At 46.3% G+C, this 71,488-nt stretch overlaps 1 protein-coding gene, 1 long non-coding RNA gene and 1 pseudogene across 3 annotated transcripts in view; 2 read left to right on the forward strand and 1 right to left on the reverse strand.

The window, feature by feature from the left end:
• The first annotated feature begins 2,253 nt into the window (after window positions 1-2,253).
• On the forward strand, window positions 2,254-24,708 carry ADAMTS8 (ADAM metallopeptidase with thrombospondin type 1 motif 8). Its single transcript, XM_084781118.1, has 9 exons — window positions 2,254-4,738; window positions 12,017-12,256; window positions 13,009-13,144; window positions 13,742-13,909; window positions 14,796-15,100; window positions 17,021-17,204; window positions 19,295-19,467; window positions 19,573-19,748; window positions 21,677-24,708. The coding sequence occupies exons 1-9, from the start codon at window positions 3,968-3,970 to the stop codon at window positions 22,245-22,247; spliced, it is 2,724 nt and encodes a 907-aa protein (XP_084637244.1). The 5' UTR covers window positions 2,254-3,967; the 3' UTR covers window positions 22,248-24,708.
• A 28,523-nt stretch (window positions 24,709-53,231) lies between these two features.
• Window positions 53,232-71,488, reverse strand: part of LOC311597078 — a 23,125-nt gene continuing 4,868 nt past the window's right edge. The window contains exon 2 of the long non-coding RNA XR_014779083.1: window positions 53,232-53,529. This is a non-coding gene — a long non-coding RNA (uncharacterized lncRNA). The remainder of the gene's footprint in view (window positions 53,530-71,488) is intronic.
• On the forward strand, window positions 68,612-71,431 carry LOC311597506 (cofilin-1-like; annotated as a pseudogene). The gene is made up of 2 exons: window positions 68,612-68,618; window positions 70,594-71,431. The product of its transcript is annotated as a cofilin-1-like (transcript).

The following is a 71,488-nucleotide window of genomic DNA, read 5'->3' on the forward strand; positions in this document are numbered from 1 at the left end:
GGCTTGCTGGCTTCCAGCCTAGCCAATGAAAGGCAAGTCCCAGGCTCAGGGAGAGACCCTGCCTCAAAAGAACAGGTGGAGACTGGTAAGATGGGCTACGCAGTGCCTTCTTCTGGCCTCCAAAGGTGTGCAGAGTATTCACAAATACACATACACAAACACACACAAAAGTGAATGAGTATTTTAAGAAAACAAAGGGTCTGGAGAGAGAGATCAACTATTAAAAGCACTGGCTACTCTTCCAGACAGCCTCACTTTGATTCCCAGCACCCACAAGGCAGCTTACAACTGTCTGTAACCTCAAATCCAAGGGATCCAATGGTCTCGTCTAGACCTCCATGGGCACACATGTGGTCCATATACATACATGTGGGCAAAACACTCATACCTATAAAATAAAATAAAGAAATCTAAACACATTTTAAGAGAACTAAAAACAACTTAAAATTTACATAAGCTTACAGCATAAGTCAGTACAAAAGCAACTAATTGTTTAAATGTTAATTAAATAATAAATGGCTGCTAAATATAGATTTAAAGACAAAACAAAGACATCGTGACTTTTCAAATAATTTCCCATTCATATTCATAGCAAAAAAAATTTATTTTGAGCTTCTTACTTCCTAAGAATCACATATATGGCATCTACATCCCACACTCCAAAGTTTTTGTTTTGTTTTATTTTGTCTTGTTTCTCTAGACAGGTTTCTCTGTTTTAGCCCTGGCTATCCTGAAACTCACTCTGTAGACCATGCTAGCCATGAACTCACAGAAATCTGCCTGCTTCTGCTTCCCCAGTGCTAGGATTAAAGGCATGGGCCACCGCCACCTAGCTTTTGGGTTTGTTTGTTTGTTTGTTTGTTTTAAGATTTATTTATTATGTATAGCGTTCTGCCTGCATGTGTACCTGTACACCAGATGAGGGCACCAGATTTCATTATAGACAGTTGTGACCCACAATATGGTTGCTGGGATTGAACTCAGGACCTTTGAAAGAGCAGCCAGTGCTCTTAACCTCTGAGCCTTCTCTCCAGCCCCCCCCCCCACTCCAAACTTGAGAAATTCAGACTAATACTGTTTTACGTTAGCCAGCAACCTCCTTTTTTTAAAAAACCTCATTCAGTCTGACCCCTTTACAGCTCAAATGCAGACAAAGTGCCCATGAATATCTCTTGCCAGTAAACTTTGGTATGAACACTGAAGCTTGAATTTAATGGCATTTTCAGGGTCGTGAAATATTAATGGTCTTTTTTTTATATTTAGCATCTAAAATATATAAAACATTTTATTTAGCATGTGGGATGTACAAAAGTCTTGGTCTGTGCATCACAGTTTGCCAAGCCTTTTGGCAGTTACATTCTTTGATGATAAAAAAAAATGGTAACGTAGGAACTCCATAATTGGCCCATTTGGGATTTTCGCTGGTGGGCTGTGATAGTTTTGTTTTGCTGTACTGGTTTCACCCACCATGCTTCTCAGGGTCTTCCCTGCAAACCACCCACCATGCCTGCAAGGCTTGGCTTAATCATAGCTAAGGTAGGGGTGACACCTTGTGGTCGCATTGCAAATGGCAGGCATTTCCTGGAAGTTACCATGGAGGCGCAACCTCCGGGAAGGGTGAATCCAGCACGCCTCTTCACCTGCCAACCTGGCTGCCTCCTGGGATGGTCTGCCAGGCAGCAATTGGTGTGTGACAGTAGTTGTGGTTGTTGGTGAAAAGGGACATCATAAAGTTCACAAGTCAGTGTCTGACTGTCTCCAAAAAGGGCATCCAAAGGCGGTTCTGTCTGTCTTACAACAGTAGCAGCCACAATTTCCAGAACCTTCCCAAATGATTAAACACAAGCAACATTCAGTCCCCCAGCCTGGTTATCTAAGGATAGAAGAGAAGCTGGACGCTCTTCTCAGATAGCCATAAAGGGGGAAGAAGGCACAATGATGGACCTAACTACTACTGAAAACCAGAAGCTGAAAGGCAGGCATGACGCCACAGCATCCCTGACCTCAGCACTCAGGAGGCTAAGGTGAGAGACTAAGAAGTCTGTGGCCAGCCAGGCAGTGAGACACTGTCTCAAGAAAGAAACGAACCTCAATGACAACGACAACAACAACAACAAACAAAACAAAAAAAGTTCCACACTGGAAAACAGTGAGCAAAGGACTTAATGGCAAAGACCAGTAATTGAAAAGTGATCCCAGCCCTGAGACGAATGGGATTACTCATTTTTCTGTACAGGTCACACTGTCCCAGGGGTGTTAAACTGCAGTGGGGTGGGATGGGTATTTTGTTCGTTTTTGGTAATGCAGTGATGTTTTCCGTTCTCCTTCCCTTAGCAGCGTTTCTCCCAAACTTCCAGCTCTCTGGCAGGGAAGGAGGGAGATTCTGCATCTGGAAGGTTCTCCTCAGGCACCCCCTTTGTATTGCTATAAAAGCAGAGAGGACTTGCAGTGTCTGTGGCTTCTCCTTATGTTTTGCAGCGACATAAGTCACTTTCATAGCCTCCTCTCTGTAGGTAACAAGCCCTGAGAGTCTCGCACGTACGTCAACCCTTCACAGCTACAGAAACGGATACGGTGGGCTAGAAGAAGTAAGAATGGTCCAAGTGTAGGCACCCTCAGCATGAGCAAAAAGGCTGTGCAGTTGGGGGTAGGTGAGCTGGTAAACGCTGTGTCCTCTACGCTGGCCACTCAGAAAGGGCGCGGAGCAGGTGGCTAAGACTTGTCCTGGTTACAGATCGTGATTCTGAATCCAATCTAGACCCGAATTGAACCCTTATGGCTGGAGTGGATCCAAATGTTGAATTTTGTGGTCTTAAGACTTTCATCACTCTTCCTGGGTCCCACCCTTCTCTGCAGGAAGATGTGGCATGTGGCAGAGTGAATTAACTTCCCGCAGTTTTATGTATTTGGAGCTGTAGGCAATACAGTAAAAGGGACCTGACCACCTTTCCTCATGTCACCGAGGCAATTGACAGAACTGTATGACAAAAGACAGGCTGGAGAAGTACCTCCTCCCAGGGGAAAGGGGAACTTAGTGGTATTGAATACATTTTACCTCCTGGATGGTAACCTCTCACTGTCTGCCCCGACTACCCTCAGAAGCAAGCAATTAAGTGTCCTTGCTAGCCTTGACCAGGTGGCACTTTTTAAGTTCTGCGATGGTTCTTAACGGACAGCATGATTTCACTATGACTTTCCTACCCCTCACTTGTGTTCTCCATTAAAGGCTCTGGAACCTTCTCCCAAAGTCTCTTTTAACACTGTCCGGTCTGTACAGGAATCTGAATAGTGTCGCTGACAACAGTGCAGACAGAGTGTGTCTGTCACAAGCACCTGGCCCTAGCACAAGAAGAAGCTAGTGTCTCTCCCCTCTAGGACTTGCCTTCAGGGGCTGTCCAGCATTACAGGAATTGACGTGGGTCTTTGCGTAGAAAATGGGGGGGGGGGGAGAGTTGTAGTTGACACTTAACTACTTAACTGTAGGGATGGGCTCACTGATTCCTGATTGGTTTTACATTTCATCCTTCTTTTTTCCCCTCCTATCCCTCTTTTCTGTTTCTGTCTCTGACCCCAGGGGAGGGGAAACGGGAATAGTGAGAGATCAAAAATAAACCTCTTATGTCAAAGCCGGGAAAGAATATAAATACGAAAGGCTCCGCAGCCCACTCGGGTGCTTCCCGAGAAAGGAGGCGACTGCACCGGACAGCGCGGAGGACACACGCTCGCCGCCCTGGGTGCCAGCTGCTCAAACTCTGCTAGGTTAGCTGACGGGCGCTGGAGGAGCGGGCTGCGCGAACCAGAGGGGCCGCCAGGGGACCGCGGCGCCTGCTGCCTCTGGCCGAGTGGGCCTCCCCATCTGATTGATCATTTTTCCTGGAGAGAGCGGCCCGGCCGCCTTGGGCCACCAGCACCTGCCCGCGCGCTGCTGCCTTCTTCGCTCTCCCGCGCTACGCAGCCTTCTGCCCCCATGCTCCGAGACCCCACCGCCGCCCGGTGGCCGCCCCTCCTGCTATTGCTGCTGCTCTTGCAGCTGCGGCCGCCGCCACTCGTCTGCGGCGCTCCGGCGGGGCCGGGAACCCGGGCACAGGCCTCGGAGCTGGTGGTGCCCACTCGGTTGCCGGGCAGCGCGAGCGAGCTCGCCTTCCACCTGTCTGCCTTCGGCCAGGGCTTCGTGCTGCGCCTGGCGCCCGACGCCAGCTTCCTGGCTCCCGAGTTCAAGATCCAGCACCTTGGGGGCTCGGGCGCGGCGGCCGGGGACGAGCCAGGACTGCGCGGCTGCTTCTTCTCGGGCACTGTGAATGGGGAGCTGGAGTCGCTGGTGGCGGTGAGCCTGTGTCGCGGGCTGAGCGGCTCATTTTTGCTGGCAGGCGAGGAGTTCACCATTCAGCCGCAGGGCGCTGGGGACTCCCTGGACCAGCCGCACCGCCTGCAGCGCTGGGGGCCGGGGCAGCGCCGCGAGGACCCCGGGCTCGCCGCCGCCGAGGTCTTCCCCCTCCCTCAAGGAGTGGAGTGGGAGATGGAGATGGGTGAGGGGCAGAGGCAGGAGAAAAGTGACAACGAAGAGGACAGGGAGCAGGACAAAGAAGGGTTGCGCAAAGAAACAGAAGACTCGCGCGAACTGCCACCACCCATCGGATTCAAAACTAGGAGCAAGAGGTTTGTGTCCGAGGCTCGCTTCGTGGAAACACTGCTGGTGGCTGATGCGTCCATGGCTGCCTTCTATGGGACCGACTTGCAGGTAGGACTTGAGAGCCTCCCACAGACGCTGTCTAACAGTCCATTGCTTCTTCCCCCATGACTTTCAATCTTTCCCTTTCCACTGGGGAGGGGGAATCCCTCGCGCTCCCAAGCCCAGCCCCAAACGGGACTTTCTCCTTTGTGAGAAAGAGCAGTAACTCCATTAACTTCTGCCATCCCGGCTTCCCAACCTTTCGTCCCTTCCAATTTACAGTAGAGGCGCTGGCTCTGTCTCTTCGGAGCCTGCATCCTGAGTCTCCCGCAATCCCCAGGCACCTGCTTCTCCCCGAAGGAGAGGAAAACTGCCCTTTTCTGAAAGAGCCCTGTCCCTCCTAGTCCCACTTCCCGCAGCTCTCTACTGTCCCAGACTCTCTGAGACTCCCTAAGGCAGGGAGCTGGGCTGGCACAAGGTGGCTCTGTGACTGTGTTTGGGTACAGAACTGAGGCTCCTGTAAGTAAAAGACTTTAGAGGGAACTGAACCTGGAAGGAAGCTGTCCAACCTCTGTTCGCCCAGCTGGTTCTGATCAAGGGGCACAGGCTACCTTGCCAACCTGGCGCTCAGCCCCGGCAGAACTTGGCAATGCCAGCATCCAAGCGCAAGAAGGAAGGAGGACAGAATTTTTGCCTAGGGGCTCAGCCCAGAAAACTGAAGTTTCGGTGAGAAAAGGGAGGGAGGGAGCAGGACTAAAGGATGGACTTTTTCAGTTAACTGTGTTCAAAGCAACCAGGGCTGAGCTTTGGTCCACCCAGTTCCTATATCTCCTACACCTCAGCCCAGAATCAGCTTTCAACTGACCTAGGCAGAAAACCTGAGTCCAGGACCTTATTGCTGGTAGCTGAGCAGCATTCCTTACTGCATGCAGTTGGTGCTGACTCAGCAAGAAGTGTTCCCAATACGTCCCTCTGAAGACAGGGCAAAGATATATTACAAGAAGGACAAGGGGCAAGGGTCCCATTTGGGGGGGGGGGGAATATATGGCACTATAAATGTTAGCTCAGATAAAGGAAACTGACTTGGCCAGAGATCACAGTTTCCCCAGTCAGAGATCCCAGCACCACAGCAGCCCAGTTAACACTTTGGCAGTGATGTGCCTTTGATTAGGATCCCCATCCTAGCTAGAATCAGTCTGTGCCTGGCCGTTTTGGGTGCCAGGAGCATGGACATTACCTTTGCAGAATGGCCAGGCAAAGGGACAGCACCTGCTGCTTCTCATGTGGTCTTTCTCACCTTCCTGTGATGAAGATGTGTTTGATGAGAAAGTTCCGGTGGAAACTAGGTGGAGAGGACAGAAAGGGTTGTGGGGGAGAAGTCCACACATGTGACTGCTGTTCTATCCACTGCACAGACCAGCTAAACCTGGGACGGTGTCCCTGCATGCTCTAGTGGCATTTGCTCTGCTCAGAATACTACAGAGGGCTCTGAGCCATCGGCCCCTTGAGCTCTGATCTGTGCTGACACTGACGTCATATTTGATTCTCTGCCTACCCTAAGAGGAGGCACCAGTCACTTCTTCTGACTCCTTTTCCCTGGTTAAGTATTAAAGATGTAGAGAAGGGCGAGGAGGGGGCTTCCCAATTCACCAAGACCACTACATCTGTCTCTAGGCTTCTCCAGGAACAAACGCAGAGCTAAAAATTATATCCACCCCCACATGAGAACAGTCCCTAACACCTGCTGGATGGCCAAAGCGTAGAAAGACCAACAAGAACATGGAGAAGCTGCAGGACAAGTCAGTTTTTCAGAATGCAGAGCCAAAATGTCCTTCTTAGCACCCCTCTCAGCTGCTCATTTAAACACTGAGTTGTTAAACATTTCCTTCAAGGAGGCACTTGAAGTCTCCAAAGTTCACAGCTGTCCAGGCTCCAGAATTCCCGAGCTACCGGAAGCAGGACATCTGGTTCTTTCCTCCCCCCACCCCCCCACCCCCAGGTTATGCTGACTTCTGCCTGGAGGACCAGGTGTGTCGTTCACACCAGCTGGCTTTCTCTAAGAAAACGAAGTCCTAATACTTTGAGACTTGGCTGACTCAAAGCCCCCTCCTCCATACAGAAGCCAGTCCTAAACCTGCAAAGAAACTGAACAGTCCATCCATACAGATAGAAGTCACTTTGGGGTGTCTTTGGGTAATGGGGGTGGTGATGATAAGAACCCCTGATCCTTTAAGGAAGAACAAGGGCACTTGGACAAGGTAATTAACTCTGGTCTGAGCATCACTGAGACTGCTTGATGAGGAGGCCAATGTCTGTCTGGTCCAGCTGCTTTCTGAGTACGCTCCATTTACAGGATGGTCTTCTATGCATGACCTTAACAGAAATGCTTCTGAGAGATGCAGAGAAAGAGTATCCAGTGGCAAGCTGTATCTGCCACACACCTGAGGTTTGCTGAGCCTAAGGCTAGCATTGCTTGTTGCTGTATCATGCTGCATCTTCTCATGAGGAACACGTGTGGTTCTAATCGCCCTCTCACATCTGTCCGCACTGGGGCATGGCTCCTTAAATCCAGCAGTCTCAAGATGCCCCCTCAAGGTCCCAAGCCCCATTCTGAAAAGAAACCAACTTTGCCTTCAAAGCTTCAAGAAAGAATTGGCTATGATCCAGCCTGGTATCATTGCTAAGTGACAATGACATTTACCAGAACACTGCAAATGAGTTCACTTAATCCCTTCACAAGAGGGACCCCTGCCTCCCACCTCCTTATCTGGCTTCAGAGGTAAGGGCTCCATCAAAAGGCAGCCTCACAGATGCTTAGACCAGAATGCGTTACCTGGCCCAAGCGCCTTCTTCTTCCTTAACAGATCAGGGGTTCTTAGCATCAACATCAGCCCCCCCCCATTACCCAAAGACACCCCAAAGTGACTTCTCTATGTGTGAATGAATTGTTCAGAGCCTTCTGGCTGGTTACATGTTAAGGCTTGTCTTCTGTATGGAGGAGGTGACTTTGAATCAACCAGGTCTCAAAGTACCAGGACTTGGTGGCTTTCATGGAGAAAGTTAACTTGTATGAGCAAAACACCTAGACCTCAAGCAGAAGTCATAACTCCCTTCTTCAGTGGCTAAGGAATTCTGGAGCCTTGAACAGCTGCGACTTCTGTCAGAGCTGGGACCAAGGGAGCTTCCTGAAAAGAGGGACCACCTTAGGAGAGCCCATTAACTTTGGCTACACCTCAGATGTTAGTAAGTGTTCTCTGGGCAGACTTGGAGCAGAACAGAGTCCGAGCATTATGCGGACCTTCTGAACCGTCTTCTCAGCCGGGAACGTGTAGGAGTGGTCTTCTTTTCCAAAGCAAACTGGAGCATTCCCAGATGCAAGGGTCCTGGCAGCTGATTCGGGGCAGAGGCTGTCACGGTCATCTCGTTTACCTCTACCTTCTGCCGTCACTGTTCCCCCACAAGCTCTGGTACTGTAGTTATCCTGTACCGTTTTGCCCAGAGGAATCTCTGCCTGGTAGCATCAATGTAAAGAGTGTCGTCTTTTGGTGTCAGTAGTGTGCCGGTTTGGATGGTAAGCAGGTACAGGCTCCAGCAGCAGCTCTACAGCCATGTCAGGTTTCGTGGGGGGCGGGGACTTACTTATGTTCAGCCCACCTTCCAAACAATGAGACCTTCCCATCTCTTGCATCCGCTACAGTCAGAATGACTAAAGATACTGACTATTTCCCAAAGACAATGTCCAAATATCCAAATGTTGGGTGTGTGCAGATCATGGCAGGGCAGCCTGGCTTGTTTGTTTACTTGCAAACTTTGGGTTTGGCTTTCCTTGTAGCAGCCAAGATTGATGATAGTGTAGTGGCCGGGAACATAGGCTTAGGAGGAAAATAGAAGTAGCTGAGAGTTCCTAGGCAAGTATCTATCTCACTGGACCTTGATTTCCTCACCAGGGAAATAGGAGAAGTATTCCCCAAGTCTTGAGATTGTCTTGAGAATGTAGCAAAGCATGAGACACATCTGAGTCAGAGCCTGGTAGACAGTTGGTGTTCAGCAAAGCTATTCCTAGCGTTGTCCTTAGTGGTTGCAAGCACTTGTCAAGAGTGGGTATAATGGTACAGCTACACATCACTGAAATACTAGCTATTGCTTTTCAACTTTGCTGTCCCATATGGCAGAGAGACCATCTTTGCTGATTGCCCCAACTCTGAGAGTTTATGGTTGGCTTCTGGCAGTTCTGAATAAGGGTAGGTTTTGCAGCAACACCTTTTGCCGTTTGGGGAGCAAGATGTGGTAAAGGATGACTATGTGAGTCTTGCTCTTTCCTGCCCCTCTGCTTTCCCATTTCCTCCTTACAGCACTGTCCTGTCCTAGGTCCTAGAGTCCACTGGGAAGGAAGAATAAGGACAGCACATGTGGACAGCCCCAGGCATGCCACACAGGATTTAGTACTCACTGTGTGAGAGCGGATAAACAAAGTACTCCAGGTGACATTGTCACCAGGATGTGGAGCTGGTGGTAGTGCACCCTGCGAAAGCTCAGCCTCCACAAGGATCCCAAAGGCAGGCTTTGATTGCCAACAGGAGCATCCAGGATCTTGGGGGGAGGAATTCTTTAATTCAAATAATTCTGGGTATACTGACAGAGAAGACCCCCAGGGGAAACAAAACACCACCTTTACCTAAGGACATTTAAGTTGTTTGACTCACCTTGACTGTGGTGACCATGGGCTTCCATCACTCTGGCATAGTTCTGGGGGTTGCCTGCCAAACAACAGGGGCCTCAGTCAGTAGGGGAAGAATCTCACTCCCACCCTGGAGCTCACAGTTTGTACTTGTATGGTAAGCCAAAAGGTATAAATAGACACCAGGTGGCAGAGCAAGCAAGCCATTTGACCTTTCCCCATGACACTTGGACTTAGAGATACTAGATCTGTAAGTCAGGTCCATCCTTCAGGAGGCAGAGAACGGAGGTGGAATATGAAGCACACAGTCTCCAGGTGGCACATCTAGCTCAAGCTTAGCAGTCCTTGTCCCTGGAGAACTATGAGGTGAGCTACGATGCCAACTTCCTGCCACTGTGTCTAGAAGATCTAGCTGGACGTGGAGGTGGGAGCAAAGGACTAGATCACAGAATCTCGAGGGCCCTCCACTATTATGCAGATTGCCTTCTGAGCTCGTCAGTGACAGGGAAGGACTTAAGATGTCTTCATGGCCAGCTGTTGCCTGGAGACAAAGACTTCCTGGCTGTCTCAGCCTGACTGCTGTTCAGTATCTGGAGAAAAGGTCTCACAAATTCCCTGTACTGTACTCCTTCCACGTAGCTCTTTGTCTCTTCCCTGAGGAACTACGGCATCATCTGTCACTCTACCTAAGTCTGGTCTGGTCTGGTCAGCTTGCATATGCAGACCATGCTCGGACTCCCCAAATCTTCCGATTCTTCACGTTAAACCTCCTTGGTTGAACACCTAGAAGCCAGCTTCTTGTTTCTCACACTGTTTTGAAATAGACCTCACCCTCCCTAGTTTTCAGATCACGGAACTGGAACTCAACAGGAAGAAATCCTGGAAGGCTAGTTACAAACTTCTCCAGACGAGATTCCCAGGGGTTGAGCCAGGCCTAGCCTAGCCTCGATTGACAGACCAGAAGACTGTCTGTCCTCCCTCAAGAAGCAGTGAAGATCTGGCCAGGAACTTGTCTCAAAAGCTTCCATTCCTCAGGCTCACCCCCAGTTGCATAACGATGTGATTGCACTTTTTTTCTCCTCAACAATCCAACTCAAGGAACAGATGCCAAGTTGCAGCTTTGCTGATAAGATGTTTACATCAGCCTAAACAAGCTTGAGTGCATGGCATGCTAAGCAACCTGCCAGCCTGTTGGGGTGTGGGGGGTATGAGGGATGTGGGGGATGGGGAGGTAATGAAACATCTGGTCTATTGCCCACGGGATGAACAGATAGGTCCCATTCACAAATGGAAGGCATCTGGAACTCCCACGCCTGGCCTTCCTCAATGGAATGTCCCCTTTATAGCCTCTCCTCCTCCTCCTCCTCTGCTCCCACCTTAAACCACAGGAGAACAGAAAGAAGGAAGCTGAGGGAGGAGAAGCTTCCAGGAAGCAAAAAAAGACAAAGCATGCAAACAAGTGCTCCAGCGGGGGCCACACCATGACCTCAAAGCATGCCAGCTTGTCACCCTTTGTCTCTGCCCCTGAAAAATAATCCATGAGGTCCCTGAGGCAGGACAACAAGCTCCCATCTGTACTCCCCTCGCGAAGCCTTGGAATCCAGCAAGAAAGCAGTTGGCAGCTCAAGGATAGGCCAGAAGCCAATTAATGATGTAGGACCATAGGCCCTTCAGCTGGCCTGGGTGGAACTGGAAGCAGGTGGGATCCTCTGTGTGTGGGTCTCATTAGGCCCTCTGGCTTCTCCCAAGCCCCAAGCAGAGATGAATAAATACGGAGGGGGGGGGGTGAGCTGTTCAGGCAGAGACCAGAAGGCTAAGCTCTGGGAACTCTAGGGAGGAATGTGAGCCTCAGACACACACCTGGGCTGGCATCTAGTCTTTAATAGTCGTGTGATGAACTTGAATGACTCTCTCATTTATAACCAGAATGCCAATGCCTGATCTATCCTTGCTGTGAGAAGCGAATGAGGTGAGATGTCAACTGTGACCAGTGGCTACCACCGAGTAGCCATTGCTGAGGGTGATTATTAGAGCAGAATTTTCAGAGTCAGTGGTTCCCATGCTAACAGGTAGGAGTTATTCCAACGAGCACCGGGGAAATGCTCAGACAGATTTTAAGAGGGAAATTCCACTGACCGTGAGCCCTCAGCTATTGCTTCTGGGGTGATGCCAGGGAAGATGGGGATGCCAGGCAAGGAACCAGTTGGTGTTCCGGGCTCTCGGAATAAACCACCCAAGCCAGAACTTTCTCTTTGCAGTTCCAATGCAGCCTCCATGCTCCATAATCAGCTGCTGGTGCATTTGAAATGTTGCTGGTGCAATAGAAGAGCTGCCTGTGTTGAATTTTAATTCATTACTAGGAAATAGGTCACCCGTGAGCTGGTCTGGATATTGAATACATAAGTTTTGTGGTCAAACAGGTCTGGGTTCAGATGATGGCTCATTCACTTTGTGATCTTGGGCTAGCCACTGAGGCTTGGTCGTCTTCTCTGGGGAAATACCACTGAGTCCTCGGATGTTTTGCTGCTCCTCATGGGAGGTTGCATATCTAAGGCTCAGCCTAGAGCCTTGCATGTGTGAGATAAGTGTCTCTTAACAAGAGGTGGTAGGAGTGGGCAGCTAAGGCCATGAAAGTGATTGCGTTCTCCCACTGTCCCCCTTCCTGGTAGAACCACATCCTCACAGTGATGTCAATGGCAGCCCGAATTTACAAGCACCCAAGCATCAGGAACTCCATCAACCTCGTGGTGGTTAAAGTGCTCATAGTGGAAGAGGAAGGATGGGGCCCCGAGGTGTCGGACAATGGCGGACTCACGCTGCGCAACTTCTGCAGCTGGCAGCGGCACTTCAACAAGCCTAGCGACCGCCACCCGGAGCACTACGACACCGCCATTTTGTTCACCAGACAGGTGTGTGGGCTGGCTCTGAAAGCCCAGGAAGATGGGAGATGGGATGGGCAGATCAAAGGGAAGGCTCTGAGGCCAGGCCAGACATGGGAACTGTCTCCCTGCTGGACCCAGCTGGAGTTTGGCAGCCTCTCACTGGAATGAGGAGAAGGAGGTCAGGAGGACAAGTGTGAGGCCGTTGCAAGGGGAGAAGAATCTAATAAGGGCTCTTTTCCAAAAGTTTGTGACCAGCTGTCTGCTGAGGTCATGTTAAGAGGAAACAGGCTCAAGTAGTCCTGGCAGAGGTCTGGACATGAAAATGGGAAAGGGGTTCTGTCTTCAGTCTGGTTAGGCATAGGGATGGTAACAGGGAGGCTGACTCCAGCCCTCCACATAAGAGGGCAGCTATGGTGATTTCCATAGCTTTCCTGATGGCCAATGAGCATGGTCATGTATGCCAGGCATGGTCATGTATGTTTCTTGGACCCCTCTCCAGGTTAGAAAACCAAGGATAGGTGACCTATAACAACCAAGATGGGACACTCAAGGAGCCAAGACAACTAGGTGGAATGTCTAAGTGTTGAATTCTATGGATTCTCCAACTCTTAAGTGTTGAACTCTATGGAAACTCCAACTCTTTTCTAAACACTTTAGCAGGCTCAGTAGGGCTTTCCCCATCGGGTGTTGTCTCTCAGAAGGCTGAGGGGGACCCTGAGCGCTTACCTCTGGTCTCCATGCCTAGCTCTATAACCTAACCTTCTCTCTTCGCCACACAGAACTTCTGCGGGAAAGGAGAGCAGTGTGACACGCTGGGGATGGCAGACGTTGGCACCATCTGTGACCCCAACAAGAGCTGCTCAGTGATCAAGGACGAGGGGCTTCAGGCAGCCTATACCCTGGCCCATGAACTAGGTAAGTCTCGTCATGCCAGAGCTTGCTTTGGACATCATCGGAAGCTGCCTCTTTCAAGTCCACAGCTGCCTGGATTCTGAGGAGGAGGCAGCCTCACACGTAGCCACTGACAAAGTAGTTCTATGTAGGTCGATGTTATACTTGATATTACTGGCTCCACTCCTATTCTAAGCATAAAACCATTGGTGTCTTGGGCCATCAGCAGCATTACCCAGAGACTGCCAAAATATGGAAGACGTGTTCAGTCACCATGATGATGTAAGTAAGCTAAGTGGTCAGGCTTCGTGGGAAGATGGATTATGAAGAGAGAACCATGCTAGACAGCCAACTGTGGAAGTGAACGTGAGATCCGCTTACGTCAGAAAATAAGGGGGTCATCTGAAAACACTTCCTGGAAGTAGGATGCTGAGAGTAAAACCCAAAATGAAAGTGTTCAGGGAGTCGGGGTGGCCATACCAATGAGGAGAGGGTAACAGGAAAGGACAGTTGAGACTATCAACACTGCCGGCCACATAGGGAACAATGCATGAGCAGGACCTGAAGGTGTGGGCAGCTGGGATGGACCACAGCTCTCTGCTCCCCTCATCCCCCAACCAGGGCACGTTCTCAGCATGCCCCATGATGATTCTAAGCCCTGTGTGAGGCTGTTTGGGCCCATGGGCAAGTACCACATGATGGCGCCATTCTTCATCTACGTGAACAAGACGCTGCCCTGGTCTCCCTGCAGTGCTGTTTACCTCACAGAGCTCCTGGATGACGGTCACGGTATGCCCTACTCAGCTCCCCTCGGCTTCTCCCACCCATCTGCTATAGAGCCTCTTTCATCGCTGTTGGCACCTGCTGTGCCTTGGGGACTCCCAGCAGCTGTGCTTTCTCACACAGCCCATAGGGGTGGGGAGAGACTTCAGAGACATGTCACTCTAGAAAGGCATGCTAAGCATCCTCCCAGAATGCTCTTCCTTGCCCCCATCTTCCCAAAGCCGAGCCTTGGGCTAACTTAGATTTATTCATTCTGAAGCAGAAAGAATTAGTCTGAGAAGGTTGTCTAGAAGTGGTGAGTTTAAACAGAACGTAAAGGAATGGAAGACTGTTTGTAGTTTGAAAGAGCAGAGAAAAGAATGTTCCAGGCTGGAGTGGTACAGCAGCTCAGAGATACAAAAAAGACTGTGGCAGGTCACATGAGAGCAAGGATCTAGGGCAAAGGTGCCAGGTCAAAGTTTAGATTGTCAAACAAAGCAGTGTAGCAAGTATTCTAGATTTTTCTCAAGGAGGCAATGATATAGAGCCGATGCAAAAATAGTAGGCTGTACAAATGTCAATACTCAGGCTTTATTTGCATGTCGGGGATGTGGTTTAATAGAGCAAGTGGCTGGCAGTCACTAGACGCACACGGATTATCACAGGGAAGGTACCTGACAAGAGAAAAGTCATCCTGCAGAAACCTTTGCTACAGTTGCCCAGAATTAAACAGTGCACATGGTTGGGCGCTGGTGATGTTCTTAGATCAAAGATGAAGAAACCAGGATGCCTAGGCAGTCAAGGGCATCATTCAGAATTGGAGCTTAGTGTAGGAGCTCAGTGCAGGAGACCATGCAGAGCTGAGCGCAGGGCCTTGCCCTCGATCTGACTCACCTGTTTCCTCTATTCTCAGGAGATTGTCTCCTGGATGCCCCCACCTCGGTCCTGCCCCTTCCCACAGGCCTCCCAGGCCACAGCACCCTCTATGAGCTGGACCAGCAGTGCAAGCAGATCTTTGGGCCTGATTTCTGCCACTGCCCCAACACCTCTGTGGAGGACGTCTGCGTCCAGCTCTGGTGCCGTCATCAGGATAGTGATGAGCCCATTTGCCACACAAAGAATGGCAGCCTGCTCTGGGCTGATGGTACACCCTGTGGCCCCAATCACCTATGCCTGGACGGCAGCTGTGTGCTCAAGGAGGAAGTGGAGAATCCCAAGGTGAGGAAAATAGAGAGGTGATAAGAGGGAGGAGAGGAAAGCTGGAGAGGGAGGCGAAGGTTGTCTGTGTGAGTAAGAGTCAGGAGCTAAGACAGTTCGGGCCAAGCTGCAACTGTTAATTATCAGAAAAATCAGCCTTCTTTCAACCAAACAAGTTGTAATTACCCCCATGTGTGGGGAACTTTGAGCTTTGCCGGTGTCTATGGAGCTGTTGCCATTACTCCCCAAAGTTTAGCGTGCCCCTTTTGGTGCTCTTTTGTAGCTAATTTGAAGGCTTATGCAGATTACTGAAGGTATGAAGGCCAGAAGGTGGGCACTAAAATTGGGAGCCTAGAGGAATCCACTATAAATAGAGAGTGACGTGGACTAGGAACATTTCATCAGGGACTGAGTATGCACAGCCTGCCATGTTTGAGCTGAGTTCCTTAGTAGGAACCAGAGAATACGTGTAATGGTAAGAATGCCATCCTCCAAGAGAAGGGGAGAAGGGATCCGAGTGGCCTGTGTCCAGGAAGAGAAAACTTGGCCCAGTACAGAGGAAACTTGCGTGTAAAACCAAGGCAATGCCAGTGAGGGTTTTCAGTGGTTCGCTGCTTCTCCCTGCTCTTAATACATCCAAGCGGCGAGGCTGATCACATTTCTTCTCCTGCGAGTCATGGAGCCTTCGTGATGAAATACCATCCGATGAGTTTCATAGCCTGGTCCCTGCCCAGTGCTGAATCGCCACGGTGGCCCAAGCGCATTCCAAGGGCTGTCCTCGGTGGCATGCTCTTGTGCTGAGCTTGGGAGCCCCCCTGGGCTGTGGAAGCCACACGTTCCCACCCGAAGCCTGGGCTGGCGCAGGATGTGTGGATTCCAGCTCAGCCACCTCCTGTTCTCCCATTCATCCTCTTCTTGTGGTGTTGAAAGAAGAGGAGAAGGGTCCAACCGCTCGTCTCAGAGGCAGGACCAAGCAAACTTTGAGAGTGACATAAAACAGTCACAGGAGCGTCTATCCACAAAGTGAAAAGGCAGGATTGGAAACTCACTTTTGTATGCAGTCTCATGCCTCTATCAAATGAAAGCACCACCACTGTAGGATTTTCTGTTTGGACCAAAAGAACGAGAGGATGCTATGAAAATCATGGAATGGTTTCTTTCTGGGCAGTGATGCATTTTGAAAGCTTGTTTGCTTTCTTTATCTTTCTTCCTGTATTTACTTTTACAGTCTTCTGTTTTCATTTTTATATGAGCAAAGTGTTGCTTTGGTAAGAGAAGAAGATTAATTTAGAGCCCTTGATAGAGCTATCAAAGGAAAGGCTTTGTTCTCAGAAGTAAGTTGTAAACTTGGAAGCCCTTCTGTTTGTTGCCATCCCTATCCTAGGACTGGAGCCAGTGGCTGTTAGAATGATGGCAATACCTCTCTGCGGTCATTTCTTTAGACCACGGGTTCTCAGCCTTGGCACTAGTGACATTTGGAGCTAGGAAAGGCATTGGGGAAACTGTGCACTGTTGGTTATTCAGAAGAATCATTGTCTTGATCTATTGAGTGCTAGTGACATACATTCTCCCCAGATGAGGCAATGACTCTAGACTCCTGCCACTGAGGACAGCGTGAGCACCAGTGGAGACCTAAGGCCCCAGACCCAAACTTATCCATAAAGGTCTCTCCCTCACACTCGTTCAGCAGCTATTGGGCTGAGCACCTGGCTAGGGTAAGGGCAGTCACAGCAAACAAACCCAGCACAGCCTCTGTGCTTACTAAGCTACATCCAAGGAAGCCACACCCACCATTAGACAAGCAATTGAAATCAGTTACAGAACTCAGTACCCTCAGATGAGAATACCTAGACAAGGAGTCAGGCCCACAGCCACCAGGTAGCATAGACAATTGAAATCTGCTCCCCTTTGGTCCTGACTCAGTAGCATCGTGTGTTGCAGGCTGTGGTAGATGGAGACTGGGGTCCATGGGGACCCTGGGGAGAATGTTCTCGCACCTGTGGAGGAGGAATACAGTTTTCCAACCGTGAGTGTGATAATCCAGTGCCTCAGAATGGAGGAAGATTTTGCCTGGGAGAGAGAGTCAAGTACCAGTCATGTAACACAGAGGACTGTCCACCAAATGGTAATCACCTGCCGGGATAGCTGATGGGAAGTCTCTTTCGGTTCAGACTTGAGCTCTGATCTAGATTTATGTGGGCTCTGCAAGACACCAAGCTTGAGAACCATCCTCAGGCACCTGGGACGGCTCTCACTTTAGGGGAGAGGCTGATGATGATGTCCTGGTCTTCCAGAGAGAGACAGAGCATGTCATTCCTAACCAAATCTGTCTGGGAGGGACCTTTGAGGAGGGGTTGTGTGGAGGGTAATGATCCTCTTGGAGGCATCTGAACCCTTCTCTATGTGCAGATGGCAGCCTTTTCCAAAGCAAGAGGCAGAGCCAAACCTCCAAGTTCTCCCCAGCCAGCATTCAGCCCAGGCAGGAGGCGGGGGCCGGGGGGCCCGGTTCTGAGTGTGATTGATTCCTGGGCACATTCCTCCTGAAAAGAGCTGCCCATCTTCCCTCCAGACCTGACAGAGCCTTCCCCAGAAGGAGCATCCCCTCTGCCTCCCCCTGCTCATTTCTGTCCCCGAGGTCATGCTGGAAAACACACACACAAACTCAAAGGTGGAAAGGGAGCAGAAGCCAACTTAGGAAAGGGGATCGGATTTTTTTTTCTACCATCTCCTCCAGTGCCAGTTTGGGCAGCTCCAGGAAGTGTTGGCAGAGTAGGAAGACAAGAGGAGCTTTAGGAGAAATTCCCCCAACTGCCAAGACGCCCTGGCATTGGGCTGGTGTCTAATAGGGGAATCTGTAGGCTCGGCAGTTTTGCTAAACAGGGAGGATCAGCAATGGTATGAGCTCTAGCAGTTTCTCCATGGTACTAATGACAGTCTTCAAGGTAGGCATGGGGGATAAGTGACACTACAATGTCACATGCACAGAGATCAGCCTTTCCTCTCAAGTGTCAGTCAAGGCCTCTGTGTCCACAACTGTAGTAGACACAGAAGATAACAAATGCACAAGGCACAGTCTCTGTCCTCTGCAGTGCAGCTAGTGACAAATTGTCCCTTATGCTCAGAGAGTTTAGGCCAAGGAAGGCTGGTGAGACAGGAGGTTATGTTCCAGGATGGGGCAGGTATGAGAAACACTATCATTCGCTTGGGTAGAGCCAAGCAGAAGTTGCACCATGTCAAAGCCAGACCACAGAGGTCCTTAAAGCCTGGAAACATGAAGCATATGTAGATTGTCCATGACAACTTTCCTATTAGGTCACCCTGACACTTTTTCAGTCGCAGCCAAGACCCCTTCCCCAGGATGGGCTCACAAACTCAGCACCGCTCAACTGTGTTTAGAATCTCCATTGGGCCATTCAGATGCAAGGGTGGAGATGCATGGTAGGAAGAGCAGGCTTCATTCAGGATGGTTCGAGGAAAACACTAACATCTGAAGGGTAGACTGGTCTAAAAGCTGTGCACATATACCTTCATGTGTGAGCACTGGGGAGGCTCACTGGAGACTGAGCACTGGGTCTCCAAAGAATGACATGAGGCCTGGGGCTGGGGAATATGAGATTTATATGCCGACATTTGGAATCACAAATTTTCCTGAATCCAGCAGAAGATGTCGTTTGTGGTAGATTAGAAATAGCACAGAGAGATGCTGGAAATGCTCAGGGTGCTGGAGTGCCAGCCTCACTCAGAAGCATAATAATGAATGCCAAATCAAACCAATTATGGGAAGAATAAGATAATGCTGATTTGGGGGTAATTATAGTACCTGCAGTTGGAGCGCTCCCATAGATATTCAGAATTATAGAAAGTGAGATGTAGAGGCAAGATCAGGGCTAGAAATGTCAGCGAGTCTTTGTCGCATGTCTGTTGTTACTAGGGAAGTCAACATAAAGCATAGTTAACAGGCTCCTGAAAATAAAGCTCTGTGTCAATCATACATCCTCAGCTGGAAAAGGTACTTGTGCCAGAAATCCCAGTGTGAGGCTAAAGGGTCACACCCCCCACACACACACAGGTGTGTCTAGAAATAATGGGCTGTGCCTGTGTCCTTGGGTTGGGTCCAAAGCCTCCAGAAAGAAAGGAACCCTGGATTCATATCTTTCTCTACCAGCATCCTTCAGCAGGTATGTTAGCTCCATTGCTCTTCCTTACTCTTCTCAGGAAAAAGCTTCAGGGAGCAGCAGTGTGAGAAATACAATGCCTACAACCACACTGACCTGGATGGGAATTCCCTTCAGTGGGTCCCCAAATATTCAGGAGTATCTCCCCGAGACCGATGCAAGCTGTTTTGCAGAGCCCGGGGGAGGAGTGAGTTCAAAGTGTTTGAAGCCAAGGTAAGAGACCCCTGGATTTGGACAGGGATGGGGGGACAGGTACCTCTTGCCAGCCCCACCTGCAGACGGCCTCTGGGTGCTCCATGCCCTCTCTTACTTTCCCAGGTGATCGATGGCACTCTGTGTGGGCCGGATACTCTGTCCATCTGTGTCCGGGGGCAATGCGTCAAGGCTGGCTGTGACCATGTGGTGAACTCACCTAAGAAGCTGGACAAGTGCGGGGTGTGTGGAGGCAAAGGCACTGCCTGTAGGAAGGTCTCCGGTTCCTTCACCCCCTTCAGGTGGGTCTCCTAGAGGTTGAACCCAGGCAGAGGAACATAAAAGGCTTTGGGCACTGATGGCCTCCAACTTAAATTACAGCTGCTACTTAACTGTTGCGTATGTAGATGGGGGAATCTTATAAGTACTTCAAGACTCCATTTCTCTACAACATGGGAGTGGCCATTTCTTTGCACCGTCACTTCTCAACATGGGAGTTCCTGAGATGGGAGGGGTAGAACACTTGGAACAGGATTTAGCTATAGCGATCCTGGGACCACAGCAGCCGTTGTTTCATTAAGAGCCGGAGGCCGCACGGACAGGAATGTGTTAGCTCTGAGTCAATTGTCAGGAGAGCAACCCTGAGTAACACTGCACTCAGCCACAAAGCAGCTCCCTGAGGCCAATCATGGGAGAAGATATCTGACCCTAAGGCCAGTGAGCCTGCCTTCCTATGACAAGATCTTTCCTTCATCAGAGAAGAGGGGCCAAACCCACGGCTCAGGGAGCCTTGTCGATCTAAGAACTGAGAGCTGCTCACAGCCAAGCGCCCTACATGCATGAGAGCTCCTAGAGCGGTCCAGAGCACTTTCATCCTGTCAGGCAAGGCCAAAACTATCATTCCCTAAGCTAGGATTGAGGAAGCGAGACACAAGAGGATCCATTGTCGCTTCTAAGGTCACACTGAGTAAACGATAGACAGAAAGAAAACATAGGTTTCCTCTTTTTTTTTTTCCTTCCTCTGCTGTGCTAGAGATTAAAGCTAGGGCATCTCTGCACACCAGGCAGGTTCTTTAAGTTCCTGGTAATTGCCTGTTCTCTGATGTCTCTTGCACTTCCTGAAGAGTCCCAGAGACTAAAGTCAAGGTCAAATGTTTCCTTTGTCACGATGGCATCGAGTACATTCATATGACTTCTTAGTGTTCTAGACTTCTCTCCAGCCCCAGAACCTCAGAGCTTTTGTCTCTTTACCAGCCAGACCCCCCATCCTTCTCTGTATCCTCCCCCTCTGCATTCCATCCTTTTTCCTTCACTCCCTTCTCTTCTGTCTTCTCGTGTCCATGTACATATGTTATGGTAGTCTCATGTCTCAAAAAAATAGAACCAGAAAATGGAAGTATTATCAATTTAAGCTCAAAATAAGTAGGGGGGGGGGGGAAAAGCATAAGCTATTGAGATCCTGGGTCCCTTAGCCACTTCCTACTAGATCCTAGACACATGGCCTTGGATCCTTTCCCTCACCTTAGACTGGATGTACAGAAAGAATAGCAAAGAACCCACCAGATGCCCTCCTCAGTTAGTTTATCCCAACTCTGTGTAACCCAGTCTCCCAGAGAAGGACAAGGACATCCTACATAAAGCCCCCGTGTCTACAATGGACTGCAAGCATTTTCCCCAATAGTGCCCCATCACTAACAACCATGGTGCTGCTCATGGTGTCTGGGCATGCTCACAAAGTACTCCAAAGAAACAAGCTTTATTCTCATAGTCATCTGATACTAGATGCAGGTTGACTCAACAAGGGGGTGTTAGTCCTCATTCTGGTTTGGTCCTGGCCTGAGCCTGGCCTGTCCACAGGAGTTTGGGCTCTAGCCCACTTTTACCACGTGAGGTAGCAAATGTATTGGAGTTCTCTCCTGAGCCAAGGGTGGACCAGGTTGCCCACACTTTTCTCCTAAGCACCCCTGTGTTGCTGTCAAGGTCTAGGCATTTAGCTGCCTCCGTATCTGCAGTAGATTTGCCAGATGAAGCAAAAATTCATGCAAAGCCCAACGCCTAAGACAATTCTATCTGCCTTGGCAACTAATTAATTAGAGCTTGGAGGCAATCACTTTATTATTTGCTCGTTGCCTTTGTCTGTTCACCCCGCCCCAGACACCTGGGGGATCCATCTCAGTTTCCAAGATGGGAAGCCACCAGTCCTAACGGAGTTTTTCTGTCTCCGTCATAGTTATGGCTACAATGACATTGTCACCATACCAGCTGGTGCCACAAACATTGATGTGAAACAACGGAGCCACCAAGGGATCCGGAATGATGGCAACTACCTAGCCCTGAAGACAGCCAATGGACAGTACCTGCTCAATGGCAACCTGGCCATCTCTGCCATAGAGCAGGACATCTTGGTGAAGGGGACCGTCCTGAAGTACAGTGGCTCCATGGCTACCCTGGAGCGGCTACAGAGCTTCCAGGCCCTACCTGAGCCCCTGACAGTGCAGCTCCTGACTGTGCCTGGTGAGGTCTTCCCCCCCAAAGTCAGATACACCTTCTTTGTTCCCAATGACATGGACTTCAGTATGCAGAATAACAAAGAAAGAGCGACCACCAACATCATCCAGTCATTGCCATATGCAGAGTGGGTGCTGGGGGACTGGTCTGAATGCCCTAGCACTTGTGGAGGTAGCTGGCAGAGGCGGACTGTGGAATGCAGGGACCCCTCAGGTCAGGCCTCTGACACCTGTGACGAAGCTCTGAAACCTGAGGATGCGAAGCCCTGTGGAAGTCAGCCATGTACCCTGTGATCCCCTTGGTGGAACTGCCTTAGGCTTATGGACTTGGGCTACTGGGGTATCGACAAGGGTCCTCTCTGAGGTGTTACTACATATCAAGATGGCATGGCCCCTCTAGGCCTCCTGTTACTGCAGCCCCTTGGGTACTGCCTAATTCATAAGGAAGAGAAGAAGAGGGAATGAGGATGACAGATCCTAAAGTTGACTGTCTAGTGGACTGGACTTTGCTTATGTTCAAGTAGAAGGTATAGGTTAAAAGGAAAAGTGCACTTATTGATCCAACTGTGAGATTTCAGAGCCAGCCTCTTTGCAAAGGACTAGAAAAGTTACATGAAAAAGAAGAAATCTGTTCTATTTTGGTTTCCCCAATAATTAATCTACCTCATAGCAGGGGGGAAATTAGTGAATGGGAGGTATAAGGCCAGGTGTTCATGGTGAATGTCCAAGCAAGCTCCAGAGCTGTCTTGAGCTATCTTCAGAAATGACCATGGCTGTCTTCGGTGTTACAAATCTGTTGTGTAAAGAGCGATGGCGTCCATCACAGGGTTGTTAGAGAGCCACTTGTCCTCAGGCTTCCACCTGCTGGGGAGGACCCATTTCAAGTATTTATACAAATATGTCTCTGAACTAAAGTGTGAACTTATTATGCCAATGAAATTGTCTAGTCTGGCTCATTGTTTCTCTGGAAAGGCCAGAGACCCAGCACTCAAGACAATGGCTAAAACTAGCTTACCTGGAGCGCACATGGGGCAGCTGCCATCTTCCCTGGGTATCTTCAACTTTCAGTAAGCAGGTGAAGCCTTTGGCTCTAGTAGGCCTGCTAAATGTAGCTTGTGTGAGCAGCTGTTTATCTCTGTTATCCACACCACTGGTTCTCAAACCCCAGTGCCTCGTAGAAGGCTCAGTCCAACCGAGCGGCTGAGCAGACTGCGGCTCTGCATAACCAACAACCACCAGAGAGTATGAAGGCTGTGCTTTTAGAGACATTTCAAAAAGCCTGTGTTAGAGAAAATTATAACCTATAGGTTATAGTAGATTTTAGTACCTCTGGGATCTCTATTTTTTTTTAATGGGTGTTCATTTTTATTTTGGTTTCTGAGAGAGGGTCTCATGTAGTCCAGGCTGACCTCAAACTCTGTATGTAGTCAAGGGTGGCCTTGAACTTCTGATCCTTCTATCTCCACCTCCCAAATGCTGAAATTGCAGGTGTATACCACCATGCCTGTGTTTGTTTGTTTGGTTGGTTGGTTGGTTTTTGTTTTGTTTTACTTTGGTGACAGGAGCTTGTTACTCTTGGGAAACAGTATCATTCTACTCAGCAAGCTGCCCCATCCGCCCTCTTATGTGCTGGCCTGCCTCATTTAAGCTGACAAAACACAAGAGCCTCTTAGGATCCCAGCATTTCTCACCTTCTGCAGAGGGAGCATCACTCCTGAGACATCGGCCCCTGCCCAGCACCTGACCCCCACCACATTTCATCCCCATCTCACAGCCCTTGTAGTCCAACTTCCAGTGAGCACTGTTAACCTGGAACAGTCCCGATCTGTTACCCGCTGGAAATTTCCCTGAAGGCCTCTAAAATCAGGTCTTCATGGCTCATCTCAGAAGAGCTCCCTGGCTCTGTCTTCCATAGAAAGAACTCAGTCCTTGGTCACAAATGGGTGAAATGAAATGGACATTAAAAGGGGAAAAAAATGACATTCTAGGGTCTGAAGAGATGGCTCAGGGGATAAAGTGCTCGCTGTACAAGTGTGAAGCCCAGCATGCACATCTCCTTACCCACGTAAAAAGCCAAAGGGGCTTCACAACCTGCCTGTAATTCCAAAGCTCGGGAGGCAATGGCAGGAAACTGCAGGCAAACTGACTAGCTGGAATAACCACCATCAAACTTCGGGTCCAGCAAGACACCTTACCTCAGGAAGGAAAGTGGAGGGCAATCAGGAAAGACAGCTGAATCATGTGAAATAAACAAAGAATCAATAAAAAGTATAAAAAAAAAAACAGCTGATAACAACCTCTGACCTCCACATGCACCCACACAAACACACACACACACACACACACACACACACACACACACACACACACACACACACACAGACATACACAGAAGGAAGGAAGGAAGGGAAATGACATTCTAGCAACAGAAGGGAAGTACCTCAATTTACATCTTCCTGTTTTTCAAACCCTTTTTCCTTGCTTCCCAGTTTCTCTCAAGACATAGGGGCATGAGCATCCGGATGCTAAAACTAGCATAAATTAGGACTTAGACCCTTGGGGCACAAGGCGAGACCAGCAGGATGGCAGCCGCTACTGTACTCCTTCACTGTTCTCTGGACAAGGGCAGTTGACATCTACTCATCACTGGTGTCTTTTTCATGTCTGCCTAGGTTTTTAGTGACTAGGAGAGCAGCAGCCTTACCCAAATATAAACAAGCATGTACACACGGGCATGTTGTTGACAAGTGATAAACGCAGTGATTTTTCCCCCTGTGATGTGTCCCTGTTTGCTAAGACTGATGTGTGTTTCTGCAAGTCTTTATGCCCTTCCGTTTCTCATCCTCCCCCAAATAATCAAAGACAAGTGTGTCCTCTTTGCTGACTGCCCATGTCAGGCCAGCTGTGCCATCCTGACCGCCTGTATCATTACCAGACACAGCTTTTGCCCCGGAGTTCAGCTGGCAGCAAAGTCGCTTATGTGCAAAGCAGAATGGAATCCGACTTGGCTGTGCCTTGCTGTGTGGGCTCAGCGAGGCTCACAGAATACATACTTGTTTGTGTCTGGAAATTCAACAGCTGCAGCTCAGTACTGAGAAACAGAGCTGCAGGGGGAGAGCACACCATTGTAGGCCCTGGCCAACCACAGCCACCTCTTCAGCTCACAGAGGGAAAGACTATATTTCCTCTGCTAAGAGTTTGCATTTTCTAGCCATTGCTCCTGGAATCCAGTACCTGTGCTTTCTCTTTGGAAGCCCTGGGGCCCTGACTCAGCAAGTAGCTAAACTTTTAATCTGAATATTCTAAACAGCCACCCAAAATATTCCTATCCTAGTGCATTAGCATCAAGGTTTTTTTGGTTTGGTTTGGTTTGGTTTGGTTTGGTTTGGTTTGGTTTTTTTCCCAACTTATAATCTTTAAGATAAATAAATCCAAAATTAGCCATAGTGGCGTACCTATGCAATTCCAGAACTAAGGAAGCTGAGGCTAGGGGATCTTAAATTCAAGGCTAGTCTAGGCAACATGGGGTTTCTTCTGTGCCTTTTACTCCCAAATAGCTGAGCAGACTGCAGATTCAGGGAGGGAATTCTCCAAATGTAAAGGAGTCTTTTCCTGCCAGCCGTCCACACCCCTGGCTTCCTCTTCATTCAGATCCTCAGCCACCTCAAGGTCATTCAGAAAGGGAAGAAGACAAAGGGCAGAGTTATGGGAGCAGCCCTCCTGGGACTCGGGAAAGATACGCTGGAGGCCTGTGTGTGGCAAGAGGACAGCATGACTTTTATGAGAAAAATCTCTGTGTACGAAGTCATGGGTGGAAGTTGACATTTTTGCTGGCTCATGGAGGGCAAACATTAAAGGAACAAGTACTTGTATCTACTTTGCATAGGAAAATATCGTAGGAGTCCGAGAGGGTAGTAGCTCTGTGGTCGAATGCATGGCTGGCATGAGGTAAATCCTGGGTTTTGATTCCCCCAGTACAGTGAGGGAAAAGGGGAGAAGAGGAGAAATCCAGGCTGGATAAGAGAGATATAATATTCTAAACAGTATCATCTAACACACCAAAGGCACTGACAGTAAGTCGAGTGAGCTGAGACTCTCACTGTCCCTCAGGAAGATGGGGGCTCCTCCCAGGCACCTGTCTGTTTTCTACGCCAACACGTTTCCCTGTTCTTCAAACGGGAAGATTCTCTGGCATTCCCCTAGAGACGTAGCTATCCTTGCGTAATATTGCTGAGCAACCCCGAAACACCACACAAGAGAGAGAGGGGTTCCTCTCGGCAACTACTGGGACGAGAGAGAAAATGCCAAGATGTTAACACACTCCAAGCTAAGGCAGAGAGGCAGAGAGACACCTGCCTCCTTTGAAACACAGTTTCCTTCCGGCGGTGGGCTCAGTGAGATCAGAACATTCTAGTAGTGTTCCTTCTCCACCCCTGGCAGGTGATGTACAATTGCCCCAGCAAAGGAGAGAGTAATAAAGCCTTCCTCAGACCTTACCGTTCCTCATTCCTAACATCGTATATGTCTCAGGGGCATTGGAAGAGTTGTCCTTAGCCAAACACAACTTCCTGTTTCTAAGAAAGGGAAGGGAAAAAAGTTGTTGAAAGGATATTTGGACACTAGAGATTTCGAGTTTCTGTAAACTCTAGTGAATCAGACACATGTGGAATAAATTTCCCCGGAAATAAGAAAAGATGTGAGTTCCTCTTGCTGGATGAGAAAGAAGAGAAACGGGAGTTGGGAAGGGAGGTACATCAGATGCTAGAAGGAGAGAGAAAAGCCATATGAGTATCGGATCAAAGACGGGTCCCAGTGATGACAAGGGTCAACATGCCTCTCCCAAGACCACTTCCTGACTTATGGATTACTCAGAGTTCTCCACCTCTGAAGTCATAAATCCAAATATCCTGCTCCCTGACCACAACTTGCCATCTTTCCAGCTCTTTCCCTAGCTTCACCCCATATCCTTCCACATCGTCATGGTTCCCCGGTCTTTGACTACCCCATGTATGTACTGTCTTCATCTGCATTTACTTTTCCCGTGTTGCTGCACTTTCCTAGAGCATTTAAACTCCATGTTCGAGCCCCTCAAGGACATTGAACATATCAACATCCCCGCCCCATTGATTTTCTTCCTGCTGGGCGTAGTGGCACACGCCTTTAATCCCAGCACTCTGGCAGATTGCTGTGAGTCTGAGGCCAGCCTGGTCTACAAAGTGAGTCTAGGACAGCTAAGACTACACAGAGAAACCTTGCCTCAAAAAACAAAACAAACAAAACAAAACAAAAACAAAACAAAACAAGACTTTCTTCCCAATAGCCCAACCCTAGATTGATGGATCCACCCCATCTCGAAGTTGCCAACCCTCCTTACCTACATTCCTCTAATATGCAAGAGGCCTGCCACAGATAGAGGTTTAGGTTTTAGGTTAACAGGGTGGTTCACATCTTTAATTCCAGAACTAGAGAGATAGAAGCAGGCAGATCTTTGTGAGCTCAAGGCCAGCCAGGTTCACAGAATGAGTCCCCGGACAGCCAGGGCTACGTTGTGAGACAAATATCCTTTTAATTTTTTTCCCTCACAGTGATTTTCTAAACATGAAAATCAGATCATTTTATTTCTTTGCTGGAACCCTTCAATGGCTTCCCAAGATGCTAAGGATAAAAATCCAACTTTCAATTCAATATGAAATGTATACCTACTCCAGATGACCAAAGGGCAACAAGAGCTTAGCAGATCTGACTGGAACTCTAATGCTTTCCAAAGCACAGGTCCCTCTCTCCACTGACTTTCTCTTGCTCTCCACAGAAGAGGCCCACTCTGAATTCACTCTGCTCAGTTCTCACTTTCATTGCTAAGTTAAGCAGAATCCACACAACTGGGGAAATGACACTACAGAGCACTGCATGCCACTATGCAACCATGGTGTCCACTAGAAACTGTCCAGTGAGCCAAGCAGACAGCTCTAGCTCTAGGTCTCCAGGGAAATGACTTTTGTAATTTTTCCTATTCAAAAGTTCATGATGCTGCCACATTTCACCGTAATAAGAAGCGTTAGTCTCTAGTACTCTCCAGTAAACCCAACAGTGTATCTCTTATCACAGTAGACACGGAAGGAACAGCCACTGTCAACAGATCCAACAGAGACAAACCTAGAAGAACATTACAATTCTACGTTAGTCTGGAATAAAAAAGGCATATTACAATTTCTGTCGACCTTTGTAAATAATGAAGATATAATAATTAATTCTACTACCTTCCCAGTTCATTGTTCTGCTCTTGGGAAGGACGCAAATCTTTTCACTTGTTTCCTCATGACCCAGCCTTCCTACTCCATCATCAACCAGACCCTGGTTCTCCACCACTTGCTCTCTATCTCTTCTGGGTCTGAGCTGCAAACCATGAAATCATCTCACTGCTGGATGAACTGACTCTTCAGATCCCAGCAAGGAAGAAAGGAAAGAAGGAAGGAAGGAAGGAAGGAAGGAAGGGAGGGAGGGAAAGGCCCACCATGGGACAGACCCAACACAGCACACATAAAGACAACTGACTGCCCCCCCACCCCCACCCCGGGCCGATCTCGGCTTCCTGCTACCCTGTCGCTGGTGTGTTGTAGTGCTGAAATGCCATCTCCCTCCCTTGTGAGTCTTATCTGCAAAGGTCCCTTTCTGTTTTCCTAGCATACAGCTGAGCCAGCCTGGGAGAATGAAAACACGGTAGACAAATAAAAATACCTTCATCCAAAGAAAATAAAAATTATAGAATTCTGACTATCTCTCCCACTAGTCCTGGAGTTACATCTATAGTTAAATCCATCCATTAAAAAGCAAAACCACCCCCACCCCCCACGATGCTAATTTGAGGGGTCCAACCACAAGCAGGTTGAGAGAGGCTCCTATGCTTCAAACAGAATGTATAAAGCTCTTAGGTTAGAAGAGTTTGGGCAAGAAACTGACAAGAGAAACTGTCACCGGAGGAAAAGAGTGACAGGAGGTGAGGCGGCAGCAAGCAGACAGGAGTTCACATGGGAACTGTCAAGAAGTTGGATTTTTATCCTTAGCGTTTTGGGAAGCCATTGAAGGGTTTCAGCAGAGAAGTAAAATGATCTGAACTTCATGTTTAGACAAATCACTGTGAGGGGAAAAAATAAAAGGATATTTGTCTCACAAAATAGCCCTGGCTGTCTGGGATCTCATTCTGTGAACCTGGCTGGCCTTGAGCTCACAAAGATCTGCCTGCTTCTCTCTCTCTCCAGTTCTGGAACAAAGATGTGAACCACCCTGTTAACCTGAAACCTTTTTTTTTTTTTTTGTCTCTGTTCTTGTTACACGGAAGGTTATGTTCCTCCTGTCAAAACTTGTCCCTTCTAGATACCTAGTTCTCCTCCTCCTCCTCATGGTCCTCAGCCCATCTACCCATCCCTGCCTCCACTGAGCTTTCCACCTCTGAGACTGTCTGCAGGGCTGAGTCCACTCACTCCAATCATCTGTAGCCGTCTCCTCCCATTCTTCTGAGCTCCCCACACCCCTCTGAAGCTCCTACTCTCTCTCTTCTTCCAGACAGTCACATATGCTCTTCCTTCTTCCAGAGCGTTGCTTTTCTACACTCCCGTGGGCTTCTGCTCATTAGTCAAGTCCCACATTAAAGGTCCCTGTCATCCTCAGGGTGAGCTAAACACTCTGTGGGCACAGTGCTTTCCAGATACCCAGCACACTGGATTCCTTCCTGCCACTGATGCTGAACACAGGCTCTGTGAGCCACACTGTGCACCTCACATTCATTTGCTTTACTAAACCTAGCCCTAAGCCTGTCACTTTTTTCTTCCATCTTTCAAAATATGTGTACACTTCCCTCCCATGTCTCTGCCCCCTCCCACACTTGGGAGGATGGCTCCCCTCTCACGACCCCTAATGAGCTAGTTCTCGCTACAACTGCCCACAGGAACTGTCTAGCCAAGATCATTAATGACCTTGTCCTAAATCCAGCAGACATTCCTCAGCCCGATGCCTCGGTTCTACCCCCCCTAGGCCCCCCACCCCCACCCCGTGTATGTTGTCTTGTTTATCCCTCAGTGGTGGAATTCCTCAGGGTTCCACCTCACCCTTCCTGGCTGAGGTCATCTGTTCCTCTGGTTTCTTGGTTTCTTCTGTGTTCTGATTCCTTTGTAGATGTAAATCCTGATGCTTTGCGCCAAGCCCCCTCCCCACCTGTGCAGGAACAACACCCCGGCTCTTGGAGAGTCTCCAGGACTCAAGACCCAGCCTGTAGTTGAACCCTGGCTAACGTTTGCTATAGAGGTGCAGTAAGGATGCCCTGCTGGATGATGCAGGTAGAATCTGGGAAAATGCACGCGCGCATGGCCTGCCTGCGCTAGCTGTCTTCTGTGAAAGGTGGATATCATTAACTCTTGCCTGGCCTCAACAACTCAGCAGCTCAGGGGTGATGCTTTTATGTTAGGGAGTCCGTTAGAGATCTGATGACACAGAGCTTGGGGCAGGTTGGCGTTCATGTTGATCACTTCTACTGAATACTATCAAATGTCTAGTGGGCCTTCAATGTAAATCATGTTGCCTGCGCAGTCTAACCACCTTACCAGCTAACTGTTTGGGAGCCAGTCTGAGAGACAAGTTCCCAGACGTTGGCCTAAGAACACCCTTGTAGCCAGGTGATCTGGAGAGCAGCAGAGGTGGGCCCTGATGCATTCACTGCTCTTCTGCAATGGCTAGGCACGTCTCCATCTTTTGCATTCACTGCTCTTCTGCAATGGCTGGGCACGTCTCCATCCTTTCCCCACACTCACCACTCTCTTCCTCCCAGCTCTTTCACCTATGGCTTCTCTTCCACTGCCCCTCCTTTCTCAGCTACCCAGTCCACTGATCCTCAAGTATTTCTGTATGTCTCATCACAGCCCCTTCTTGGAAGCTCTGGATCCTTCACCTCAGCGTGGCTCCCTAACCCTCTCCTGGTTTGTATGAATGCCCTCTAACCCTATCCTCCCTTTATTCACAGTGATTTCTAATAGATTTATTTATTCCTGATTTCATGTACATGAGTGCTCTGTCTTCGTGCACTTCAGAAGATACCATTACAGATGGTTGTGAACCACCATGTGGTTACTGGGAATTGAACTCAGGACCCCCGAAAGAGCAGCTAGTGCTCTTAACTGCTGAATTATTTTTCCAGTCCCTATCATAATTTTATGTTTTTAGATGTGAACAAAAGTCCTCATTGGAATCAATCCTTGTTTTTCCCCTTCAAGTAACACTTTTCCAATAAGTAAGTCTATGGATACTATTTCTGTTCTTCGAGTAACCTCCTAGTGTTCAGAGAACAAGTGTGTGAACTAACAATAAGGAACAAGGGAGCTGGAGAAACGGCTCCTCAGTTAAGAGTGCCGGATGCCTTTGTAAAAAAGACTCAGGTCCAGCCAGGCAGTGGTAGCACACATCTTTAATCCCAGCACTTGGGAGGCAGAGGCAGGCAGATAGCTGTGAATTCGAGGCCAGCCTGGTTTACAAAGCGAGTCCAGGACAGCCGAGACTACACACAGAAATGCTGCCTCGAAAAACAAAAAATGAAAACAAAAACAAACTAACAAGCAAAAAAGACTAAGGTTCAAAATTCCCACCCCACAATGACTCACAGCTGTCTATAACTCCAGCCCCAGGGGAATCAGATACCCTCTTCTGTCATCCTCAGGAGCCAGGCATGAAAATGGTGTACAAACAGACATGCAAACAAAATATTCATACTCATAAAATAAAATAAATTTAAGCCCTACCAAATCCAATAAATAAATACATGAGCAAACAAACAAAATGACGCAGTATCTTGTCACACCTTTTCCTCAAGATTCCCCAGTAGCTCCTGCTTCCTCCTAAAGCCTGCCTCCTCACTTCAGGGTCTCTCAGCAGCATCCAAAAAAAAGTGCAGCTTTCTTCTGTAGGCATATGCCCTCTCTTCTCTTCAGTAGCATGTGCAGCAGAAGCAGTGCTCCTGAGCATGCGCAGTAAACACAGCGGCAAAACTTCCAGGAACCTGTACTCCAGTAACTACAAAGCTGCTGGAGAGAAACTCCATCTTTAGGGAGTAAAGAGTCGCACACACTCAGCTTGGTGTGAGTCCTTGAGAGACAAGGTCATTTTGAGACAAGCACAGAGCCTAGCACTATGCCTTGGCACCATCACTTTTGAGCCCTTTGCCTGCCTTTGGGAATTGCCCCATCTCCTGGGTAGAACATCACATTAACTGATGGGAATTAGTTCTGCAAAGGTCCTTTCCAGGTTCTGCAAGTGATGGCTGGGTAAGCATGTACAATGAGTATGCTACACATGTGTACATTCTTTCCTTGCAGGCCCACCTCCTGACTTCCACATTAGGCACTCAGAGGTGTCCTAGGTTATTGATGCAATCAGTTAATAGCTTGAACCATAATTCCTCTTGTTTGAATATTTCACTCTAATTATTGACAGAAGTAAATCTTGGGAAGAATTTGCTAGAGTTTCAGCCTCCTACCATATTCCAAAAGAATGAGTTTGATTTCATAGACATGACAGAAAAAAAGGAGGGTGGGAGATTAGGGCAAGATAAATTGGCTGGTCTCAAGTTACATCTCTGCCATTATCAAGTGGACGACTTTGGGCAACGTACAAACTCAGTTTCTGTCAACTTTAGTTTCTTCACCCAGATAATAACCCATTGACAAAAATAAATAAATAAATAAATAATAAAGTTTAATAAATAAATAAAGGGATGGGATGTGAAAGTGGTTTGCTAATTACAGAATGAATGTATAAAATTCAGCTCCACATGACCTCAAGTGACTTGTTGGAACAGCATTTCAATTACAACAAAATCCCTGCATGTAGGCAGAGGTGGAGAAATTACTCATAGTTATTTAACCCAGTGAACAGCAGAATTTGTAGCACAAATGCTATGTATCACAGCCTGTTGGAGAAAAGACAGGGGAAAGAGGAAGGTAAGCAATGCCAACTATACACATGTATGAAAATGTTATAATGAGGTTCACTATCAATGACACCCATAATTAATATGCATCAGTACAATTTCTAGTAAAAGAAAGAAAAGACAGGCAAGGAAAAAGTAAAGCTGCTCATGTCTGACTATGTGGTGTGGCACTTTAATTCTAGTGTTGGGTTTAGCAGAAACATGGGACTCTACCACTGCCCTCGCTCCTACTAGAGCGGAGACATAAAGTAAACATAAGTTATGGTGATCTGAATATAACTAATGACATCATAACTATACAGAGGCTCATTCAGTGAAATGCTCTACAGCCATTTCAGAAGGTGGACCCAGTAAGGTCCTGAACAGAATGCGGCTTCCCATGAATTCACAGTGGCTGTGACCACCCGCATGAGACCTGCACAGTATCAAGCCAACCAAATCCCACCACGGTAAAGGAGGCTCTGATGAAGTCCCAACACCAGCAAAAGAGCCATTGGCAGCCCATAACTGCTGTGGGGGTGTGGATGAGAATGCCCCCCCCCCCCCCCCCCCGCCGCAGGATCGTCTGTTTGAATGCTTGGCCAGTTAGTGAAACCATGTCAGAAGGATTGGGAGGTGTGGCCTTGGAGGAGGAGGTGTGTCACTGGAGGTGGCTTTGGAAGTTTCGAACACCTTCACCAAGCCCAGTCTCATTCTCTCTCTGCCTGCTGCCTGCAGATCAAACGTGAGTTCCCTGCTATTACTCTAGTGCCATGCCCGCCAGGCCTGCATGCCGCCACCCTTGCCACCATGATGGAAAGGGATTAGCCTCTGAAACTATAAGCAAGCCCCCCAATTAAACGTTTTTCTCTATAAACTGCCTTAATCATGGTGTCTCCTGATAGCAATAGAACAGTAACTAGGACAGATGGTGAGGAAGAGAGTGCTTCAGTTTTCTTCAAGCCTTTAACCCCTGAGAGGATGCACACATTCCCAGTGGATGGCCTCAGGCATCTACGGGCAGCACTGAATGAACTCAGTGAGTTTAAAAAGAAGCACATGAAGTTGAGAGAGAAACATTGTCTTAGTTAAGGTTCTTATTGCTGCAATGAAACACCATGACCAAAAAGCAAGTTTGGTTTTATTCAGCTTACACTTCCACAGCACTCTTCATCATTGAAGAAATTATATATAATATGTATATATATAATAATTATATAAATATATAATTTATTCTTTTAATATATGAGTACTCTGTCTACATGTATGCTTGCATGCCAGAAGAGGGTGACAGACTCCTTTACTGTGAGTCACCATGTGGTTGCTGGGAATTGAACTCAGGCCCTCTGGAGGAGCAGCCAGCCTCTTAACCACTGAGTCATCTTTCTAACCCTCATCTTGCTTTTTTTTTTATAAAACCAGGACCACCAGCTCAGGGGTGGCACCACCTACAATGGGCTGGGCCCTCAATTAATAAAATGCTCTATAGACTTGCTAACCGCCTGACCTTATAGGATTTTCAATCAAGGTTCCCTCCTCTCAAATAAATGTTAGGTTGACATAAAACTAGCCAGATAGCACAGTTATTTAATACCAAGTGGTCAAATATCAAGTGGTTAGCCTCCAAATCATATGCATATAAGTAATTATAGGGGCTGAGCAGGTTGTATTTATACATTTAAGAATAAATGCACATATGTATGTGTAACCACAATTAAAGAAATAGTCTATGACTCCTTCATTGCTAGTGGGAATGCAGACTAGTGCAGCCACTTTGGAAATCTGTCTGGCGCTATCTCAGAAAACTGGGAATAGGGCTTCCTCAAGACCCAGCTATTCCACTTCTTGGAATATACCCAGAAGATGCTCCAGCATACAACAGGGACATATGCTTAACCATGTTCATAGCAGCCTTATTCATAATAGCCAGAACATGGAAACAGCCTAAGTGTCCCTCAGTAGAAGAATGGATAAAGAAACTATGGTACCTTTACATTATGGAATACTACTCAGCTATTAAAAACAAAGGAATTTCCTAGAAATGATGATAATGAGTGAGCTAACCCAGAAGCAGAGAGACTCAAATGGTATATACCCACGTATATCTGGACACTAGCCCAAGGGGCAGGTCCCATGAAAGTCTTCACTTACCAGGAAAGTAGGACAGAGGTGAGGACATCCTATTGGGACTCTAGGTGAGAGAAATATAGGAGATAGGAAAATAGATGGATCCAGAGGGTCCTAGAAACCTACAAGAAAAACACTATGATGGGCGGATCTGGGCCCAGGGGTTCTGCTCGATCTATGGCACCAACCAAGGACAATATGTGCAGTCATCATCAAACCCCTGCCCAGATCTAGTCAAGGGACAGAACATTCTCCACAGTTAAGTGGAGACTGAGGACTGACTTTCACACGAACTCTGGTGCCCCATATTTGGCCATGTCCCCTTGATAGGGAGGCCCGATGGCACTCGGAGAAAGGATAGCAGACTACCAAGAAGAGACTTGATACCCTAGCATCATATTCAAGGGGAGAAGGTCCCCCTCAGCCACAGTCATAGGGAAGGGGAATGGGGTGAAAGTGGGAAGGAGGGAGGAATGGGAGGATGCATGGGATGGGATAGCAAATGAGATGTAATATGAATGATTTCATTTTTCAGTAAAAAAAAATTTTAAGAAAGAAAAAAAGAAAAAATCTATGACCTTGAAGGAAAAACAATGTAATTATATTTTAATTTCAAAAGTAAAAAAAGCATTTTAGAATATAATAAAGCAAGTGTGGTACTATGGTAGAAACATTGACATATATACACACAGATATATATTTTTCCCTTTGTGCATGTATGTTGGGAAGAATAGTAAATCTGTTTAAACGTGGGCTACCTCTGAAGAGAGAAACTTGGAAGATAGGAGATGTGGTGGTTTGAATAAATATGGCCGCCATAGGTCCACAGGGAGTGGCACTGTTAGGAGGTGTGGCCTTTTTGGAGGAGGTGTGGCTTTGTTGGAGGAGGTGTGTCACTGGGGGGTGGGCATTGAGCTCTCAGAAGCTCAAGCCTGACCAGTATCACGTTCACTTCCTGCCTCCTGCCAGTCCAGATGTAGAACTCATGGCTTCTTTTCCAGCACCATGTCTACTGCACACTGCCATGTTTCCCACCATGACTATAACGGACTGAGCCTCTGAAACTGTAAGCCAGCCCCAATGAAACGTTTGCCTTTTAAGAGCTGCCATGATCCTGGTGTCTCTTTACAGCAATAAAACCCAAACTAAGACAGGGGAAATGTCTCACACATGTCATTTTGTACCTTTTGGATAATGACCTATGTTACTGTCAACTTGCATTGAATGTATGTGATTACATGCACTTACACGCGTGCGCGCGCACGTGTGTGTGTGTGTGTGTGTGTGTGTGTGTGTGTGTGTGTGTGTGTACATGAAACAATAAAATAAGCCCCAGACAGCAAGGTATAGGATCTGAGCAACAAAACATATGCTGTCTATCTTGGAGAAGCACAGCACGGTGCCTGGCAGCAGGGGCCTCTCCCAGTCTGACAGTGCAGAGGAGAAGGAATTGCCTTTTCTCCAGCCAGCACTCTCTACCTGCAGCAGCAAAGTGAATAAGGTAGCCTCCAGGGGAAGAGTAACAGTGGGGTGGAAGGTGGCTGAGGGTTGTGGGGAAAGAAACAACCAAGAGAGGCTGCAGGATAGAGCAAAAGACTTAGACAGAGGCGTAAGTGGTGTAAGAGCCTCGTGAGGACCAGAAGATAACAAGGGAGCACTGAGAGGGACCCATACTTTCTATACAGTGCCCACTAGTAGACCAGAGTACACAGGAGACAGAACCCTTGGTCTTGTGTAATTAGCAAGGGTGCCGATAAGGTAGTACAGTGACAAGCCTTCACCAGAGCCTGATTCTGGTTCTGAGGAAACCCCTCGATTTCCAATCTACTGCACTCCCTTCCCCCCACGTTCAGAAAACTCCCTTGCTTTGGCCTTCCAGTGTTCTGTTTTACATTTGGCTTTGTTCAGCAGCAGCCTCCACTTAGCCAATTTCTGCTGCACAGCCCAAGTGCCAAGAAACTACACAAGACGACGAGGCCTGGACAGGATCAGAAAAGTGCCAGAACTTCTGCCACCAAGCCTCATCCACAGAGACTGCCAGGAGAGCTTTGCAAATGGAATCAGTCTGAACGTGGCTGATGAGAACCATGTGAAGGAAAGAGGCCAGGACAAACGGGAACCGCGGAGTTTCCCACTGCCCCGGGCCGCTCTGGCTCCCCCGGTTTCTGCTCCTACGCGTCGACCTTTCCATTCTGGGGAAGACACAGTCCTTGTTGGAAGCCTGTCCAGGTCGTGCTAATGAACCCTGACCTCACAAACCCTGCTTTCCCTCCGCTGCCTGCTCTGTGTGTGGGTGCCAGTCTTCCCGTGGCTATTGGGCCTAATTGCTGTGTTTGGTTCTGTTTGAGAGAAGTAAACATTTGGTCCTAATGTGGTTCCTTCTTCTGCCTAGAATATGAACAGGTTGAGAGCCTTCTGCACTAACCAGATACGCCCTCGTTGCCCACAGTGAAACACCAAAGTACCTCTTCAATGTGGTCGAGAAATCTGGGACACTTTACTCATGATTTTCTCATGGAAACACTCCTGATATCCAGGAAGAGACTTAATCCACAGTAACACATCTCAGATAATGTCATGACAAAGGACTGTGATTATCAGCCTCAAGTTGAGAGAGAGAGAGAGAGAGAGAGAGAGAGAGAGAGGGTAGAGGAGAATCAGACAGGAAAGCCTGCACATCTACAGGAACCAAACTGCATCTTGGACTTGTGTGAACTTCAGAGGGGAAACTCAGACTGTCCTTAACTCAGACTCTACCTTAAAATAGAAATGGTCTCCTCTGCATCCAGTTTCTTCTCCATGCCTACATTTTTACTATAAAGGCTTCTCAATTCTTATCGAGGGCAGCTGGCCCTCTGTACCCAGCAGAGAGTGGGGCATTAGAGACACTGACAAGAGCCGTCTCCGTCAGGTGCTCTACAGTTAGCTGGGTGAGTCTGAGCACATTCTACGAGAGGTCCAGCCTCCACAGAGCTTTGGTCCAGACCTAGGACAGTGATTGGTGGCTCTGTGATCTGATATTTAGGAGCTGCCAAATGGCCCATCCACAAACATTTAAATGGTTGGTCAAGGAGTTCCCTGCCTCTCAGTTTCTTTGAAGGATAACTTAGCTGTGTGTTACACTGAGAATAAACATTGTGCTGACCTTGCTCCAGGAATTTAAACAGTGTCATTTAATGTAAACGCTAACAAATATCTTCTTGCTGAAGGGCTCTGTTTTCAGATGGGTTAGGGCTCCTTCTCTGTAAAAAAGTACTTCAGATTTTTTTTTAATTGACGTAATAATTATGCATCTTTAGGGAATACAATGTCATTTTTTGGTACTTTATACATTATGTAATGGGCAACTCAGGATATTTAAGTTATCCATTATTTCAAGCACTTGCCATTTTTTGTGATAAGAACATTTAAAATCCTGTCTTATAGCTATTTTGTGGTTTTGTTTGTTTGTTTGATATTTTATTTCTTTTTGTTTTTGTTTTTGTTTTGTTTTCCAAGACAGAGTTTCTCTGTGTAGACCTGGCTATCCTGAACTCACAGAGATCCACCTGCTTCTGCTTCCTGGGTGCTGAGATTAAAGGTGTGCACTACCACGCCAAGCATTTCGTTATATTTTTAATTAAGTTTAAGTATGTGCACATGAGTATAGGTGCCCATGGAGGCCCTGGTCTGGAGTTAGAGGTACAGGAGGTTGTGAGCCACCCAATGCGGTTGCTGGGAACTGAACTTCAGTCCTCAGGAGAAACAGCACATGGTCTTCACCACTAAGGCATCTCCCCAGCCCCTTATAGCTATTTTAAATTATACAACACAGTATTGTTGACTACAGTTACCCTTCATGTAATGCAACATCAAGACTTAGTCTCCCTTTATGGCTACACAGGTACCTTTAACCAATATCCCTCATCTCCTCATCTTCGGCCTCTGATAACCACTGTTCTCTATACTTCTATGCGCTCAGCTTCTTTAGATTCCACGTATCAGTGAAATCATGTTGTATCTGTCTTTGTGTGGCAGGCTTATTTCACCTCACTATAATCTCCAAGATCAGGCACAAGACAAGGCTATCCACTTTCACAGCATCTATTCAGCATAGTACTGGAAGTCCTAGCCAGAGTAATTAAACAAGAGAAAGAAGCAAAGAGCAAATGTTGGCATTCCTATTAGATGAAAGGACTCCAGCTCAGGAACCACACAGCTCTGAGATAGGACAGTGTCCCAAGGCAAGACACAGGAGCCCAGGAACCACACAGCCCTGAGGTAGGGCAGTGTCCCAAGGGAAGAATATCCTGAGACACAGGAGCCTAGAAATCACACAGCGCTGAAAGGATGCCTGCTCAGCAGAGGCATTGCCGACCTGAGGGAGGATATTCCTGGCTGAATGGAGTGCTACAGTGTAACAGCTCCCCTTCCCTGCTCCTCCTCTTCAGTTGTTGCAGCTCCCAGGACAAAGTATACACAGCTGAGCTGAAGCGCCCAGGAGCTTCAGGCCCGCTTCCCTTCTTCCCTTGTTTGCTTCTTGGCTTCTTCTGATAAGAGAGTCACAGCAGGCAGCAAATCTTATAAAAGAGATTTATTGGGGGGGGGGCTTCTGTAGAATTTCTTATGGGGCAGAGATTTCCAGGGTAAGGATTGGTGAGGCTTCAAGTCCTGAGCTTGGGGGAACTCAGGGATTGGTGGGTTTTTCTGTTTCAGAGATTGGTGGGATTCTTCTTGTAGGGCAGAGTCTGGGCACTCTCCTCCCTTGGAGCTGGAAATGACATTTACAGCCATTAAAAAAAAAATGATCATTAGGGCCCTTAGAGACATCTAAAGGAGAGGGCCTTGCTGCTAGAGCTCTGAGAGGTGGGGGGCTGGGGAGGGGGGGGGTACTTTCCTGCCTTGAGGGTTTACAAAGTTTGCAAAGGGAATCCACAAAGCCACTTCCCCTGATGGTTGAGATGGCATGAATAGCCAACAGCATCCAGGTTGGGATGAAGGAAAATGGCCCTTGTCTATAGATGTCTTGGTCATATAGAGAGAGCATCCTAATGACTATAGTAAAAGCACTGTTAGAATTAATAAATATAGAGTTATGGGAAGCAAAGCTAATACACAGGTCCAAAAAGAGTGCCATGTTTCAAATTACATTAAGAAAGAAAGAATGGAGTCAGGCATGGTGGCGCACGCCTTTCCTCCCAGCGCTCAGGAGGCAGAGGCAGGTGGATCTCTGTGAGTTCGAGGCCAGCCTGGTCTACAAAGCAAGTCCAGGACAGCCAAGACTACACAGAGAAACTCTGACTTGAAAAAACCAAAAACAAAAAACAAAACAAAAACAAAAACAAAAGAAAAAAGAAAGAAAAAGAAAAGAAAATAAGGGGACTAGAAAGATTGTTGAGTGGTTAAGAGCACTTGCTGCTCTTCAGAACTCATGTTCAACTCCCAATACCCAAAACACCTCTACATATATACCATCACATTCATACACACACACCATAGATAGATAGATAATAGACAAATAAATAGAATAGTTTAAAAGTTTAAGATGCTTGTTTTTAATTATTCTTATTCTAGAGATACATATTTTTATTTAACCAACGAGGTGAAAAGTCTCTACAATGAAAACCATTAAATATTGACAAAATAAATTAAAGATGATACAAACATATGAAAAAAGTAATTTATATCCATGGAAGAATTAATACTGTTAAGTGTCCATATTAACCCACAGTGATCTGTATATTTAATGCAGCCACTACCAAAATATCAATGGTGTATTTCACAGAAACAAAAAGAACACTCCTAAGATTTGCGTGGGATAGTAAGTTTAAAATTCAGCCAGATCTTCACCCACTTGTATCGGCCGTCCAAGCATTCCTACCAGCTTCTATGGTTGAGGGAGCCCTCTGCTGATGGCTTGACTGTAACTTCATAGTAGCAAAAACTGGATGAACTCTAATGATCTCCTGACTCTGTGAGCTGTCTCTGGGCCTAGAGCAGACTTTTACCATGAAATGTAAGCTCTAGAAATGCTTTGATCGTTCCACATTAGTTTAAGTTTTATTCTTTCAAGTAGTAAAAGAAAGGAAGTCCACAAAGAGACATGCAAGCTTTTAAAACACACACATACACACACACACACACACACACACACACACACACACACACACACACACACCACTACAGTTATGGCATCATTCATTACCCACTATCAAAGAACAGTCTTTCTCTCTCTCTCTCTCTCTCTCTCTCTCTCTCTCTCTCTCTCTCTCTCGTGTGTGTGTGTGTGTGTGTGTGTGTGTGTGTGTGTGTGTGTGTGTGTGTTCAGGTCTTGGTATAAATGAGTGGGAGGCACCAAAGTATTTCTAGAATCTTAGAATCATGGGATTAGATGGAAATTTGCCCCTTGTGGCACGTCTGGAGGAGAGATTCTGACAAAGCCACAGCGTGAGACAGAGGAATTCTCTCCAGTGTCTGTGGCCTTGATTCTGGAGGTTAACAGCTTAACACCAGGGTATGCTGCCTGATATGAAGTCTGGAAATTAATGATGATAAGGGTGGGCTACCTGCCAAGGCCTAAAGTGTGAATCCCAGGAGAAGCACCTTCTATTTTGAGAGCTCTCTCAAGCCATTGTGTGCTGATCTATGCTTTGACCCATACCCCACCTCTGTCCGAACGCTTCTTTTTCCAACTCTTTTACTCGTCGCCTCACCTGGGTTTTCAGCTCATAAACAACGGAAGCTGCTTACTCTGTGAGCCTTCCGATTCACCAGGAAGAACAGGCATTTGATAATGGCTATTGAAACACATATTTGACTAAAGCCTCAGCAGAAAGTACAAATGATATAATACTTTTCCTTTCTTGCCAAAGATGTCCAAGGAAAGACACGGGGAATGGCAGAGTATCAAACAGAAGTTGGGACCAAAAGGAATAACAGCATAAGTTCATTTTCCTTGAGAGAGCTGCTTTGGAAAGGAAAGAATAAACATGCAATCTCCCACCACGTCCTATGGCCAAAACTGCGTATGCAAAGGGAGCCATGTCCAGGAGAAAGAGAACTCCCCTGCTCAAAGGCTTCCACAGCACCCACTGCCTAATAAAGCTAAACTACTGGGCTAGAGAGATGGCTCAGTCAGGGAATTGTTTGTCATGCAAGCATAGAGACTTGAGTTTGATCCCCACAACCCACATTTTTAAACGTTGGGTGTGATGTTCTTGAAATCCCAGCCAGAACTTGAGAGGCAAAGGAACAGAGCTCTCTCAGGCTTGCTGGCTATGTGCGCCTCCATCTTTCATCCTCTGTTCTCATGATCACTCTTCCCGGGGGGGACCTGTCATAGCATCTCCTGTATATGAGGTTCATTGCTCACACCACTGCACCAAGTTAGCACTGAAACTTAGGGGCAAAAATAGTCACACCAAAGAGACAGGACATCAGTATCCACTGGGCATGATGGCACATACCTTTAACTCCCTTTAACTCCGCCACTCAGGAGGCAGAGGTAGGTGGATATCTGTGAGTTGTAGGCCAGCCAGAGCTACACAGTGAGGCCCTGTCTCAAAAAGAAAAAAAAAATCCCATCCCATCCTAAGTGGGATGAATTTAAGATTACTTAGGATTAAAGCCAAATATGAACTCTGATTTGTCTGTTCCAACACAGTTCATCTAGAAGTCTCTCAGCATTTAATGCCTACAGTTCAGGGACATTCAATATGCATCTGACCAAGAAGTGCCAAGGCCAACTTTTGAGCAACTGTGAGTTAGAATATGTTTCCTTACTAAAAACTACTCCTGCCAGCTCTGGAAGTCTGTCATAAAACTCACCAGATGTTACAAGTAGTCAGGTGGCACCCTGGAGTTATAACGTGAGCAGCCCTGGGCCACTTGCATTTGTACCCAGCCCCACATCCGGCTGGTTGGTGTCTGTCCTTTATAATAGGGTTTACGATAAGGTGTGGACTTCAAAGCCTAAAAAGTCCAAATTCCTGTCCTGGTGACCTCTTAAAACCTTCAACTTTCTTACCTCTAAAACAGAACTTGGAACTTTTTTTTTTTTTAATGTGGTGGAGCACGCCTTTAATCCCAGCACTCGGGAGGCAGAGGCAGGCAGATCGCTGTGAGTAGAGGCCAGCCTGGTCTACAAAGCGAGTCCAGGACAGCCAAGGCTACACAGAGAGACCCTGTCTGAAAAACCAGGGGGAAAAATGCCTCTCATAGGAATGTTTTTGTCTTCAAATGAGGGTTTTTTTTTTAAAGATGGAGCACTTAATGACCCACAACAAACATTCAGTGAATGTGGGTTATTACTACTGAAATGATTCTCAAATGTAATACATTTCTGAGAGATCTCTTTTGGGTTTATCTTTAAAGTCTTATATGCATATACAAGATTCATGGTAGGTTGCCATTATTTGCATACATATCTTCTTTTCTGTATCCGTGCATCTGTGTGTGTGTGTGTATGTATGTGTGTGCGCACACAAAATAGAAATAGCCATATGTGAATCTATCTTGTTAATTAAAAATAGCTAAAAATTACATTAAAATGTTTTCAAAAGTCAAATCCGGGGGCTGGAGAAATGGCTAGCAGCTAAGTGCACTTATTTCTCTCAAAGGGGACTCAAGTTCAGTTTCCAGCACCCATGTCAAGGGGTTTCAATTACCTGTAACTCCAGCTTCCAGGGGATCCAATGCTTCTGGCCTTCATGGGTGTCTACACTCATGTAAACAGACCTATACACAGACCTACACACAAGCTTAAAAATAATAAAATTAAATTAAAGCCAAATCAACTATTTTTAAAGAACTTTTACAGTTAGGGGTGTAATATTTAAGTATGTAAGGAATTCCAAAGATACTGCTCAAAGACTAAATTGGGGGTCAGGGGCTTAGTTCAATGATGGAGCATTATCTAGTGTGTATGAGGCCCTATTCTAACCCTTGGTGTCATACACACAAAAACACCTAAAGTTGCTATAAAAAGAATTTACCTCTTATACAAATATCCCAAACAGTCTTTTTAATAACTCATAAAATGTTAGCCCATGGCCTTTTAATTATAATCATGTTGTGGTAACTATTAAGACTGTTAAAAGATAATGATTATAAAAATTAGGTCTTCTGAGTTCATAAAATGGAATCCGGAGAAACACAAAACACTGGAAGCAATCCGACCTGGAAGGGCATCTCTAAGTTGGCATTCTGGAAGGCTCTGTGGCTGCAGGGGCACGATGGTCTCTGGGTTCCCTTGGACACTTGAGAATAACTTTCATTACTGTTTCATATCCCAAATTCCCAGGGTTTAGACAGACAATGTCCCTGAAAGGTCACTGGATTCACTATCAAGAGCTCAGAATTCTGTCTTTTGGAGAGTAGATTGTTATCCAATCCACAGTCATCACTGTATACATTACAAAGATACACAGTCCCCTTGTCCTTATGGAGTTTCTACTCTATAAGAGATCTATATTCTAATCTAAGTCCTGTCCACTGCAATCAGTGGACAATGTGATAAAGAAAATACCACAAGTAATAAATCAGTCACTGAGAAAATACTAGGAAACAATTCATGCTATCATGAGAAAGACCAGAAATGGCAAGAGTCATGAAGGCCTAGGACTAATCTCAGCCTTAGAGGATGGAAATGCTTTCACTCACAAAAAAAAAAATGAGAATTAATCTAGGGAACATGACCAGTACAGTAATGACATATACTCTTAGGAAACAGATCAATCTTTACACAGATACGAGAGGTGTAATGGTTATAAACATGAAAAAGGTGGTTTGGGACCGGTTGATAAAGAAATATACCAGAGCCAGGTGTGGTGGCACAAGCCTTTAATCCCAGCACTCGGGAGGCAGAGGCAGGTAGAGCGTTGTGAGTTCAAAGCCAGCCTGGTCTACAAAGTGAGTCCAGGACAGCCAAGGTTAACACGGAAAGGCCCTATCTCAGAAAAAAAAAAGAAGAAGAAAAGAAAAAGAAAAAAGAAATATACCAGAAAGTGGTATTCTTGTGTGGAAACTGGGAAAGAAAGAAAAATAAATAAAATAAAAATGTGGGCTTTTCAGTGGGCCCCTTTGAAATGGCTCCGTAGACCAAGAGACACTGGGGATTAAAAAGATGAGAATAAAAGAAGACAATGATTTGGAATTAGGTGTGCAGTTCATTCTTCCATTCTTGCCTGGCCTCTTTGACCATGGTCAGAGGTAACAAGAAGCTGAAGGAGAGAAGGCAAAAGTAGTTCAGAGTTGCTGGTCGCTGGAGAGAAGCTGTTCCTGGCAGTGAGCATGCCCGTCTGTGCCTGGACTACAGCAGTGGGATTACGTGGTTTGCTGGGCCCCACAGTATGGTCTGTGGAGCTGTCAGCAGCCTTTAATCAAAACATGACGGTGTAGCACGCAGGGTGGCTGGTTTATGTTCTGGATATTAAATGCAGGCTTACGTGTCCCTCTATTTATACGTGCTCCCAGGCCTGCTGGATGACTGCCATTCCATTCAAGGGAGGTAAAATAAAACCCTCCCGTGCAGCGTGCACATTCCTGGAAGCAGCAGGCAAGAAAATGTTTGCCCTCCAACCACAAAAGGGAACCCAGTAGGGGAAACCACACAGTGGCCTAACTGACCACAGAGAGAGATCCATCTTGAGAGTGTGGAGAGCTGGGCTTGGTAAAGTAGTCGGTGGGGTTTAGAATAAGCCACCTCAGCCCTGAGAGATGGGACGGCTACATGAAAGGCTCTGGGGGCCACCTGCCTGCCTCTGCATCGGGTGCATTCTCAAACTTGTCGAAAATCTCACCCTTGGGAGAGCACGAGGCAGACACCAACTTCATTCTCAATTCACCAGGCACATCCTGCAGCAGTCCTTCCCCAGAGTGTATGACACAGTTTGAACCCAAAGGAAGGCAGACTGCAGAAGTCAACATGGCAGGGTCTATGGGAACTTGCTAGACAGAACAGGAGAACCTGTACAGAGACAACTGGTAGACCTGCTTTCGCTGGTAAAACGTTCTCATTCCCAGACTCAATATTGTACCCTTCAACCTCCATCTTGTTGCTGCTGTTCCCTGCCTTAAACATATGCATATATTAATCATATTTCATTTTCATTCTTAGGTGCATGAATGTTTTGTCTGTGTGTACAGTGCCCAAAGAAGCCAGAAGAGGTCGTCAGAGCCTCTGAAACTGGAGTTACAAGTGGTTATGAGCCATCATGTGGGTACTGGGAACCAAACTCTGGTACTCTGTAAGGACATTAAAAAAAAAAATACAGATGCAGAGACACACTTGCACACATAGTAATCCCATAAAACACAAAAATTTGAAACCATAAAATATTAGAAAAAGACCTGTAAGGTTAAAAAAAAAAGTCCACACAAAGCATTATGAGACAAAAACCCTCTAAGAATACTAATGAGTTTGCTTTGTATTGGCCACCTTGCTGCCCATGAGTGTGGTTTATATATGCAGTAAGATTCCACTGGAGGGAACTAATTTCCTTTGTGAGCAGTTATCAATTGGAGATAGCTTCTGGGTTAGTAATGGGGCTTTGTGTCCCACTTCCCCTCCCTGTGCTGGGATCCAGTCTGGCTTAGTCCTGTGAAGGCCCTGTGCGTGCTGCCACAGTCTCTGTGAGTTCACATGTGCATCGGGCCTGTTGTGTCTAAAAGCTCTAGTTTCCTGCTTTCTTCCATCCCCACTGGCTCTTACAATCTTTCAGCCTCCTCTTCCACAATGTTCTTTGAGCCCTGAGAAGAGGTATTTGATAGAGACATCTCCTTTAGGACTGAGTGTTCCAAGATCTCTCACTCTGCAGAAAGAATCTCTTGTGTCTGTGTGGAAACATCACCTGTCAATGAAAAACTAATGGCCTCTTAGCTGAGGCAGGAGGTGGGAGTTCTGGCAGAGAGATAATGAACTAGGGAAAAGATAGGCAGGAGGTTTGCCCTGGGACTCTGAAGAGAAGGACTCATGAAACTGAGGAGAGGTAATCAGCCATGTAGCAAACATAGAAAAAAAATAAATGGGTAACTTAAGCTATGAGCTAGTCGGGGAATGAGCCAAAGCTTATGGCCTAGGCATTTATTCATAAATAATGAAGTCCCAGAGTCATTATTCAGAAACTGGGGCACGGGAGGAACACGCTGAAGTTACAGCACTCTCTCCATTGTCCAGTTGTGAGTTTCTGTATTTGTTCCCATCTACTGCAGGAGGAAGCTTCTCTGATGATGGCTGAGCAAGACACTGATCTAGAAGTATAGCTGTTTTCACTAGTGTTGTTATTCCTGTGAAGAAACACTATGACTTTAGCAACTCTCATGATGGAAAACATTTAGCTGGGGTTGGCTTACAGATTCAGAGATTTAGCCCATTATCACCACAGTGAGAAGCAGGGTAGCACACAGGCAGACATAAGGCTGGAGAGGTAGCTGAGAGTTCTACATCTGGATTGGCAGGCAGCAGGGAGAGAGAGAGAGAGAGAGAGAGAGAGAGAGAGAGAGAGAGAGAGGGAGGGAGGGAGAGGGAGGGAGGGAGGGAGGGAGAGGGAGAAAGGGAGGGAGGGAGAGAGAGAAAAAGAGAGAGAGAGAGAGAGAGAGAGAGAGAGAGAGAGAGAGAGAGAGAGAGAGAGAGAGAGACTGAGCCTGGCTTGAGCATTTGAAACCTCAAAGCCCACCCCCCAGTGACACCTTCCTCCGATAAAGCCACGCCTCCTAACAGTGCCGCTCTCCAATGACCAGCTTCAAATCTACGAGCCTATATGGGCCATCAAACCACCACAGTAGCAGAATGTGATTATGAGTAACTCTATTATCACTCTTATTTACCAGAACAATAGTATTTGGTTTTCCCTAGGTCCCTGGGCTATATCTAGTCTCAGGTCACTGGAACAGCTTTAGGCATGGGTTCCACATCATGGAGTGGGTATCACATTAATCAGATTTGTTTGTTGGCTGGTTTGTTTGAAGACATGGTTTCTCTGTATAGCCCTGGCTGTCCTGGACTCACTTTGTAGACCAGGCTGGCCTTGAACTCACAGTGATCTGCCTGTCTCTGCCTTCTGAATGCTGAGATTAAAGGCATGTACCACCATGCCTGGCAAGTTAATCAGATATTAATTGGTTACTCTTACAGCTTTTTGTTTTGTTTTGTTTTGGTTTGGTTTGGTTTGGTTTTTCAAAACAGGGTCTCTCTGTGTTAGCCCGGGCTGTCCTGGACTCACTTTGTAGACCAGGCTGGTCTCAAACTCACAGCAGTTCTCCTGCCTCTGCCTCCTGAGTTCTGGGATGAAAGGCGTGCGCGACCACGCCCAGCTACTCCTACAACTTTGATGCCACTATTGCACCAGCAAATTCTGCAATCCTGACACCATTGTAAACAGAAGGATTCGTAGCTGGGTTGCTGCTCACCTTTCTCCTCTGCTGGAATTCAGAGTACCTTTCCAGTACCATGAATACTAGTCAGTAGGGGTGAAGCTCTACATCGGCACCAGCTCGGCTTCTCCATGTTCAATAAATTGTGTAGGTGTTGTGTTAAGCAATAGGTCCTTACCATCAGTTTGAGGAGAATAACCAATAAATAGCTTTGGTTGTTTGAGGGTATCCATGGGACCTTTTGGCCAACAACTCAATTAGATGTAATCTATTCCTAGCGTAGATGTTTCAGTTAATTGGTGCTTTGCCTCCCCCATTATTTGATGACCCCATTTCGATTTCTTTTATATATCTGTATATTTTAAGAAGCTTTTACTGTAGTAGGTTTCCATACGTTTCCCTCAAAAGGCCCTTAGCTGTGTGTCCCAGTCTGATATTCACAATCTACTACCTCAGCCACCCAAATGATGAAATTACAAGTGTGTGACATCATGACCAGCTATCAATATCATAGACTCAACCCTTTTTCCTGTGATAATGTAGGGCACTACAGTGCGACAGGGCGAGATGACACAGCATTAGGGTACAGCATTGTGATCTGACAGCTGAGATAGCTACTAGGTGTAAAGGAGTGAACGGTGTGTGCATTTTCTGGACAAATGGGACAATTTTTGTCCCAAGCTAGACAGAACAAAACAATAGAGGTTTGTTTTTGTTTTTGTTTTTTTTTAATCACGTTACTCATATGGTACATGTCAACTTGACACAAAGTAAAGTCATTTAAGAGGAGGGAACTTCATTTGAGAAAATGCTTCCATAAGATTGGGCTGAGTGATGGATGTGGAAGGTCCAGCCTACAGTGGATGGGGCCAGCCCTGGGATAGTGGTCCTGGGTTCTATAAGAAAGCAGGCTGAGCAAGCCATGAGGGGCAAACCAATGAGCAGCACTCCGCCATGGCCTATGCAGCAGCTCCTGCCTACAGGTTCCTTCAGTGATGAGTAGTGATATGAAAGCCTAAGCCAAATAAACCCTTTCCCCCCCAAGTTGTTTCAGTCATGGTGTTTCGTCATAACCCTAACTAAGACAGTACACAATTTAAAACACAAATTCTGGAACTAGCCAGGGTGATGGTGGTGCAAGCCTTTAATTCCAGCACTTGAGAGGCAGAGGCAGGCAGATTGCTCTAAGTTCGAGGCCAGCCTGGTCTACAAAGTGAGTCTAAGACAGCCAGGGCTACACTGAGAACCCCTGTCTCAAAAAAAAAAATCTGGAGCTGGAGAGATAGCTCAGAGGATAAGAGCACTGACTGCTCCTCCCAAACATCATGGGTTCAATTCCTAGCAACCACATGGTAGCTCACAACCAACCATCTATAATGAGATCTGGTGCCCTCTTCTGGCTTGCAGGAAGAATACTGTATACATAATAAATAAATAAATCTTTTTTAAAACTTACATATTTTTTTATCTTGGGAATTTTCCATTTAATATTTTAGGGCCATAGTCGCCAAGAGTAATTGAAAATGAAGAAAATGAAACTGGATTTGAGGGTTGAGACAGGTAATTGTACTCTGCTGGAATGCGGTTTAGCCAAGCTGATTTGCTCTAGAGAGATGGACGTGAAAACAAGTGCTACTCAAATAAAAAGCAGAGTGGCAGTTCATCCTTCAGGAGCATCCATCAGCAGGATGCTTGCCCCAGTGGTCCTTGCCTCACAGCTTCCTGCAAACCTCCACAGTCATCCCTCCTTTCCAGTCTCACAGCCCCTCCTGTTCCCACGCCTCGGGTTCCGATATTCCCCCCACTGTCCCTAGAACTATGGTATGTTTCCTCATTACTCTTCCACTCAAATTTTATCTTCACAGTGGCTATACTTTATTCAGATGATTAATATAGTCCACATATTCCCGCCTCCAGGTCTCTTGTTCACCCATTTAGCATGCCAGCAGGGTATATACCCACATATGCCTGTCTAAACTGCTCTGAACCTTTAGAACTCAGTTCAACTAGCCCATCCCTCATGAGTCTCCCCACAAAACTGCCTCTGGAACTAAGTTCTCTTTTTCTAAACTGTCGTAACACTAGATGCCTTTCTTACCTTACCATGTGCACTCTAAATGAGAGCTTCTTGTTAGTTTGTCTTTCTCCTCTCCGATAAAAATGGAATTCTAAAGGACAAATTTTATCCTTTTATTAGATTTACTTTTATTATTTTTAAGTGTATGTGTATGTGTCTGAGAGACCAAAGGCATCGAGTAACCTTGGAGCTGGAGTTACAGGCAGTTGTGAGGCACCCAGTACGGGTGCTGGGAACTGAACTCGGGTCCTGTGTAAGAGCGGTGCATGCTGTTAACTAAAAGCCATGTCTCTAGTCCCAGCAAATTTCATTTTATTCCTCACTGGCTATCTTAACATTGTTCGGTTCATATAATATGACGTCAGTGGATATTTGTTGGGTGCATGAATGAATGTATACAGCAGGGATGAATAGTTAAGTGGATTATTGGTTTGCCAGTATTGCCTAGATTTAAGAAAAGCAAAATCATACCAGACGGTGTCTGGCCAGATACTTTGGCTTCACTTTGACTCTTTATTCTTAGCTTTGTCTTACAGGTGAGACAACTGAGGCCAAAAATAAGACTAAATTCCTCCTAAGAGTCACCGCCTACTCCCATTTTAAAGGTCTTCATTCTAACCTGCTTTGCTTAATATTGCTCTCTTATTTTTCAGTGTCTGGCACATACATCATGGAATTAACTTCAGGAACAACCCCCGCCACTACTCCATGTACCCTACTTCTTTTTGTACCCTTCTTACTAACACTTTCTTACTTCTATACCTCCCTAGAAGTCACAAATGAATGTTTGCTATAACAGGAAGATGTGCTGCTCATGATAAGCAGGGCACCTGTGGTCTAAATTAGTCTAAAAAGCATTACTCAAAACCTAAAGCAATTTCCCTATTGGGCTGGAAAGATGGATGGCTCAGGGGTTAAGAGCACTGTTTGCTCTTCCAGGGGTCCTAAGTTCAATTCCCAGCAATCACATGGTGGCTCACACCATGTAATGTGATCTGATGTCCTCTTCTGTGCAGGTATACATGCAAATAGAGTGCTCATATACATAAAATAAATGAATAAATCTTTTTTTTAAAGGTCATTCCCCTATTGGAGCCTATGGTGCAGCAGGCAGGTAACTAATATCAAAAGAAACAGAACCAGACATAGTAGCACATGCCTGTACTCTCTGCACTCAGCGAGTGAAGCAGGAGGCCCCAAGTTTGAGGCCAGCTTGGATTATTTAAAAAGACCCTGTCAGATGAAAGAGAGGAAGAAAGGGAAGAAAGAAAAAAAAAATCACATAATGGGGGAAACCTAAGCAACGATCTATCATAGCTGCTTCAAGATCTGGCTTCATAAGCAAGGCCTGCATAATGAGAACACCACCTGACAAGCCAAGTCAGACGGGAAATTGTCCAAGGCCACACTCCTAGAAGAAAAGCTACAGGCCATCAGTGGCTGCTGAGACGGAGAGTCATCTTCTCCAGAGTCTTCACCTGATAGATCATTCAGTTCCAAGTGTGTGCGTGTGACGCTAAAAACATCATGAACTTGAGCAGGGCTGGGTGGGGTGGGGGAGCAATTAGAGAAGTTGGAAGTAGAAGAGAAAAGGGTGGAAATTATGCAAATACAGTACTCATGTATGGAAGTCTTTTTTTTTTTTAAGAGAAGCAGAAAGAAGAGTCCCCATGCCTTCTTGACACAATGCCAGGAAGTCTTTGGTTATAGCTGCCTAGACTTGGTTCAGACTCTAGCAAAGGACATTGTGAGGCTGGCCAGCAACCGTTTCCCTCTGACAAATGACCAGAGAGAATATACAACCCTCCAGGGCCTATCATACCTAAAACGTCAGAGGCCAGCCCCAGGGACAGAGCTGCCCTAGGCTAGGAGGTGTCTCCAGGTCACAAGCAGTGCAGTGACCACCACCGTACGTGCCAATTAATCCCTGCCCAAGGAAACTTCTGGCAAGTGTTCTCACAACTTGATTTGTGTGAACAGCAGCTGCTGATAAAAGCTCAGGAAGCAGATAGTGGCTATTGGCACCTCTGGCCCTGACATTCCTTTGGCAGTCTTTCTGCATGATAGAGGAAGAAAACTCTGGGGGCTGCTGGCAGTGTCAGAGATCAGCCTAGAAGAAAAGGCATTCCCTGCCCAGCCTTTTCAAGGATAACAAAGTGGCTTTGTGCCTTTGTCTCCTGGATGCTTCAAGATTGGGTAATCCCCAATTCTCCAAGCCACATCAACCTGATTGGGCACTCTGACAGAAATCATCATCATCATCATCATCATCATCATCATCATCATCATCACCTTGTGAGTAGAAACTTTCCTCCAGGAGCCTCTAGCACCTAAGGAGTGTTTCCTCTACAACTGACCCCAAACCACTTTGGGCTCCTGGCTGTACCTACACTACTGATGCCTCCACCAGTGGTGGGCTCTGCCAGGCCCTCTAATACTGACAAGCTGAAAAGCAGCTCCCCTCGGCCATTTGTTGGCAGTCACAGGAATGAGTTCCAGGATCCCCACACCCCTTACCAAAACCCATCAATGCCTCAGACTCTTGTGTAAAATGATGTAACATTTGCATGTAACCTACACTGGTCTTCCCATGAAATTTAAATCAATGCTACACAAAGGGCTGTCACATGTATTGCTCAGAGGGTAATAACAGAAGTCTGACCTACTTAGCACAGACAACTTTTTTATATAAAGATTTATTTATTTATATGTTATGGGTAGTGGTATTTTTGCTTGCATGTATGTCTGTACACAAAATGCATTCTTGGTGCCTGCGGAGACCAAAAGAAGGCTTTATATGCCCTAGAACCAGAATTTCAGATGGTTATGAGCCACCATGTGGGTGCTGGGACTAGAACTCAAGTCCTCTGGAAGAGCAGCGGTGCTTTTAACCCCTGAACCATCTCTTCATCCCTACTGAAGACAATTCTTTAGAAAATATTTTCAGTCCTCAGTTGAATCCAGAGACACAGAACCCACAGAGAATGACATCCAGCATTCACTTTCCAGGTCACTGAACAACGTCAACTTGGCCATTCACGCACTCCTATTACATGGAGTGTTAGGTGAATTATCTGGAAAAAAAAAGAACAAAAGACTATGCAAAGCTATTTTACAGTAGGAAGGGAACTTGGAAAGTGGGGGGAAAGGAAGAACAAGAACAAAGAGGTGGCTTCGTAGGTTACAGCTCCTGCCACACTAAAAACCTGGTCGCACCCCTACCCATATGGCAAGACAGGAGGTGAAGAGAGAACTCCCCAGAAGCTCATGGGCCGGCCAGCCTGTACCCTTCCTTAACAAGATAGAAAATGAGAACAAACTCCCCCACATTGTCCTCTGATAGACATACACACATACACACACACACACACACACACACACACACATGTGCACATGCACACACATACATGCATACACACACACACACACTAAGATAAATAAATAAAGAAGGGCAATAAGAGAAAGTCATGGAATGTGCATATTATGAAATCCAAGGATTAGTGAAAGGGACCAGTAAGAGAGGGAGGGAGGACTCTGAGAGCAAAAAATGAAAGCATAGCATAATGCTTAATATGTATGAAAAACAAAGCCCATTTTTTTTTGTATGCTAACCAAAAAAAGTTTTAAGGCATCTCATTTGTTAGACTTTACTGTGTCCTGAGCTTGATGATGAAGAACACTTTTAAGTACATGCCCCACTTTCATCATACCTAACAGAAATATCATTAACTTCCTTCAACACCCAACCCCTTTGTACATTTACTTGATTTTTCCCTAAGTCTGACTTCTTATTGTTGATTTACTCAACTCAGGATCTAAAAGCAGTCTCATTTTCTCCACCTGTCTTATACTGTAGTGTTAGCCGTCATTTTCTCTAGTGTCATTTTGGTTGGAGTACAGTTGATGTATAGTGAAGAGACTGGGTGATTTTTCTTAGAAAATGCCTTAAACTTGGATTTAGCTGATTATATCTTTGCCATTTAGATCGTTCTTTTAGCCCTCCAATTTCATGTAAGATAACAAGTCCAGAAGACTTTAAGTAATCAAGTTCAATTGTTTATCCATGAAAACATCACAAGAAGCCAGGCTGGTGGCACATGCCTTTAATCCCAGCACTTGGGAGGCAGAGGCAGGCGGATCGCTGTGAGTTTGAGGCCAGCCTGGTCTACAAAGCGAGTCCAAGACAGCCAGGACTACACAGAGAAACCCTGTTTCAAAAAACAAAACAAAAAAACAGAAAAAAAAAAACAAAGAAGAAGAAGAAGAGGAGGAGGAGGAGGAGGAGGAGACAATCCTGTTGTATCACACCAAGAGGCACATGATCTTTGGGGTGTACTACTTTTAAGAAGGCTGAGGTAGGGTACACATGAGAGCAGCCTGATTCTTGAGGATGCTCTCTGCTACCATTACAGCTAATAGCTTTTGACTCTCTAATAAACATTGCCTGTCAATTATTATCAATCAATTACATAATTACAAGTTGAAGGTTATGAATTTAAAATATTCCATCATTTTTTCTACATTTATCAATTGCAATTCTTCTGTGTAGACAGGACCTATACATCAGCTTCCTAGTTATTCTGTAATATTTATGACACAGAAAAATAAAAATGAGTGTTTTCTCGTTCATTATCTCTAGAATAAAAATAACTATTATCCTATCAACCTCCAGCAACAGGCCATCCGTTGTGTGGAGTTGGGTGTTTGGGGCCGTGGTCTTTTGTGTTATGAGCTCACTCTTTCATGCATGTGATAGGGTATGACATATTGTATTGCTGTTCCTTTGAGACACTTTGTCTCCCTTTGACTCATGAGAGCTCTTTCAAAGTGGCTTTTGTGTCATCTGACACGACTCTAAGAAGTCAAAGAGAGCTTCTAGCCAAACAAGGTTTCCAAAGCTCATTGGTTTAGTTTGTATTTGTACAGTCCATGTCTTAGAGCCACAGAGATGGCTTAACAGTCAAGAGTACTTGTTCTTTTACAAAGAACCCAGGTTCCATCCCCAGTGCCCATGTGGCAGTTCACAACCATTGCCAAGTCCAGTTCCAGAGGATCTAACGCCCCCTTCTGGTCTGTGTGGACACCAAGCATGCAAGTGTTGAACAGACAAGACATCCAAGCCAAACACCCATGCACATGAAATTAAAATAAAGTTTAAGCCCATGTGTTAACGGCTTGGTCCACAGCCCATTACACTATTGGGTATTCTAAGAGGTGGAGCCTCAGAAAAGAAGTTAGATTTTCACTGGTATGGCCTTGAAGGGATATCGGGACCCTGTCCCTCTTTCTGTCCCTCTTTGCTTCCTGACAGCCGTGAGACAAACGGGCCTCTTCTGCTATGCCTTCCCACTCTGATGTACTATGCTGGCAGGGGTACAAAGTACAGGGATAAGTGACTGAGAACTGAAACCATGCACCAGAATAGTCAATTTGACAGAACCTAGAAAGAGCTGGGAGATGGGCCTTCGGGCATAGCTGTGAGGGATTGTTTTGGTTATGATGTGGGAGTCGCCACCTTACTTGTGGGATAAACCATTCCCTGGCAAGATCCTGGACAGTGTGAATGGAGAAGTTGAGGCGAGCAGCAAGCATGAGCTCATTCCTGGCTCTCTGTTTCTTTACTGTGATATAAAGTGACCAGTTGCTTGAAGCTCCTCCTGACTTGACTTCCCTGCCATGATTGAAAACACCTCAAGGTGTGAGCCACAGTTGTAATGCCCAGGTCGTGACGTTGATTTGGTCCCTACACAGTAAGCCCTCCCTCCCTTACATTGCTTTGGCCGGGGTAATTTATCACAGCAAAAGAAAAATGACCAAGACACCCCTGGAACAAGAATGGGCATCTTCTTTAAAACTGGCATCCAGGCTGCGTGTGGCGCACATGCCTTCAATCCCAGCATTCAGGAGGCAGAGGTAGGCAGATCTCTGTGAGTTCAAGGCCAGCCTGGTCTACAAAAGAGAGTCCAGGATAGCCAGGACTGTTACACAGAGAAACCCTGTCTTGAAAAAACTATTTAAAAAAAAAAAACCCACAAACCCTAGCATCCAGTCCTCTCATCCCCCTCTTCTATAGCATCTCCTGGAGCATATATAGCCAATGTGTAACATCTGAAGGATACAAAGCGGGGGAGACTGGCTGTAGAAAGGCCCTGGGGAAACCCACACACTCATAATTTATGTGTATGAAGCAGGGAGAGACTTTTTCAAAAGCCACTTGAGGGCCATATCAAAATATTTGCCATGGTGGGGGTTATCTTAGATCTACCTAAGAGGGTCTACAGCTGTGGGGGAGGGGGGAAACAACAACAACAATCCAGGAATGTGCATGAAATACTGACTTTAAAGGTGAACCCCAAGTAACCAGATGGGGAAAATATACTATCCTGCTTTGAATGAAATAGCAGGTAAAAGAATCTCAGAAATGGAAAATAGATATTAAAAACAAAAAGCCTCCAAAAGGGCTCAATGCTAGAACAGTTTGGATGTTTGGATACCAATCGGTAACTAGGTACCAACAGGACCTTCCCGTTGCTCCTCTCTTCAACTTTCCCCGCTTCAGCTTTCTTTGAAGGAATCAGAGGTCACATCATGATGGAGAGGTGAAAAGGGCTCAGTCAGGGAAAGTGGGTGAGGCACACTCTGCACCCACCCCCCCCCCACCAACCCCCACTCCCTGTAACCCCCCACACACACACACTCCCCTTCCCATTGCACCTTCCTGCCTACTACAGGCTGTGTGGCCAGACAGAGCTCCAAGTTTCTGAATGAGTAGTTAGGGTCGTTATTGCTGTGATGGAGCACCATGCCAAGAAGCCAGGGGATAAAAGGGTCTATTCGACCTCCACAGCACTGTTCATCACTGTAGGGAGTCAAGACGGGAACGCAAACAGGGCAGGAGCTGGTGAAGAGGACACAAAGGGGTGCTGCTTACCGGACTGCTCCCTGCAGCTTGTTCAGCCTGTTTTCCCTTCTAGGGCCCAAGACCACCAGCCCAGGGGTGGCCCCACCCACAGTGGGCGGGGGGTGGGGGGTGGGGGGTGGGGGGTGGGTGGGTGGGTGGGGGGTGGGTGGGTGGGTGGGGGGTGGGCTGCCCCCTTCAATCACTAATTAAGAAATTGCACTCCAGACAGATCTCAGGGAGGCATTTTCCCAGTTGAGGTTCTCTGCTTTCAGATGACTCTGGCTCTTTTCAAGTTGACAACAGACTAACCAGCTCAGCAGGATTGGAAGCTTTGACTATTACTCGGAGCTAGATTTTTTTTTTTTAATTAGATTTTTTGGGTTTTGTTTTCTTTGGTTTTTGGTGTTTGGAGATAGGGTTTCTCTGTGTAGCCTTGGCTGTCCTGGACTCACTTTGCAGACCAGGCTGGCCTCGAACTCACAAAGATCTGCCTGCCTCTGCCTCCCAAGTGCTGGGATTAAAGGCGTGCACCCACCACACCCAGTGGAACTAGATATTTTAATTCATAAACTAGAACAGCTTTTCATGGTCAAAGTAGCCAAGAAAATCAATGACATTTGCCAGAGATGTCATTTAAGGGTAACAAAGAGCTCTACAATTTAGTTTCCCAGATCAATAGCAAGAGAAAAGTATGATAACTCGTGATCGACCACATCTCATGAATCCTATTCATTTCAATGTTGTATTTATAGTTTTCAGTGTACAGCTTAGTTAAAAAATTATATGTAATTATCAAAATAATTGAAGTTGTTCCCTCACTGGGTCCTCTGACCTCCCTAGCAGCAGGATTTTGTCCTGGCTTATAGTACCTAGCATTTCACGTGAGAGTATGGAATTTATACATAATTTTCTTTCTTTTTTTTTTTTCCTTTGTCAGCTTCAGAACCAAAGTTATACTAATTTCACACACAAAAAAATATTTAGGTAGCTTCCCTTCTTTTCTTTTATACAAAACAAGTTGTATAATACAAAGATCTTTTTGTGGTTTTTGGTGTTTTCAAGACAGGTTTTCTCGAGCTGGGCGTGGTGGCGCACGCCTTTAATCCCAGCACTCGGGAGGCAGAGGCGGGCGGATCACTGTGAGTTCGAGGCCAGCCTGGTCTACAAAGTGAGTCCAGGACAGCCAAGGCTACACAGAGAAACCCTGTCTCGAAAAAAAAAAAAAAGACAGGGTTTCTCTGTGTAACCTTGGCTGTCCTAGACTAGCTTTGTAGACTAGGCTGGCCTGGAACTCACAAAGATCTGCCTGCCTCTGCCTCCCCAAGTGCTGGCATTACAGGCGTGAGCCACTGTGCGTGGTTTTAATATAAGGATCTTAGGTTTGTTGATGGTAGTCTCTAAAACCAACCAAAGCTAGAGGCATCAAAGGCAGCAGGCTGATACTATGATGCATAATTGTACTTTGGTACTCATAAAGTCTCATCACTCAGGAGCTACTGAAAAGATGGGATACATATTAGCTCTTTCTTACGTAGGACTCTTCCCTCAAGACACATTATGTGCCATCTGTAGCACCAGCTACAACGAACGCTGAATAAGAATGCTAGTATTGATTTGGATATTAGATTGTTAAGAAAGCCACATTCTTTTTTTTTTAAGGTATATTATTTATTTGTACCTATTTAAATGTCTGAGTATGGGCTAGAGAGACGGCTCAGTGGTTAAGGGCAATGGCTGTTTTACCAGTGGACCTGGATTCAATTCCCGGCACCCACATGGCAGCTCACAACTGTCTGTAACTCCAGTTCCAGGGACTCTAACACCTCTACACCTATGCATATAAAAATAAATAAATAAGTGTCTGAGCACATATGCACTGGTGCACATTGGTACACACACCTGTGCCTTTAATCCCAGCACTGCTGAATAGTCATGTTTATTATGGACAGGGTCTAGAAGAAATCAGGAAACTTATTAAAGTACCAGGCTACAAAGACATTCAAGTTGAGAGGGAAGAACGGCGCCTCTGCTCTTTCTTATTAGCTCAGCATCTGCTGCCCAATTTTATCATCACAGTATTGAGATTTTTCTTGGAGAATCAGCAGCAGCTTCCATTTCTAGTTCACGCAATTCCAGTGAAAGAGCTGAGAAATGCTTTGGTCTAGCCAATCAGCTCCAGGGACAACAATGACTCGGGCCTGGCCAATCAGCAAACTGCATTCTCTCTGGCTATCAGGGCCAGCTCAGAATGAGGCTTGACACAAACTGATCCAGTGAGATTCAGCCTTGGAATTTCTACTAAGGCTGTTTTTGGAGCTGCTACCGAGAGGGAATGAAGGAGAACGAGCTCCCACAGCCTGAAGCTTCTATAGCCACAGGAGATGAAAGAGCCTCTAGGGATGTTGGATGCAGAGGACCAAATCTTGAAGGTTTTTTTTTTTTTTAAAGCCCTGGAATCTAGATGTTCTAATGACATTCTATTATAGGACTTTGCAGCTGTATAAGCTATTAAATATTTTTCCTAAAACAGTTTAAGTTAGACTGTCTGTAACTTGCACTCAGACAGATCTTGACATTAATTCTTACAGCATTCTTCTATTTTAGTCTCTAGATCACTATGGAGTCATATAAGCTTTTTTTTTTTTTTTTTTGGTCTGATACATTCTCCAAGTTTATTAGGAAGAAACAGCCCCATGGCCTAATATTTGGCTGATGGATAATGGAAATTGTTGTAGCATCATCAGTCTCTCAGGAGAAGAAGCCCAAAGCTTTTCCATCTAAGTAGGTCCTTTCTCTCAGAATGGGAAGTTGTTGCCACTGAGGTAAGTCTCTGCTTCTGTCTGTCAAGCTGTGAGAAAGGCTGGGTACAGGAATGACAGGCTTGGCCGGTATGCAGTGCTCTGTCACTGAGATTATTCTCAGTTAATGAGCAGACATTGCACAACTGTCTGTTTCAACTTCAGAGAGCTAATACATAATACACAATCAGAGGGCATTGTACGCTGGAATATAACTCATTAGCCAGTGTCAATTCCCTACCCCTGGAAATGAAGTTGTCCATTGTCGGGCAGAGCTGTATTTTGAGTCTTTTGAATTTGCAGCTATTATAGTCCAGGTGAGGACTCCAACTTGTGAAGAATCCAAATGGGATTAGGAATGGGAGTTCCAGCTGAAAGCCATCCTCAAGTCAAAAGCACGGCAGTACAAGAAGGAGCTGGGTGCTGTGAGAGGTTCAAAGTGGAGACTGACCTCCAGCACCTCCCCTTCAGAGTACCAGTCAAGGGCCTTAGGCAAATCTAGCTGAGGCAGCACCTGGCCCTTATAAGGGACATCCCAGAATGGACATGTCCCTGTGTGACTTCCCAGTGAATACCAAATGGATTGGGTCATTTTATTCAAACCTGGAGGACTTGGCCGCCCAAGCACATGCTCTGTGGATGAACTCACTTTTGCTTCAGTCCCACAGGGTTGCTGAAGTATGAGGAGCTCAGACAGCAGGGACAGGGGAGAGGAGAACACAGGGCAGACGATCAGAGGAACCCAAGGAAGGGGATTAAGTTACTGTCAAATCAGAGTTGCCTGTGGGGGAGACGCTGGGTCAGACTTGTGGAAGAGCCTAAGTGTCTGGCAGAGGACTGAGAACTGTCACAGCCCACTATAGTGAGGCAGCTGCCCTTTGTATGCGGAGTGTGGGCTAACTGAGCAGGAGGGAGGCTTAGCAGTTACCCAAAACCACCCGGCAGCACACCAGCTTACAGGCTGGGAAACAGCATGCTCCAAATCCCACTAACTACGTTATCCTGTTTCTTGCTCAGTAAAGCATGTTTGTCTCTTCTACTTTCGCCACAAATACTAAGAGCCATCCAAACGTCATCAGCTCTGCTAGGTCCTAGAGTTATGGAGGAAGTATGCACAGTATTTCCCTGGAGAAGTGATCGTTAAATTAACAATTACAAAAGGGAAGGAGTGTAGCAGGAACAAGGATGAAGAAAAAATCAAGAATGAATAAAAAAGACTAAGAAGTCCTAGGGAGTTTTCATCCTAGTGGGTCAGGGAGAAGGCTTCTGAAAAGATGAACTGAGCACAGCTATGAAAGACGGCAGCGGGAGAGAGTTGCACTATGTCGGGTAGTGCCTTGAGCTTGCTAGCAAAGGTGTCTGGGCATTGTGAAACATTACACATGTGCACACCAGCCCAGGCCAGCCTCTCGTTTTAAAAAGAACACTGCCACTGAGTGCTTCGGGCAGCAGTAATGGGTTTGGATGAAGTGAACCATCTACGGTCTCTTGCTCCAACCTTCAATGACCACAGACAGAAGAGACATTTGCTAAGCCTCTGGCTCTGGTGAGTAAAGACACTCTAGTCATGGGAGCTTTATTCTCATTCCAAATGAAGCTAAACACTTCACGAAATTAAAGTCCTGACTTTTCACGCTCGTCTTCTACCGACTGGCATAAACAACACACTCAAAGAAAGACAACCAAGGGGTGAAAGTGTAACCAGAGCACGGACATCAAGTTATTACTAGACCTGACTGCTGTGGGGGATATTGTTAGCATGTGAGGTCATGAACAGGAGACTAGACAAGATGAGAGGAAGCCGTTGAGTGGGCTTTAATGGAAGATGCAGTGTTAGAAGGGTTGGTTTGTGTGATTAAATCTTTAACTCCTTAGGGTTCTAACTAACACAGGACTTAAAGCTGTGTGAGAAAAACAAAACACAGCCCAAGCAGGACCAGGGAGGCAGAGGCAGAGGCAGGCAGGTCTCTGTGAGTTCAAGGTCAGCCTGGTCTACAGAGTGAGTCCAGGACAGCCAGGACTACACATAGAGAAACCCTGTCCTGAAAAACTTTAAAAAAAAAAAAACAAAAACCATAAACAAACAAACAGGGCCAAGAAACAGAGAGAGGGAGGCTCTCCGTGGAGCGCTCTGAATCTCTGTATTCAGCCATACTCAAAAGCTAACAAGAAAGGCTTAGATAAAAGCTTATATGTATTTTTTTTTTTTTGGCTTGGATTTTTTCATTATTGTTGATTAAATAATAAAATTTGGCCAGGTGGTGGTGCATGCCTTTAATCCCAGTACTTGGTAGGCAGAGGCAGGCAGATCTCTGAGTTTGAGGCCCAGTCTGTGAGCTACAGAATAAGGTCTAGGGCAGCCAGAACTACACAGAGAAAACAAATACAAAAACAAAAAGAAAACAAACAAACAAACAAAAAGCCTAAACATTTCTACATGGGCAATTTTGATTATGCACGCAATGCATGCTAGCCAGTCTCACTCTCCCACATCGCTATTGCCCTCCCTCCCTCCTTCCTTCCTTCCCATTCCCCACCTCCCCGCCCCCCTGCCACCCACCCCCACCCCCACCCTGCATCATGTTCATGTCTGCTCATCTTGTTTTCTTACCACCAGGATTAACCAGGGCTGTCTGTGTGACCATGGGTTTGAAGCTCTCTAACAAGAGCCAATAGTTCAGAAGTAAAGAGTAAGGCCCCCTGAGTTCCTCCCCGTCTCTAAACCTGCCTTTGACAGAACAAGTCTTATGTGAGTCCAGTGCACGTCCCTACAGTTGTTAGGCATTGTGCTGGAAAGTTTTATGTCAGCTTGACACAAGCGAAAGTCGTCTGAGGGGAGGGAACTTCAATTAAGAAAATGTCTCCGGGGGCTGGAGAGATGGCTCAGTGGTTAAGAGTGCCGCCTGCTCTTCCAGAGGTCCTGAGTTCAGTTCCCTCACAACCATCTATACTGAGACCTGATGCCCTCTTCTGGCTTGTGGATGTTCATGCAAACAGAACACTGTATACATAATAATAAATAAAATCTTAAAAAAGAAAGAAAAGAAAAAAAGAAAATGTCTCCAAAAGATCTGACTATAGGCAAGCCTATAGGGCATTTTCTAAATTAACGACTGGTGGGGAAGGACCCTGCCCACTGTGGGTGATGTCATCCCTGGGCTGGTGTCCCTAGGTTCTATAAAAAAGCAAGTGGAGGGCTGGAAGGTAGTGGTGCATGTCTTTAATCCCAGCACTTGGGAAGCAGAGGCAGGTGGGTCTCCATGAGTTAGTTCAAGGCCAGCCTGGATTACAGAGCAAGTTCCAGAACAGCCAGAGCTGTTTCACAGAGAAACCTTGTCTCAACAAAACAAAACAAAACAAAACAAAACAAAAGCAGGTTGAGGAAGCCATGAGGAACAGTAAGCAGGACACGTCCACAGCTTCTGCTTCAGTTCCTGCCTCCAGATTTCTGCCCTGTTTAGTTCCTGTCATGACTTCCTTCTCTGAGGAGCAGCAATACGGAGGTGTAAGCCACATAAACCCTTTCCTCCCTAGCTTGTTTTGTGGTCATGATGCTTCATCACAGCAATAGAAAGCCTAACTAGGAAGGGAGTTAAGCATTGCGATGCCTTTATCGAATTCAGAGAGCAGGGTTTCAAAGCCCTTCAGCCGAAGGACTCTTGTAACTTAGTTTAATGACATTCCCTTATTATCTGCAACAAGAGTTCTAAGAGTTACTCCATTCCCACATTACTAATAAAGAGATGAGCTGAGGAAGATGAAATCCAACCCCAGGTGGTAAGGTATTTATCTCTTGGCTCCTATTAGCTCCTCACCCCAACCCACCCCATTTTGCCAAGACAGGGTTTCTCTGTGAAGCCTTGGCTATCCTGGCCTCTCTTTGTAGACCAGGCTGGCCTTGAACTCACAGTGATCCGCCTGCCGCTGCCTCCCAGGTGCTGGAATTAAAGGTGTGCGCCACCACACCCAGCTTCCTATTAGCTTTTATTTTCTGGTATTCATCCTCCTGGCGCTGGCTCTCCCGCTCTGTACACTGCATCCTCACCAAGATTCTCAGAGGATGACTGGGCAGAAGGGCCACATAAAGGTCAGAGGCCGGTTGTTACCTGTATAAGAGACCAGATCCTAAATTATATCTGTCTGGTTCCTACTCTTCAGCCTTTCCTTTGTAAAGCAAAGAGATTGCCCCTGTGTCTTTGGTAGGAAGGACCATGAGTCTAGTGATGTCATAACTGGGATGTGCTCAGGGTTTCTCTTCATGCCAGGAGAAGGAATGTGGTTTCCGGAAGCCCATTTTGACATGGGATTTCCTCATCCTTACCAACTAGATTATTACACTTGGAAAACAAAAGAAATTCTGAGCTGCAACTAGGTCCTCTTAATACTTTTTGTAAGATGTGCTATGTAATTTTACAATGAGAACTTTGCTTCCTTTAGCTTAAAGTATAAACCTTTGCTAAAATGTAAATAGTTTCTTAAAATGTTTGTGTTTGTGCTTATTAGCCATGTCTACCTTACTATGAATTTTCTTGGCAGGTTATTCTTGAAGCATATTTTTCACTGAGGGGTAGAAAGCAAAACAGGACAAACTGAAGAAGAAACTTGAGAGGAAAAGCAGGCAATGATAGCACAGAGAAATTAGTGCAGGAATGGAGAGATGGGGACAGTTCGAAAGCTCCCCTCCAACAGTCCCTTCTGAGGGAAAACTGTAAAGCACAGGCATGCTAGGACATGCTGGTAGAAAGAGTGTCATGGCCGGGCAGTGGTGGCACACGCCTTTAATCCCAGCACTCAGGAGGCAGAGGCAGGTGGATCGCTGTGAGTTCCAGGCCAGCCTGGTCTACAAAGCGAGTCTAGGACAGCCTAGACAGGCTACACAGAGAAACCCTGTCTCAAAAAAAAAAAAAAAAGAAAGAAAGAAAGAAAGAAAGAAAGAGAAGAAAGAAAGAAAGAGAAAGCATGTCATGAGGAGTAAAGTGAATTAGACAAGGGCTTTGGATCCTGAAGGGAGTCTCCACTGTGGTTCCAGAACAAGTCATCTCATCCTTTTTTTTTTTTAATTGAAAAATAAAATCATTCATATTACATCTCAATTGCTATCCCATCCCATGCATCCTCCCATTCCTCCCTGCTAAGTCACCTCATTCTTTTCACATGTTCTTCCACTTGGTCACTTCTGGCATCAGACCACTCAAGACCATTCATGAGCAGGAATTAAATTCACATCCAGAAATCAGACCCAGCCACTCCCAGCGTGTGACTGCAGCTGCCCTACACTGCCAGCAACCACCAGCTCCTCTGCGATTTATTACCTAGACAGAACTTACGTGCTACAACCTCATCTGCTCTCAACTGTCGTCAGTGTCCTCGTAGATTCTTCTCTTTGACTCCCCAATCAAGCTCATTCTAAGCTGCTCTAAAGAGCCAACGCTGATTTTGTTATCATATTATTTTCTGACTGTATATTTGTGTTACTTGCCAGGTCCTGTGGTGCCCTTGGTGACAGTAGAAATGAAGGCAAAATTATGTTGATAAGGAATACATCATAAAAAAGCAGACTAGAAAGGTCCAGGTCTTAAGCTGTGCATGGTGGCACACACTTTTAATTCCAGCACTCAGGAGGCAGAGGCAGGTGGATTGCTGTGAGTGTGAGGTCAGCCTGGTCTACAAAGAGAGCCCAAGACAGCCAAGGCTAACACAGAGACCCTGTCTTGGAAAAAAAAGAAAAGAAAGAAAGGTCCAGGTCTGACTGTCCTGTAGAAACATATGGAGTGGGTCTGTTAGAGCTCTGCAGGATCGCTGACTGTTCTGGGTCACCCACCACCACCCCCCCATCCTTTGGTCCTTTGGTAGGTTTGATACTGACGTTAACATGGGTATAGGCATCTCCCTTCACTCAAAGGGAAGGTAACAGGCCTTTTTCTTTCTTTTTCTTTTTTTAAAAATGATTATGTATAACTTCTAAACTGCAAGGATCATGTCTGTGTCTTGTCTTACTCAAAATTCAGGCAGGAAAAGCCGAAGGCACTACTCACAAGCCTATAAGGCAGCGGTTCTCAACCTGTGGGTCAAGACTCTTTGGGGGTCAAGTGACCCTTTCACAGGGGTGTCCTAAGACCATTGGAAAACACAACAAATATTTACATTATGATTCATAACATTAGTAAAATTACAGTTATGAAGTACCAACAAAAATAATTTTATAGTTGGGGTTGAGAACCACTGCTATAAGGGGATTCCAGATCCATAGACTCCTGGAACAAACAATTCCAGGCTGAAGGATGGTGTGATGGCTCAGTGAGCAAAGGCACTTGTGGCGGAGCCTGACAACCGGAGTCCCATCTCCAGGACCCACACAGTGGAAGGCAAACCCTGACTTCTGCAACTGGCCTCTGGCCTCCGCATGTAGTGGCTTGTCCGATGAATAAATACATGATTTTCTTTAAAAGTATGACAGGCAGAGAAGTAGAGAAGACAAGCTTCACTCATGTCTAGGAAAGCTGGACTGTGAATATTTGAAACAGCTATGTATGAGATTTAGGAAGCCACACACATGTGCAAACAAGGTACTAGTCAGGAGAGGCCCAGGAGGACCTTAGAGTTTCCTCCAGCGTGGTCTCTGGGCACAACCAGTGCTGGATACTGTTGAAGTGGTGCCTCAGCATAGAAGGGCTCTCCAAACACTGGGAAAGCTCCTGACATTTAGGAAACTCTGTAAAAATATGAGCAAAGAAAATTAAGACTTCAGTGGTGAAAGACAACACGGGATAACTTCTGCCAAGAAACTCCAACAGACAGTGATGGCCTTCAAAGTGTGAAAAACAAAAGTGCAAACACTGGGATAGAAGATCTCCAGAGTTGCCGTACTTTAGTTCTCAACAATATCAACAAAAGGGCTAAGACATACAAACAACAGAGAAGCACCTGGGAAAAAAAGTGCCTTTAAGGAAACCCAGACATCAGATTTACTATACAAAAATTGAAATGTGACCCAAGGGTTAAAAGAAAATGTGGAGCTGGGCTTGAGGAAGGCAGGCAGTGCATAGGCCTGTAATCCCAGCACTTGGGGAGGCAGAGACAGGCAGTGTAAGGCCAGCCTGGTCTACAAATCAAGTCCAGGACAGCCAAGGCTACACAGAGGAAACCTTGCTTAGAAAAAAAAAAAGAAAGAAAGAAAGAAAGAGAAAAAAGGAAAAGGAAAAGAAAATGTATGCCTAGAAAAAGAATGTAGTGGTTTGACAGTTTATGTCTATCCAAACCTCATAGCTGAGTTCTAACACCTCAGGTTATGATGCAGGAAGTGGGCCTCTGGGAGGTAATTAGACCATGAGCGATCCACGTCATGAAATTAATGGCCTTAGAGAAGAGGCCCCTGAGAGATCACTCATCCTTTCTGACATGTGCAGACAAATAAAAATGATAGCCATGCACCAGAAAACAGGCGGTCACCTCACAGCAAATATCATGACGGCCAATATTTTGGCTCAGAAATTGAATTTCTAGCTTTTATATTATTTTGCTAATGTAGCCTGAACAGATGAAGGCATATGATGCATTGCTGGAGTTTTAATATTAACAAAGAGGTGGGAAAGTATAAAACCAAACCAGACAGGAATTCTGGAGCTACAAAGTATAATGATTGAAATGAAAACTTCACTTAGAAGGAGTCGGCAACCTGTCTGAGGAATGAGAAGACAGGATGACCGAGTGTAAGGGTGGGCCACGTGAAATTACACACTTGAGAAACAGAAAGAAGAATGAAGTAAAGTGAACAGGGCCTAAGGGAATTTACAGACATCTCAAAAAGGGGGTGGAGGTGGTTTTTTTTAAAAATCATGGCCAAAGCACCACACATTTGATGAAGTGCATTTACCTAACAACTGCAAAGAAGCCAGCTGAGCCCTAAGTAAGAGAAACTGGAAAGGCTGCAGCAAGACACTTTGTAAGTCACACTTTCAAGACAGAGCACACTGAAAGCAAAAAGCGAACGGCTCAACACAAGGAAGCACTTTCGATAAAATACTCCGGATCTCACATCAAAATTCTTAGAGGCAAGAAGGATGTGAGATAACATTTAAAGTAATGAAAGTGAAAACTATCAACCAAAAATCTTGCAAAATTTTTCCTCAAAGATGAAGGAGAAACCAGGACACTGTACTGTCAAAGAGAAGCTGACAAAATTCATTACCACCTAAGCAGGCGCTGTAGCTGTTAAAGGGAGTCCTCAGAGTCAGAATTAAAAGATGTTAGGTAGAAACTTGTTAAGAAAATAAGATGCCAGACAACAGATATTATATAGGGTTTATTAAATGAGCATGGAGAAAGAAGGAAAGGGGGAGGAGGGGTACCCCAGAGAGAGACAGAGAGATAGGGAGAGAGAGAGAGAGAGAAAGAGGTAAGAGAGTGAGGCACGAGGAGAGTTTGGCCCTTTATAATCTTGAGCAGGGCCACGCCCCCATGGCAGGTAGGCAATGACGTCACAGGTACACAGACTAGAGCACAATCCTAACAGAAACTCATAACTATATGATGAAAGAGCTCTCATACAATGGCATAGTTTAGTGTCTAGCTGACTGGCAGACCTGGGTTTGAGCCCCAGCATTGAGCAAAGAACTTTGAAGACAAATATGTTAAACATTTTTAATAAAACTAGTTATTGAATACTGGGTTTGAATTATGCTCTCCTTAAACCCATATGTTGAAGCTCCAACCTCCAACACATCAAAATATGTCCACAGTTAGGCCTAGATTCATTACAGATACCACAAGTTAAGATAAGGAGCCCTGAATCTATTGTGACTAGTGTGACCAGGAAGGTAAGCAATCTAGAACAAAAGAAGCTCAAAGCAGGCCCTGCTGGGAGCCTTAGGGTATGAAACGGAATGACAGAGGGAGCTTGTCTCCAGGCTTGGTGGATGTCTTCCTGCACTGATTCAGAGGCCTGTTCTCCCCAAAACAAGCCTCAAAGTGGGTTAATCCAGGCAATGCACAGCATTATATACTGAGGGATTTGTTGTTGTTAGTGTTGTTTTTTAGAGTTTGGCATTGATGGGTGTGGTGGCATGCCTGCAATCCCAGCACTAGGGGAGGCAGAGGCAAGTGAATCTGTGAATTGGAGGCCAGCCTTGTCTACAAAGCGAGTCTAGGACAGCCAAGGCTACACAGAGAGACCTTATCTTAGGAAAAAGAAAAAAAAAGAAAAAACGGAAGAAAGAAAGAAAGAAAGAAAGAAAGAAAGAAAGAAAGGTGAAGAAAGCATTGGAGAGAAGCACACAGGAGGCTACCACATGAAAAACAAGAAACTCAGAATGAAGGAGGAATCAAAGGAATCAATGTATCAAAGGAACATTCCACGAGCTAATGAAGAAAGGCTGCCGGAAGACTGTGGAATAGCATTGTAAGGTTTAAAACCCAGACAATGGGTAACTGAGGTGCTTATTTAACTTATCAAAGCTGACCTGGTCAACAGGTTCTCCCAGAATCCCTCAGTCCCTGCCTATTACAGGGTATGGCTGGCATGTCCCAAACCCCAACCCTAAATTTTCTTTCTTTTTTTTTTAAATATTTTTATTTAATTTTTAAATTTATGTGCATTGGTGTGAGAGTGTCAGATCTTGGAGTTACACACAGTTGTGAGCTGCCATGTGGGTGCTGGGAATTGAACCCAGGACTTTTGGAAGAACAGTCAGTGCTCTTAACCACTGAGCCAACTCTCCAGCCGCTAAATTTTCAAGCCTAGGTATTAGGCTGCCCTTCCCCCAGCCTCCCTATGTAAGCCAGCCATTTTGGTGACCGCCTCTGGTCTACCCTCTACCCTCCTGGCCTCTTGGTCTGGCTCTCCCAGCTCCCCTTACTCCTCTCATCACATGGCCCAGCTGAGGGTCATGTTCACTCTGGACTCTCCCGGAAGTCCCTACCTCTGCCTATGCACTTCCTTTTATCTACAACAAGCCTCCACCACCACCACATCTAGAAACACTCATGTCCTTCCTCTTCATAAGCTTTCCTCTCACAGTCTCAGAAGGGAGCAGCCTTATGAGCCTCTCACCTGTAAGACACTTCTCATGTATAAACCAACTAGTTTGTGTTGTTTTGTCACAGCACCCCTAGGTAACTATCATAAGCACACAATAAAATGCAACTTATAACATCAGCAACACAGGGTAAGGAGGGGGCAGAGATCTGCATAGGGCTTTTATGTATGACTGGAATTAATTTGGCATCAAATTAAGATAAGTATTACAATTTTTAGGTGCTACATGACATATCTATAGTAGCCACAAAATATTGTGGCAGAATAAATACAAAAGGAATAAAAAAGGAACAAAAAGATATAACTCCAAAACAATCAAGTAAACACAAAAGGCAGTAACAAAATAAATCAGAAGCAAAAAAAGTAGCTGGGCATGATGGTGCACACCTTTAATCTCACCACTCAGAAGACAGAGACAGGCTGGTCTTTGAGTTCAAGGCCAGCCTGGTCTACAGAGTGAGTTCCGGGACAGCCAGGGCTACACAGAGAAACCCTGTCTCAAAAAACCAAACCAAACCAAACAAACAAACAAACAAAAGTCGGTTCAGTTGGATCCCAGCAGCAACTGCAGCGGCTCATTTCTTCTGTAGCTCTATCTCCCTTTCATTTCTGGAAACATGGCTTCTGGTGTGGCTATCTCTGATAGTGTTCCTAAGTTCGCAAGTCCTCCAGGCCCAAGTGAAGAAACGCAAGAAGGCTGTGCTCTTCTGTCTGAGTGAGGACAAGAAGAACATCATCCTGCAGGAGGGCAAGGAGATCCTGGGAGGAGATGTGGGGCAGACTGTGGACGACCCCTACAGCACTTTTGTCAAGATGCTGCCAGACAAGGACTGCCGCTACACTCTCTATGATACAACCTACGAGACCAAGGAGAGCAGGAAGGAGGACCCGGTGTTCATCTTCTGGGCCCCTGAGTGCACCCCTTAAAAGCAAAAAGATCTATGCCAGCTCCAAGGATGCCATCAAGGAGAAGCTGGAGATCAAGAACCACTGCACCCTGGCAGAAAAACTAGGTGGCAGCGCGCAGCCATCTCCCTGGAGGGCAAGCCTTTGTGAGCCGCCTCCAGCCCCCAGCCTGGAGCATCTAGGAGCCCCAGACCTGCTCTTGGGTGTTGCAGGCTGCCCCTTTCCTGCCAGACCAGAGGGGCTGAGGGGCCTCCCAGTAGAGAGAGAGCAATCCCTTCACCCCAGTTGCCAAACGTCCCTCCCCCCAACCCCCTGGATTGTCCCCTTCCCTTCATCCCTGATGGCCTGGCCTTCCCAAACTGCTTTTGATCTTCTGATTCCTCTTGGGTTGAAGC

Source organism: Acomys minous (assembly GCF_964271855.1).
Source record: "Acomys minous genome assembly, chromosome: 5".
In the NCBI taxonomy this organism is placed as follows: Eukaryota; Metazoa; Chordata; class Mammalia; order Rodentia; family Muridae; genus Acomys; species Acomys minous.

Coding starts and splice junctions, on each gene's coding strand:
- ADAMTS8 (XM_084781118.1), top strand. CDS start 3,968: ATGCTCCGAGACCCCACCGCCGCCCGGTGGCCGCCCCTCCTGCTATTG. Junction 13,910..14,795: donor GCTCCTGGATGACGGTCACG/GTATGCCCTACT, acceptor CTCTATTCTCAG/GAGATTGTCTCCTGGATGCC. Junction 19,468..19,572: donor TCAAAGTGTTTGAAGCCAAG/GTAAGAGACCCC, acceptor TTACTTTCCCAG/GTGATCGATGGCACTCTGTG.